This window comes from Talpa europaea (genome assembly GCF_964194135.1).
Source record: "Talpa europaea genome assembly, chromosome: 3".
NCBI lineage: Eukaryota > Metazoa > Chordata > Mammalia > Eulipotyphla > Talpidae > Talpa > Talpa europaea.
In genome coordinates this window covers 147,647,198-147,701,837 of record NC_140069.1, presented here as the reverse complement: position 1 = coordinate 147,701,837, position 54,640 = coordinate 147,647,198, and the positions used below count along the sequence as shown (strand labels likewise).

The following is a 54,640-nucleotide window of genomic DNA, read 5'->3' as shown; positions in this document are numbered from 1 at the left end:
TGGCGGCTTGGAGGGCTCCGTTCTTAGACCCGCATCTGGGCCGCTGATGCCACCCCGCACCCCCCAAGGGAGCTGTGAGGTTGGCGACCTTGACCCAGGGAGGCCACAGCCCAAGAGCCGGGAATGAAGGATCCAGAGAAGCCTGTGGAGATAGACGGGTGTTCAGAGGGAAAATTAAAGGACCTAGTCTCTGCCTCAGCATCTAGTCACGGTTCATTTGATTTTAGTCTACATAGGAGGTGACTGCTGTATGTGGGGGCAGGAAAGTCTGGGAGGAAAATGCAGCCCATCAAAGAAACAGGCGCTGGAGGTGTGCCTGCACCTTTCCTGGCTGCCCAGAGGCCAAGGAGGATGCCCCAGGCCTGCATTTGCCACCCTGGTCTTGGAGAGAGCCCATCCCCCCTCTGGGGCCAGGCAGACGCCCATACTCCCACCAACCGTAATTGACAACTTTCCTGTCTTCCATGGTTTTCATTTTAAGCATTGTCTTAAGAAAATATAAAATAGAATCTGCTTTAATTTGCCACAGAGGGTGTGGGAGTGGGATCCCAGCCAGGCTGGCCGTGGCTTCTCATTTCCTGTGAGGACAAGATGGACTGACTGTGCCTTGACCGTCTCAGCAGCATCAAGGTCTCTGGAGGCCGCGCCAGCCACCTCTATTGCCTGCCACACCTCTGTCCTCGGGGACACCTCCGGGTTCCCATCACCTGCCTCTCCTTCAGCTCTCACCGCTCTCAGCGCCTCTTGCCCACCTCCCTGCTGGACAAGTCTGCTGCCAGAGATGTTCTGTCCGCGTGCCTCATGCTGCCTCTCCTCCTCCACACCCTTCCCGATCCCTGTGTTCCACACTCGCTAGCCCCACACGCTGCCTGCAGGAACCGTGCACTTCAGCCATGGCCACTAAGTGGGTGACTCCTAAGGTCTGGGTTCAGGGGTGCTCAGAGACCGAGAACATGGGGAGGAAGCAGGGGCACTGAGGTCATTTTCAGAGGTCCAGAAGGGGGTTCCAGTCGGGGAGGCCAGAAAAGCACCGTGGGGGGCCAAGGTGCACAGTCCCTTCTGTGACGGCACCACAAGCTTCGTGGCTTAAACCAGCAAAAATCCCCGTGTGGTCCACAAGTCCACACAAGTCCAAACCTAAGTTCAAGATGTCAGCAGGTCCGAGTGCCTCCGGACACTGCAGAGGAATATCTGTTTCCTCACCTGTTGCAACTTCTCAAGGTTGTCTGCATCCCTGGGTTCTGGTCCTGTCCCCTTCAAAGGGAATCTCTCCAGCCGCTTACTTCTAGCCTCATCTCTGGCTTGGATCCTCTTGCCTGCACCTTGTAAAGCATTTGCAATTATATCGGCCCCACCCAGACAGTCCAAAATAATCTCCCCGTCAGGAGATCTTAATCACATCTTGCCAAGTCCCTTGGGCACTGTCACAGGTTCTAGGGATTAGGATATGGACATCATGGGGAGGGGGCGCTTATTCATCTTACCACACTTCATAAATCTCAGGACAACCCTCATCACCTCTCTGAAGCTAAGCCAAATCCCCTCAATTCGAGTGCTGGTGCTCGAATCTATTGTAGTACCGAGATAACTTGAGCTTCATCATTCTCGACCATACTTTGATCTGGCCTCCCCCGTGCACATCCCAAGTGCCATCTGCTGGGCTCCTTGATACCTTTCTTTACCTTCATCTTTTTAGCACTTTGTTCTCTTATTCCTGATGCTTCCAAAGATGGCCTCCAGCCCTTCTGATACTTCCCATCGCCAAGGAGCAATGTTCCATCACGTTCATGATCATGGCAGACTGGGGGAAAGATGGGCCAACTGTGCTTGTACCATCAACAACAGCATCAAGGTCTTCAAAGACTGAGCTGGGCATTTGTTACCCCTTTACGCTTCCATCCTTGGGGAAACTCCTCTGGGGTTCCTGTCACCTTCTGCCTCTCCTTTTCCCTGTCATGTGTCATGTCCACACCACTGGAGGCTTGCCAGGTCCCACGCCTCCCCAGACCATGCCCCCCTCATCCCTCACACTGACTCCTTTCTAACAAGTCTGCCTTCTCCCACCCTGGTTTAAAACCCTCCACTCACTCCCCATCATCTGGCTAATATCCAAACTTAACATGGCATAGGTAACACCTATGAGGTGGCTCCTTCATCCTTGTCTCCTGCACTCCTCGGATCTCACTGTTTATATGAACAGAACAACCTGCACTTCCCTGAACATCGTACTGTTCCATGTCTCCACATGCTGTTCCCACTGCATACACTCTCCCCATTCCCTCGCCAGGTCCACCTGGTCCACTCCTGCTTACCCTCAGGACTTGGCTCAGTGCCACCCAACCTTCTGTGATCTCTGCAGGTGGAACGGATGCCTCCCCATTCCTCCATGGGCCCTTGCTCAGACACCATCTGTCATCTCACCAGACCCCCGTACTCCGTGTATGTGTATGAAGATGAGACAATAGACTTCCAAGTCACAGGGAGACTTGATTCCCTGACAGCTATAAAACCACTTCCTGGTTTGGCGTAACTGTCAAGTTTCTTTTAACACTGGGTGTTATACAATTTATATGTGACTTTTTAAAAACATTAAAAGCAAAATTTAGACATGCCCTTCAATAATTTGTTTTTTTTAAAAAAAAAACTTGGTCAAAAAGTAATAGATACAAATACTGTGGAGCCAATGACCTGAACACACTCCTGATATAAGCATCTGAAATTCTACATGGACTGTAATAAACATGATTTTAAGTCTAGAGCCATGCTAGAAACGCAGTGGAGTCCTCATGTGCCAGGCATGAGACCATAAACCCCATGTTGTCGGCATGTGAGTAGCTGTTGCACCCACAGGGTGGGAAGGAGAAGGGCATATGGAAATCAGGCTGTGAAGGTAAGAAATTGGAACTGATGCCTCCAGGTAAAACCTGTTGGCGGTCTTATCTTCAGGAAATACATGGTTCAGGAAAAAATTCACCCCAGCCCCAAAAGATGAGGTGTTATCTGGGTCCCCTGGGAAGCAGATGCTTGAAGTACAAGAAGTTTATTGGGGGATAATGCCTATCAAAGCTAAAAGGAAGAAGAGGCAGGATTTTGCAGGCAAAGTCAGACCAGGACCAGATCAGCCTGTAAAAGAGGAGAGGAAGGGCCTCCCCTGGTGGCACAGCGGTTGAGCGCTGGGCTGCGAGGCTGCCCACAGCCTCTGCAGCGCAGGTTCGTTCCCCGGCTGCCGGGGAGGGTCCCACAAAAAAAAAAAAAAGAGAGGAAGCAGGTTCAGGCAGCAGGAACAGAGGACGCTGGGGCTATGAGAGTTTTAGCAGGGGCTCTAGACCAGGCATGACAGCCTCTACCCACTCTGACTTGCTAGGGCTTCCCAAGAAAAGCATGACTTCAGTTTGAAAGCTAAGGCATTTCCTGGAGATTCTACTACCTGGAGCTGTCAGTTAACTGCTCTGCTGGCAGCTGAATGGTGAGTTCTTGAATAGAGAACCTACTCCGCCTAACTCCATGGCAGCTACAAATGGCAAAAGGTTTATCTGCCTCAGGCTGGGCTCTGGGTAATGGTAGTGATGGGGTAATATATGTTCCTTGGCGAATCCAAAACCACAGCTACTATCTTGTGGAGGTAGGGATTCAAATTTACATTACCCACAGGGCTGATAAATTGACATGAAAATTGGACTCAGGCTAATGATAGCGCTTGAGGTTTCTGGCTGAAGGAAACTCACAAACAGGAGGAATTATCCTCCAATCCAGACCACAAGCCTGGCTCAGAATAAGCTCACAAACTGCAAAACCCACAAGGAAACAGTCCACCATTAGTGAGGAGACAGCAAACAACGGGATTAAAAACCCAAGAATTTGATTCATGTAATGATAATCCAAGATAGCACAGAATAGGAATAGTTGTGTGTAGGGTAAAGAAAATGTCAGGCTTTTCTGCCCTTCCGCCATCGGGATAGATGATGGATCCTTGTCCTGAATGCATGCCTGATGGCGGGCACCTGGAATAGGGTGTGGGCATAGGTAGATGGGATTCAGCTGAGCTAAGACTGTGCTTTTTAAGGGCGGCGTCACGGGGGGACGCCAGCAGTAGGAGTAGCAGTAGCAGCAGCAGCAGAATCTGAAGGAGAAGCTGAAGCTGAAGCAGAAACAGAGAACGCCAGAGAGCCCAGATAGAGTGAAGACTTGCTGGGGGCTGGGAGGTCTGCCAGCCTCCCAGCCCCCCAGCCAGCACCCCTGCTTGCCATATGACTGGTGAACCCCAAATAAAAAACCTGCAAAACCACTGAGGACTTTGACTCCTCCTTTACCCGGGCTGCATGGGATCAGAAAACCTGCACTGTGGCCAGTCCGGCCTTTACATTGTGTAAATTAGAAATTTAATAGAGGTCAGTAAGTGGGAAAAGCATGGTGCATAAAATTCATGAAACCTTAAAAAAAATCCTATTAAGTAACATTTGAAAAAAGAAAACTAGAAATAAAAGTATAGTCACCGAAATTTTAAAACTCAATGGATTGGTCAAACAGCAAGCCTGGACACAGCTGAAAAGAATTAAATGAAAGTTAAATGAGGAAAGTACCCAGAATGGAGGGCAGAGATCAAATGAATGGAAACATATGTTTCCCTATGCATGTTAACAACATGGACATCTATCTGGTCATAGTTTCTCATCTAGAAAGAGATCATTAGAAAATTAGCAAAAGAGAAATAATTTTAATTTTTAAGAATCGATGAAAGACATAAATACTCAAATTCAAAGGGCACAAAGGTAAATCCACATGTAAAAATACTGTGGTGAAACGTGGACACCCAAAACAAAGAGGAAATCCTAAAAGCAACAGAGAAGAAAACAGATTGATTATCAAAGTTAGAACTATTAGGTTGACAATAGACTCTCCCGTAATAAAAACTGAGGTCAGCCTTCCGGCCAGCACCAGCACCTTCCGCTAAGTCATCAAAATGGCCGACACAAAGCGAAAGAGGCGCCCGCCCCTGGGTGTCCGCCAGGCCGCGTAGAAAGCTCGGAGCTCTCCGCGGGCCACACAGCGAATCTAGGAGAAAATGATGTGGCCATGGGGGGGCAGGGGTCAGACGGGGGGGGGCAGGGGTCAGACGGGCAGGCCACGCGGAAGCGCCTCACGTTACCCAGCATGCAGCGGGCTCTGCGGTCACCCCGCCGGGGAAGGGCGGGTTTTGGCGGGACCGGGGCGCGCACGGCGCATGCTCCGCAGCCGAGGCCAGTGCTTCCCGGACGTGCGAGGGCGACGCCTCCGTCCGCTCCCAGAAGGGGCGAGAGCCAGGGCCGGGTCAGCTGAGGCGCCAGCCTGGCCCCGAGGGGCTCCCGCGCGGGATCGGGCCTGCGACTCATGACACACTGGGTGTGAGGAGAAAAAAAATAAAGAGTCCCGTGGATTATTTAAAAACAAATAAACACAAAACAAAACAAAACAAAACGACAAGTCAGAAGATAGTGAACTAATTCCTACAAAGCAGTGAGGGAAAAACAATAGTCTAAGATTTCATACCCTGATCAATTATCACAGAAGAGGGAAAAATTTTTTTCCAGAAAGAAGAAACTCTGAAAGTACCATTCATGGTCTCTCGCTGCAAAACTAGTGAGGAAGAGCCTTTGGGAAGAAGAAACCCGAACCAGAACGACAAGGATGTAAGGAAAATGATAAACATAACAAATTTAGTAAACATGGGTAAATCAACATGTGTTGACTTTATAAAGGAAGAATAAAAACAAATTTGGGGAGATACAAAAGAAAGTAGTATTAAAATACTAGACGGGTCAGAAGGAATGCTCGGGAGCACACTGTGGGGAACCCCAGTCCTTGTGCCCTCAGGGGACCCACAGAGACATCAGCTATTTAGGTTTCATAAGTCAAACCATATTTAAAATGTTAATGATAGTTGCTAAAAAATAGGAATAGAATGGTGCCCAGCCCGGGGAGAAAAGGTAAATTAAGAGAACTTGAATAATACAATAAAATATAGGAGGGGGAGAGAAACAGAATGACAGAAAAAGTCCAAATCTATAATCACTTCTCAGCCTTTTGGCTAAAGTCAAGTGTATAATCACAATAAATACAAAAAACCCTAAGTCTCTAGTTGAAAGACACATCATCAGAGTATAAAATCCAGCTCTACACTCAGTCTTTGTGAGGAATCCTAATTCCTGGAGACATAAGCATCAGATGGTTTTCCTTTGTCCAGTGGAAGTCCTGGGTTGTGTTACGTCGACCCTTCTGTTTCCTACTGGCTGTTTGTCACCACGATGACATCTTGTTGAATTTCTGAAATGTTTCCGCCCTTTCTGTTATCAGAAAGTCTCACTCCTGCCTGGTCTGAACCACAACTGAACCTCAGTGTGGAACCCCACTCCAAGCCTGGGTCCAGCTCAGGCTGGACCTATCGGAGGCACTAGCGGCTTGGGGTGCAAAGCACGTGGACTACCCCAAAACCCTTCATGTTTCTTCTCTTTGGCCTCCCAGCTTCCTTCACGCTCACAGAGCCTCTGCTTTGGCCAAGGCCAGGAGAACCAGGCCAGGAGGCCCCTGAGCTCTCGCGAGGCAGGGAGGACCCTCAGGCTGGGTTGCACCTGGGCCTCAGCCTGCACGGGCCTGGGTGGTGCTCAGCTTCACCCTGAACCCTTTGACACAGAGTCAATTCCAGGAGGGGAGCAGCTAGAAATGTCTGCCCCGAACTCTTCCCCAGGGGTACACACTGCCCAGTGGCCTGTGGGTACATGGACAGTCCTGGTCACTGCCTGTTCCCAAACCCTGTGCTCTTTTTACAAGAGGCCGGGATACTGCTGGGGTGTCATTTGCAACATCCAATGGAGGGGAACTGGAAGGGGGTGTGTGTCTCTGCCTTCTCCCTGTGAGCCTTTAAACCTTCAGAAACCTAACCTCTGCATTAGAATCTGTTTCCACGTTCCTGGCTGCCCAGAAACGGCAGGGGATGGAGCGAGAGCTGTCTTTCTCCCCTGCGCTGCAGGCAGGGCTGCAAAGGCATCAGCCTGTGCCTGTGAGCGTTCACTCCTAGGGCTACGCAGCTCCTGTGTGATGCCCCAGTGGTCCCCGACTGTCCAGCTTATTCTGGCCCCATGAAGTTAAAAAGGGGGTGGCTTCCAACTTTGTTCTCAGGTGGGACCTGTGCCTGGATTTCCAGGCCAGGGCAGGATGACAGCCCGTCACATGCCGTTTACAAGACCTGCTCCCACACCCCAAGGACACAAGTTAGATCAAAGTAAAGAGCTGGGCAGAAAAAAAAACCAACAAACACTTCCCAAACAAGATGGAGCAGAAAAACTATTGGATAAGCAGCTTTAATATAGACAGCATGACAGGACAATGGTGGGGAAAGTAAGGCTCATGGTGAAGCTGAGCACCACCCAGCAAAACCTCACACGGCACCTCCCTGGCAGCCACCAGTCCCGCGCAGGCTGAGGCCCAGGTGCAACCCAGCCTGAGGGTCCTCCCTGCCTCGCGAGAGCTCAGGGGCCTCCTGGCCTGGTTCTCCTGGCCTTGGCCAAAGCAGAGGCTCTGTGAGCGTGAAGGAAGCTGGGAGGCCAAAGAGAAGAAACATGAAGGGTTTTGGGGTAGTCCACGTGCTTTGCACCCCAAGCCGCTAGTGCCTCCGATAGGTCCAGCCTGAGCTGGACCCAGGCTTGGAGTGGGGTTCCACACTGAGGTTCAGTTGTGGTTCAGACCAGGCAGGAGTGAGACTTTCTGATAACAGAAAGGGCGGAAACATTTCAGAAATTCAACAAGATGTCATCGTGGTGACAAACAGCCAGTAGGAAACAGAAGGGTCGACGTAACACAACCCAGGACTTCCACTGGACAAAGGAAAACCATCTGATGCTTATGTCTCCAGGAATTAGGATTCCTCACAAAGACTGAGTGTAGAGCTGGATTTTATACTCTGATGATGTGTCTTTCAACTAGAGACTTAGGGTTTTTTGTATTTATTGTGATTATACACTTGACTTTAGCCAAAAGGCTGAGAAGTGATTATAGATTTGGACTTTTTCTGTCATTATATAGTTAGAGACAGCAAGGTCTCCAAGTACATAACGCAAAAAGTGACAGATGTATGAGGGGGACAGTTGAAAAAAATCACAATGGAAGATTTCTATATACCTTTGTGTAATTCAAAAACAGACAAAATGGGCCTCCCCGCTGGCGCAGCGGTTGAGCGCTGGGTTGCGAAGCTGCCCGCGGCCTCTGCGGCGCCGGTTCGATCCCCGGCTGCTCCCCGGCCATCAGAGGAGGGTCCCACATGGCGCGCAGACCTCTCCTGCCGCCCGCTGCTCCCCTCAGCAGTGTACTTCAGTCCTTCTGCCTGCTCTGCTCCCCGCTCTGCCTCTGGTGAATTCTCTCACCCTCCCGCGCTTATGACTGTACCCAGTGCTTGTATAAATAAATAAATAAAAAAACAAAAAAATTAATAAAAAAAACCATCTTATTAAAAAAAAAAAACAGACAAAAATTAGTAAAAGACAGAAGATAGAAAATGTGAAAAGCATAGTTCACCTTTATTATCCAAAAAACTGGAGGTTTTATGTTCTCTTCGAGGATATAGGAAATATTCACAAAACATTGGCTACAAAGCAGATTACAACAAATTCTGAATAACCAATTTCTCTCAAACCACTTTTTATAATCACAGTCCAATAAAATCAGACATGATAAAATGATATAAGAAATAATTTTGGAAGAAATAACCACTTTTTTATTGAGCAATTTCTGCTCACCTTTTAACACTGCTTTACATGTTTGTTTTTTAGGGACAATTCTTATTGTAATAACTTTATAACAAAAAATTCCAGCTGTTTACAGAATACTTATTTAATATTTATGTGTCAGGCATACCGCGGATAATCTAAGGGTAGAAAAATGCCAAATGGATATGTAATTTGAGAAGCAAATCCCTATTAAACCTGTCAAACTAAACCTGTTTTATTTTTGCATTTTTTTACATATTCTAGAAGACAAATGAAGACAGATTCAAATAATTAACGATTCTGATGGTGAAAGTCTTTCATTTCATTTTGGTAGCAAAAAAAAAAAAATCCAAAATTATCAATACTGAATTTCTCATCTTACATTCATCTCAAAAGAATTATCCCAGATTCTTAATGTGTGTCTTAGAGGGATAGCAGCTGAATGGTTTCCTTCTGGGTCCAGTCAAAGTGCCCGCTGGCTTATTTGGAGACGTTGACAAGCTGATCCTAAAATTCATTGGAAGTTCAAGGGATACAAATAACCCAAACAATCTTGAAAGAGAACTACATTGGAGAACTTCCAGAATCCCAGCTCAGCACACAGCTCCAGTAACCCGAACAGAGTAGTATTGGCATAGAGATAGACATAAAGTTCAAAGGAATAGAATTAAATTCTCACACTTGCAGACTTATGATTTTTTGACATGGGCGCCAAGACAATTTGATGGAACAAAAAATCGTCTTTTCAGTAACTGGCACTCAGGCAACTGGACATGCAGGTCAGGAGCATGCTGGTGGGTCCCTGTCTCACACCTTGTAAAAAATTAACACAAAATGGTTCATAGGCCTAAATGTAAAAACTGAACGTATAAAATGCTTAGGAGAAAGCTTGGCTGGCTGTGTCTAAACCTTCATTCACCACCTTGGAATAAGGCAATGGTTTCTTAGAGTGGACATCACAGTACAGGAAAACAAAAGAAAAAACAGGTAAACTGGATGGTCTCAATATTAAAAACGCTTGCACATCCAAGGGCATCCTCAATAAAATAAAAATACAGCCCATAGAATGAGATGGAAATGTTTGTGCAGCACACATCCCTTGACGGAGTTGTGTCTAGAATATATAAAGAATGATTACAATTCAATCTGAAAATCGCAAAGAAAACAAAAAATAACCTGATTTTAAAAATGAGCAAAGGACTTCAACAGACACTTCTCTAAGGAAGAGATACCAATAGCCATAATTACACAAAAAAGATGCTTAACGTAATGGCTACTGTCAACATGAACAGATAAAGCCCAGAAAACAACTGTTGGGGAGGATGTGGAGAAATTGGAGCCCTTGTGTCCTGTTTGTCGGTGGGAATGTTAAATGGTGCAGCTGCTGTGGGAAATTCTGTGGAGTTCCCAAATAAATTAAAAACAGAACTTATATATATATATATATATATATATATATATATATATATATACACACATATATATATATATATATGATGCAACAATTCTACCTCTGAGTATATACCCCAAAGAACTGATAGCAGGGTCTACAGGAGGTATGTGTACACCAATGTTCATAGCAGCATTATAGGTAACAGCCAAATGTGAAGCCCCCCAAGTGCCCCAGCCGGAGAATGAGTAAGCAAATGAGGGGTGGAACACACGTGGAACACTAGCCAGCCCTGAAAAGAAAGGAAACATGACACACGCTGCAACATGGATAAAGCTGAGGAGGACATCATTCTCAGTGACATAAGTCCATCCCAAAATGCAAGTACTGCATTATTCCACCTATCAGCTTGCCGACTTCAGAGAGATAAATAGACTATGGGTGCAGGAACCAGCAAGAGGGAAGTGGGGAGATGTTGTTTAATGGGTATGCAGTTTTGGTTTTGCAAGATGAAGAGTTCTGGAAATTGGTTGCACAACAATGTGAAAGCAATGTACTGAAGTGGACACTTTAAAAGGATCGCTATGGTAAATTTGATGTTACGTGTATTTGACCACGATTTTTAAATGTTAATGACCCAAGTTTCTGAATCAACATTTCTCCAAATTCACACAAAAAGATGCTCAATACCATTAGCCACTGAAGAAGTGTAAACCAAAACACAATGAAATACCACTTCACACCCATACATTTCTGTAATAAGTGTTGGTGAGGATATGGAGAACTTGGGGTGTCTTACACTGCTGGCAGGGATGGAAAGGGATACAGCAGCTTCAGAAAACAATGTAGGAATTACTCAAACTATTGGATATTTGGCCCAGCAATTGCACCCCTAACATACACCCACGAGGAAGATATCCATCTACACCAAGATTTGTACATGAAAGTTCACAGCAGCATTTTTCATAATAGCCAAAGAGTTGAAACAGTCCAAATGTCTGTCACTGATGCACTGAGCAATAAATTTGCCTCTATCCATACAATGGAATAATCTGAAATAAAAAAGGTATGATATGCCAACTCATGTTACAAGCAACGGTCAGCCTGACAAACACCATACTGAATGAAAGAAGCCAGTAGCAATCGACCACATAGAACACGGTCCCAGTTACTTAAATGTCCAGAATAGGCATGTCTATGAGACATTAGGGCTGAGTGGGGGTGGCTGGGGTCAAATGGGCAGTGACTCCTGTTGATCGCTGGTTTCCCTGTGGAATGACAAAAATATTTAAGCCTAGGTCAAAGGATGGTGGTTCTGGAAACGTGGCAAATCACTGATTTGTATGTGCTGATGGGTGGACGTTATGCCATAGGTTTTATCTCTCAGGAAGGTGCCACATATATTTAAAGGTTAAAAGAAAAAATCTGGATTAAAAACCTAACTCTGAAAAAAACTAAATGGTAAACATCTTAGAAGAAAAATGTTGAGGAATATCCTCAAGGCATTGGGGTAGGGAAGAAAACAAGACAGAAAAAGCACAGGCCCTAAAAAGAAATTAAAATACAATTTTTTTTTGCAACACATCCCATCCTGTGAAAAATTAACACAAGGGAAAGATTTGCCTTGTGCACAATCAACAATGTTTTGCAGCTTAAAACATCAGTATAAAATATATACTGATACCATAAAGTATCATATGAATAACCTGTGCTAAGACAGAATGGTACAGTTTTTGTTAATACTGAAAGCTGTGTATTACTTAGGGCAAAATGAGGTATAACTAATAAGGGAATGGTGAAAATGGAATTACTAAAAAATAATCCTACAGCGGGGCCAAAGAGAAAAAAGTACCACTGAACAAATAGAAACTACTGATAAAAGGGTAAATTTAAAGTCAATCCTATCATCCTTTATGTAATAAGTATATTTAGGTTATGTACACATGTTTATATCAGGTGACATCTATGTGGTACCTCTTATGTAATGTTATTCTGTATATAAAATTCATGGCTGGATTATGTTCTTTAAAACACCTACAAGCCAATGAGGAAAACAGAAACACTCGCAAACTCACAGAGGAAGAAACCAAATGTCCAGTCACCAGGAAAGAAGTTCAACTTTCTTAATAATCAGGAAAACACACATGTAGATACAAAGTAATGAGCTGCCCCCCCCCCCCGTGAGTGGGCACACGTCTAAGTGGGTCACTGGTGAGTGCTGGCGAGGCGGAGAAGGCCTGTTTTGGCGGGTGTCACTGGCCGCCAGGCCCTGGTGGCCATCGGGCGCTCGGGAATCCCGCCCAGTGCCCAGGGCGACCCTCTGCGCCCGGGGCAGTCTTGCTTCCATGCCCCGGGGGGTGGACAGCAAATGAGTTAATTTATTCAGTGAAATACTATACAGTGGCTAAAATGAACAAAGCACACGTGCCTGTGGAAACGAGCTGCGGTCTCCGAGACTCCGGTGGCGGGAAAGCAGGTGGCCACAGGGAGTGGACGGGCTTGTGTCGCTCATGTCAGGCTGTAAAATACGTGACTTGAGTCGCTCACGTTAAACTGTAAACGCTCCGTTTTCCAAGCGGGCGGCAGGAACGGCGGCCAGGCTGGGGGGAGTCCGACCCGGGGGCGGGCGGGAAAGCCTTCCGTGGCCCTGGCCTGATCTCTCCATTTTTGAAGAGAGACGTGAGGCGCGCTAAGGCCTCCCCCTCGGCTCCACCCTCCCCCCCCACCCCCGCCCTGGGGTCCCGCGAGGTGAACAAATCCCTGCCCCCCCCAAGTCAGTCCAGCGGGGGGGGGAGGGGGGTCACCCCCGCAGCCAGGAGCCGGCCTGCGCGCGCCTTCTCTCCCCCGAGCGCGCCGCTCCCGACCCCACGGGCCGCCCACAAATGCGTGTGTGTGAACCTGTCCCGGGAAGGGGGTCACCACGCCAGGCTCTGCCCCTCCTTTCGGGGCCCGGGCCCGAGACTCCCGGGGGTGAACAGGGGCTGCCCTCCCGGCCTCAGTTTCCCCCGCCCGTCCGCCCGCGAGCCCTGGGCCCCTCGCCCTCCGCCCCCCAGGTCGCGAGCGCGCGGGCGTCTCACAAAGCACCCACCCCCGCTGCCCCGGGAACCAGCCGCGTCCTGGAAGCCGGACTGCTCGCGCTGGTCACATGAACTCGGGCTTTCTTCGGCGTGACGGCTCTGGCGGCGCCTTTGTGAGCGCGGGCTTGGAGGGGGCGCCCGGGTTCTGGGTGTGAGACGCGCCGCGGCGGCGGGGGGCAGCTGTCGGAGCCGACCCGCCGCCTCCAGACCCTCCACGTCGCCGGGGCCGCGCGCGGCTCGGCCTCCGCGCCCTCCCGCCTCCCGCTCCGACCCGGCGCCCGGGCGGCGCGCACCAGGTGAGCGGCGCGGGGCCCGCGGGGGCAGGCCGGGCCGGGTGGGCCGCGGCGCCGCGACGGGCGGGCCGGGGCTCAGGGCGTGTCCGCCGCCGCCGCCCGCCGCCCGCTCGCCACTGTTCGCTCCTACCGGCTGTAGATGGAGCTGTCTGGGTTCCGCGCGCCTCCGACGAGCCGGAGTGTTTCTCTTTAAACGGCGGCCGGGCCATGCCTCCCAGGATGCAGTTTGTAGCAACATGGCAGCGGCGGAGCAGCTCCCCTGCTGAAGCGGCGCCGGGACGGCAGCGCAGCTCGCAGCCGGGGCCGGGGCCGGAGCCGGGGTCGCCGCCGCGGGGCCGCGCGCGGGCCGGGGGCCGGGGCTGAGGGCCGGGGCCCAGCTCGCGGCCGGGGCGCCGCCGGCCGAGCCGCCCGCACCGCCGCGCGCCCCGCTCCGACGCCGCCGCCCGGCGCGGCCGCTCCGTCCCCGCCCGCCCCGCGCGCCCCGAGCAGGCCGGGCCCGACGGCCGCGCGCGAGCCCGGGCGGGGCAGGCCGGGCGGGCGGGCGCCGCGGGCGGAGAGCCGGGGGCGGCCTGCGTGGGGCCGCGCGCGGCGGCGGCGGCGGCGGCGACTCCCGGGCCGGCCGGGACCGCGGAGGGCCATGGCCGAGGCGGCCCCGGCTCCGGTGAGGGCGGCCCGCGCGCGCACGGACGCGCGGACTCGGGGCCCCGGGGACGGCCTGCGCGCCCCAGGCTCGGCGGCCCGGCCTGGGGTGTCGGTAAGGGGCCGCGGCGCGGCGGCGCGGGGGCAGGGCGGCCGCGGGGGGGGCGGCGGGCGGCCGCGGGGGGGCGGCGGGCGGCCGTCCGGGCGAGGCGGCGGGGATGCCGGGGCCTGGCCGGCACGCGGGCCCGGAGGCGGCGGCGGGGCGGGCGCGCCTCGCTCCCGGCGGGGCCGGCGCCGCGTCCGTCGGGGTTGCCGCGGCGCGTTTGGCGCAGAGCTCGGGCCTCAGGCGGCCGGCGCGGCGCTGACGCGGTCTCCCCATTTCGCGGAGCGGGGACACTGAGGCACGGACCCCGGGCGGCGACCCGCCCTGCCGGGCCCCAAGGTCACGTAGCGAGGCCTCCACGTCCCGCGGCCCCCGAGACGCTGGCCTCCGGGCCGCGGGCCTGGACGGGGAGGGAGGGTCGGCCGGGGCGCCGCCGCCGGCGGCTGAGGGGCTGAGGGGCTGGGGCCCGCGCGGCGGACGCGGCCCGTCGGGGGTGGGGGGGGGCGGGGGGGGAGGGTGACAGCCGGGCGGGGGCCGAGCGGCCCCGCGGAGGGGCAGGTGACCCACGGGCCGGGCGCCTGGGCCTCCGGCCTCTGCAGCAGGAGGGCCCCCAGCCAAACTTTGGGCGTCCAGACAGATGGGGTCCGGGGAGCGAGCTGCTGAGGGGTGGGGGCTGATGCCTCCGCAGGGCGGACCAGACCGGTCTGCTGAATGCGCCTGCCGGCCTGACGGCCTCCCCGCAGCCGGCCTGGGCGCTGCAGCCGGCGAGCTGGGAAGGGTGGCTGCCTGGGGCTCGGCGCGCCAGCCTCAGTTTCCCGTTTTGTGCAGGAAGGGACGGGGTGGGCATCACTGACTTTGTCACAAGCCTCCCCGTCCTTTTTAAAAATCATCACTCAGGAGAGCTCTAGGAAAAATAAATAAAATTAGTTGACGATCTTTAAATGCCTACCTTGGGGCTGAGGCGTCCAGGGCCCTTGAGAGGTACAGAATTCTGGGGGAACCGCGCTGGGCCGGAACAGGGAAGTGACACGGCGCTCTTGAGAAGTCAGATTTGCGGGCGATGTTTTTGTGCTAATGTGGCATGCATGAGTCCTGGAGGCCTCCTCCACGTGGGCTACATGGGGGAGGTAAATGCTATGACACATGGCTCAGAATTCTGCCCCCCCCACCCCCCAACAGTTTGAGCTTTTAAATCTGAGGTATTATTTTTATAGCTCCATCCCTCTCTTTGGCCATATCTGCTTAGGGTAAAAGCGAGCCACCTGTTTACTGGGACTGATGAAATTCTAGCCAGGGGTTCTTGTTGGGGGTGTGGGGGAAGGGACGTGCTCCTGTGCGCCCCTCATCCCTCTGCCAGTCTCCCCAGCTGGAAATGGGGACATCTGATGATACAGAGCAAAGAAATGACATTTTCCTTTGAGCGCTGATTGAACTAGCTGGAAAGCTGTCTTACTCTGCTGACTTTATTTACTGTACTGGCGCTTTTTGTTCACTGTTTCCATTAAAACCCTGTATTACTCAGGGAGACTAATGTGGCCCCCGGGGCTTTTCTCTTCTTCCTACTAGTTGTAGGCAAATACCCTCATCCCGCTGTGGGGACAGATGAAGCTGATGCTCACTTTCCCTGTCTGAGCTTTACCCCAGGGCTGTCCAGCCTTTCCCGGGGTGAGCAGCGGCTTAGCTGGTCATGGGCCTTCAGGTTGAAGGGTCTCTGAACCCCTTGGAGCTGTTGCAGAGTTTCGTCCTTGTGCCCACGGATGCTTTTGTGCGAGGGAGAAGCCATGACTTTGATGGGGTTTTCGGAGGGGTCCCTGCCCGGCTTTAAGTGGAAATGTCTTTACCAGCTGACCTTCCCCTCGGTAGACCCTCCCCAGGCCTTTCATCTCCCAGCGTCTGCACTTGAGAGGTCAGGCTTCAGAACGCACACCCGGCTGATACAAGAGACCCCAGTAACCTGCAGTGCGGGTGCTGAGGCCAGAGCCTGCGTGACCTTGAGCGAGCGACTTAGCCCGGCCAAGCTGTAGCATCTTCATATGTGAAGTGCGGATAATAACCAGAGTTGTCCCTCTTTCAGAGGGTTTTGTGAGGTTTAGATAAGATAACCTTTGAAAATGCTGAACCCAGTTCCAGCACATCATAAATGCTGAGTAATTGTTACTCTTACCTGACTAATTAGCTCTCGCATCTGGTTGCTGCAGCAGAAACCTTTTACCTAAACCGGGTCTTAAATCGTCAATCCTTGGTTTAAGAAGTATGGTGCTGTGTCGTGCGAGCCGCCCGTCAGTGAGGGCACCGAGGAAAAGGCTGTGGAAGATGCAAGAAGGTGTAGAGGAGTTCTTGATAGATGATTGAAGGGACTTCACTGCATCATAACTTTCTTTGGTATCCAGTAATTGAGACCGTGCGTGCGTTCAGCACACATTTATTAAGCACCTACTAAATGTCAGACTGGACACTGGGTTATGCTCATCAGTTGAAGAAAATGAGGGTTCCGGTTACTGTGGAGCTGGCGTGTGGATGGCGCATAGTGACCGGCCGTTCAGTGGGTTTATTGAAGGAAGGTTGGGAGGAAATGGACAGACCTTGTTTGAAAAGAAATCCTGTCCACTGCCCATAAAGGTGACTGGGTAGGCAGGGGCAAGCTGGTCGCTCAGAATGCCTTGGCTTCTCCCTGGTGACCCAAGAACTCTCAGCGTGGATATGGCAGGTGGGGAGCAGGTGGAGCATGAACCGCTGGAACCCCAGGAGTCAGACCGTGCTTTGGCTCTAGTCCCCACTGGCCTGAGGTAGCCCCCAGGACTGACCGCCTCGAGGCTGCTTCCAGCCCTTCCAGGCCGCCGGTCCTCCCATAGCCCCTCTCAGCCACAGGGTGGGACCCTGAGCCCGGACAGCCACCCCGCAGTGGGCCATCTGCCAACATGGACCCCGTGCTCCAGAGCCCAGTTTCCCAAAAGGACACCCCCTTCCAGGAATGGACAGAGTTTGAGTGTATTTAACGCTCGGGGTTCTCAGAACTCCATGAGGTAGCAGGTACGTCAGCTGCTATTATCCTCGCTTTACGGAGGACGTCACTGAGAACAGAGAGGTCCAGTAACCAGGCTGGGGTGACACAGGCGGCTCTCAGCACAGACAGGGTGGAAAGTGCAGGTGCAGCTCCAGGCCGGGCCTGCCCCCCGCCCACACCACACTCCCAGGAGGGTGCCCAGGAGCTGTGTGTGGTGCACACAGATGTGGCTCTGAGAAGCAGAAGGTGGCATGACAGTCTTTCCTTGTTGATAATAGTCTTATAATCGATGTCTAAATCAGAGCCAGGGTCTCCAGGAGACATTCATGTCTGTGCTTCTGCCAGCTGGAGGCAGTGGCCTTCAACCCTGTCCTTCCCTTCCTTCCTCGAACACAGGTCCAGCAGCTGGACATGGAGACCCAGCGCTCATCACCTCTGTCATTCCCCAACGTCCTGCAAGAAGAGACCCCGCGTCAGGCCCCTGCCGGGCTCCCCCGAGAAACTCTGTTCCCATCCCGTGTTCTGCCCCCCAAAGAAATTCCTTCTTTGTCTCCTGGGCCCCGGCAAGGCTCCCTGCCTCAGACACCTGGTGTGCCCAAGCAAGAGACTGCCGGCCGGATGCCGCCTGTGCTCCAGAAGAGACCCTCACTCCTGTATCCTGCCACTTCTGGGCCAGAAGGTCATCTCCAGGGCCCCCTGACACCCCAAGAGGAGACCCAGTACCCGCCCCCAGCTGCTGAGCAAGACACCTCACTGCTGTCCCACCATCACGAAGCCTCACTCCACTCCCCCGAGGTTCCTGAGAAAGACCCTCTGACTCTTTCCCCCACGGTTCCTGAGACCGACATGGACCCCCTGCTCCAGAGCCCGGTTTCCCAAAAGGACACCCCTTTCCAGCTCTCGTCCGCAGCCCAGAAGGACACGCCCCTGCCGACGGCAGAGATCACCCGCTTGGCCGTGTGGGCTGCTGTCCAGGCGGTGGAGAGGAAACTGGAGGCCCAGGCCATGCGGCTCCTGACCCTGGAGGGCAGGACGGGCACCAACGAAAAAAAGATAGCCGACTGCGAGAAGACGGCCGTGGAGTTTGCGAACCATCTGGAGAGCAAGTGGGTGGTGCTGGGGACGCTGCTGCAGGAGTACGGGCTGCTGCAGCGCCGGCTGGAAAACATGGAGAACCTGCTGAAGAACAGAAACTTCTGGATCCTGCGGCTGCCCCCCGGCAGCAACGGAGAAGTTCCCAAGGTGAGCCTATCCCAACCTGCACTGGGCGTGTTTTAGGGCTTTCATGTGAAAGGAGGCAAAGCAGCGGTTCAGGGGGAGGGAACGACGCCCGGTCGCCCACGTGCTGAACCAAGAACAGGACATGCCGGGATCAGACGTTTCCCAGCTTAATAGAGCAGAGAAATCTGGCGACCGGGCGTGTCAGCGTGGAAGAGCGTCCAGGCTGTGATGTCTGGGGGAGAAGTCGGCCCGTGGCAGTGGCGATGGGCCACTGCCCCCAGTCACCGGGTGAGCATTCACCTGGAGGTGGAGGGACAACTCAGTGAAATGTTCCGGGGCGCTGTCCAGCTCAAGGCTTTTATGGGTTGAACCATAAATCATGGTAGTGGCAGTAGAAATGTGATTTCAAGAGAGATCTGAAAAAACTGTTCAACAGTTAGGTGTTCGTATTATTTCCTGGAAGATTCTGCAGGAACTTGAACCGGGTAGGTTTACTTTATGCATGTCTGTGCTGCAGCCTCCTCACGGCCCGCCACAGCACCCCGACCCTGGTCTCAGGCCAGGGCTCTCGGATCGCATGTGGCTGGGAATCCCCCGGGCTCTTCTTGATGCAGGATCTGGCTTAGTGTGTAGTGGGACCCGAGCGTCCACCTCACTAGATGTTCCCCGGCGGGCCTTTGCTTCTGGTGCAAGACCCCTTTCAGCATCGAGGATTGTCCTTTTAGGAAGAGGAGCAGCTGGGCCGAGGCCCTCGCTCCCCGGAAGCCTGGCTGGACTTCTAGAGCGGTCCTTGGTGACCCCACAGCTGTGCCTTGGGCCTTCCCGCTCCAGTCCTTGGAAGAGGTGCTGGAGCCAGGGCCAGGGCCAGGGGGCGGGGCCCTGCTGCCCCGGGACTTGGCAGCCGTGGGCCGGGACAACCTTCCAGCTGGCGGAGCTGAGCCTGTTGTGTGGTTGCAGGTCCCTGTCACATTTGATGACGTCGCCGTCCATTTCTCGGAGCAGGAGTGGGGGAACCTGTCCGAGTGGCAGAAGGAGCTGTACAAGAATGTGATGCGGGGCAACTATGAGTCCCTGGTCTCCATGGGTAAGAAGACCCTACCCTGGGGACTGCGGTTCACTTGGAAGCTCTGGGCCTTCTGAACCCAGGGCTCCTGGGGAAAGCAAGGGAAACTGGGCTTTAGAGAGCACAGCTGTGAGCCCGACGCCCCCTGTGCCGAGCAGACCCCACTCTGCGGGGCACCCCTGGGGCAGGCAGGGCAGCACCACCAGGTGGCATGGCCTGTTGCCTGTATGTATTTCCCCCGTGGCCTCTAGATATATTTTTTTAAATTAGTTTGCAAACTATTATTAAGCAAAACGTGGTGCGGTGCTTTGCCAGAGTCTTATCATTTAATACTCACGCCTGGGGCAGGGGCAGGTGTCAGTGCCCGCTTCACCTTCCAGGGCCCTGACCCCCCGCAAGGGACTCATCCCCCACATCTTGTCCCCATGTGCAGGGAGGAGGCTGGGACCCAGGGAGATTGGAGGTGCCCCCCTCCCTGCCCCACAAAATCACAATTTCAATGACTTTCAATCCAGAGCCTCTGGATTCTTGTTATTTTTGCTTATAAAAGTATTTAAGGATGAAAACCTGCGAAATTATACTTTAGTATAATTATACTCTAATTATACCGTGGTTTTAGATATATCCTTTTCTCTGACGTGGGAAACTCCTTGGGCACCCAAAAAAAGTTAGAGAAACCTTAAATACAGCTGTTGCAGAGAAATCTTGATTCTTGCTAGAATTATTGATTTTAAATACACAATCCTCCCTGGTGGGTTAACTTTACTCTTTTTAATGTTTTTCTTTTTTCAAGTCTGTACAAAACTGATGTTCAACAATTTAGACTTACATAATAAAGAGCAAGCCCACCTGCCAGTGCCACTCCCCGAGGTAACCACCGTGAACCCCCAGCCCGTGTTCCTCCTTGTGTGTGCGCGCACACACTCTCACACCACACACACTCACACATGATGCGTGCACATGCGGTGTATGGTTTGCACAAGTGGGCCTGTTCACTCATCTCCCCTACTGGAGCTGCAGAAGTGCTCCCAAAGACCTCGGGCACCCCGAGGGCCCGGCACCCTAAGGGCCCAGCCTGTCTGGGCTGCTGAGCAGCAGGCGGGTGCTGTCTTCTCCCTGCTGGTGTTGCCGTAAGCGCAACTGGGCACTGGGCACCCGGGGAGCCTCGAACAGCATCCCGAGTGGCCCACGGCGGCCGGAGGGCGAGCACTTACAACCTCAGGGCCACGGCAACTCCCCCCCACACCCGGCACCCCCTCACCCAGCCCAAACCCACGTTCTTCTGTCTATTCTGACAGATAAAACGGTGACACCTTGTTATTTTAATGTGCATTTCTTTGGTGGTCAGTGTCCTTGGGCATCTTTGCCTGTACCTGCTGGCCGCTGGCATTCCTTCTGTGAAGCGCCAACGCCTGTCTTTGCTTTTCAAAGTTTTGCTCTTTGTGAAGGCTCTGTATATAGGACTGGGGTGTTAACCTTTTGCCAAAGGTGTGTGTCATTATTTCCTCCAAGTGTTTTCACCTTTGGCTTTTTTTCCAAGAAACTTTAAATTTCTTCAATGTAATCAAGTCCATTAATGTTCTGTTTGGCTTCTAGGGTTTTTTAAAGTATAATTTCCATTTAATTTTTCCCCAGATGTCTGTTTTTCTTCAGTCCTGAGGACTTAGCTCCTTTACATGGGCAGAAAGTCGGGGGGTGGCCCCATGGGCCTGAGTTGGATGGGGGTTCTGTCCTCCAGGCTTTGGGAGGAGGGGGTGCCTGGCTACCTGGCTATGGAGGGCCCCTCAGGCAGTGATGGACTTTCACGTGCAGCCTGGGAAGCACGTGGGCATCAAGACACTTGCTTGGGAAATGTGCCCAACGCCTGCGGCCACCACGGAGCCACAAGTGCTGGACTTAGTGGCCTGTCCTCGGTATCAGGTACAGAACAAATAGGTGCCCGTGGCCACTGTCTTTAGGGCACAGCCACTGTCCTTCCTCTGTCTGTCATCTCAGAAAAGAGGCGCCGAGAGCCAGGTCCTACACTTGTCACAGAGCCCGAGCAGGTGCGTGCACGTGCGAGCACCTGGGAGTGCAGGTGCCAGGCAGCCAGCTTACTGGTGGCAAGGGGCCCACTGCTGGTCCCGCAGGGAAACACCCGTGGTTAGCACACGAGTGTGTACCTGCGCATGCACATATACCTTGAGGAAAAGGGCTGGGAAATCAGCCGTCTCCTTCCACACTGCTGGCCGTGGGCAGCTGCTTCAGGCATCTCACACACACGGGCGACGGCTCTGCAGCGCCCAGTGCAACCTCGTCCCACAGCCTGTCTCCTCTCCTTCCGTCTCCCAGACTACGCCATCTCCAAGCCAGACCTCATGTCGCAGATGGAGCGCGGGGAGAGGCCGACCATGCAGGAGCAGGAGGACTCCGAGGAGGGCGAGCCGCCCGCCGACCCCAGTGCCGGTGAGTGACTCCAGGCGCCTGGCGCCCACTCCTGCCTTACTGGGAGGCCCGGAGGGTGCTGCGAGCAGTGTGCGGTCAGGAGGCTTTCGGGGCTGGGCACTGCTGCGTTGCCTCAGCCCGAGCAGCGACAGGAGCACGTGGCTCAGTGTCTCGGGGAGTTTCTGACCTGACCGCGTGTCACCTCACTCTATAGGAAACAGCGGGACGGGAAGAAGGTGGTCACTGGGCAGAGGAGGGAGAGACACAGACACAGGCTTTGTGCCGCGTCCTGGGGTGTCCGTTAGATGGCAGTTAGATGGGGCAGTGGGGAGGTGCAGGCAGCACCTGGTGTGGGGCTCAAGTGCTGGCACAGGCCTTTGCTGCTGCCTCGAATCCCGCCTCCCTGCTTACTGCCAGACCTTAGTCACCGGCCTTTTTGGAGGCCTGTGTCCTCATTGTAGAGGAGATGGCTCTGGCATCGTGGGCCTGGTGTGGCGGCTGACCTGTCTGTGGCCAGGTGAACAAGAGCTGTCATCCCGGGGCAGGGGCGCTCCAAGGTGCCTTCTGCACCCCAGCACTGCCGTGCTCTCGGGGTGCGCGGCTCCCGCTGTGGCCTTGCCTTTGGACTTGCACCCATCACCTCCACGTTCTCCTGGGGAAGCGGATCCCCGACCTCAGTGCTGGTCAGGGCCTTTGGTCAGCAGACGCCTCGGGGCGCACAGCCAGCTCCTGTTATGAGCTGAAGCCATTGATTCTGGGACCTGCAAGAAACCGAGGAGGAGGCCTGGAGCGCCGTGAGGAGTGGCGACCGGTGACCAGCGCGGAGGTGACTCATGGAAGAGACAGACCCCGGAAGGGCGAGTGCCGGCGAAGTCGGCGTCCTTACATTCCAGAGATTTAAATCAAGGGAGAGGCTGGTCCTGAATCTATCCTGGCAGGAAAAAAAAGGGACTTGAAAACAAATGAGCACAGGGATTGGGGGCGAATGGCAGCTGTGGGGAGCGGGCTCTGTTGGGAGGAGCGAGGCCTGACCAGAGCAGCTCGGTGGCCACAGCCATAAGAGGGTCATGTGGGATGGAGGGCCTCATAGTAGGAGGGGTGAGGAGGCTGCGCGGGAGGCAGAGGGCTGAGAATGTGGGAAGGGCTTTGTGGTGGAAATCCAGGTGGATCCCAGTGGGGATTGATGCCAAGTGCTGCTCTCCTCGCATCTTCTTAAAGGCTCCGGGACAGGCGTGACCATCCCCATCCTCTGTCTACTTGTCCACACCCTGGTCACACATGGGTCCCCACAGGATGGGGCCTGAATGGAAAACAAACAACCCAAGCCGCTCTGCCCAGCTGGGTGTGTTCTGTTCGCCCAGGCCGAGCCACTGCTGCCACTGTGTGGCACCCACACAGGCCCCGCGGGCCCTGGATGGCAGGAGGGCGGAGTGGCTGTGGTGGCCAGCGGCCGGAGCTCTGATCTCCAGCGGTGGCCTGTCTGTCCACGTGTGCTCTCCTGGGAATGGAGGCCACAGAGCCGCCCTGGGCTGGGCCCCAAAGTATGATGGACACCAGGCGGAAGAAGTCTGGACAGCAGAGGATTTTCATGATCCCAGCTCCCCCCAGCACTGTGATGCTCTGAACTGGCTAAGGAAACTCACTCCAGAAACTGTTATTTCCGGTCTGGACCCCTAAGGGCCTGAGGGCAAGATCTGGGGATGAACCTGATACTGACCCTGCTCTCAAATACGCATGACCCGTGAGGAGGGTCGGAGCGCCAGCCGCGTGTTCCCCTGGCAGGTGAGCAGAGAGTGAAGCAGAGACCCAGGAGGCCTGGCCAGAATCCAGCTTCCCGCCCATCGTGTATAGTTTGACTTTTTAAAAAGCAGTTGGATGAAACCTATTAAAGCAGGTTTTAAATATTTTAGTAAATGTATATATTTTATATATTATATATAGTGATAATTAGATTTTTGTTATTTTAAATATTAATAATATTAAGTACATGATCTACGACTGATTTCCTTTCTGAGCATCTATAGCATGGGAAAGAATCCAAAATGTGGGCTGAGATGTACAAGTTCGACGTCACAGTTTGATAGACTGACCTCTGGCCACAGACGTCATGACGAGGAGTTTCGGTTCCGTATGTCTCTCCTGTGTGTGTTTATCTAGTGCGTCAATTATTTTTTGTATCAGGCAGTGTCGCACGACTGATAGTAACAACCAAAACACACCCCATGTATAAAAATGCATTCACCAGCCGTGCTAATGGGTCCACGTGCACTCAGGGCTGGAGACAGATGCCAGAGGGCCTGGTGAGACCAGGAGCCGGGGACGGCCTGAGGATGCAGGTCCTGTGGGGCCTCCAGGGCAGCGACCGGAGGCCAGGAGGCTCACAGAGGGAGACGGGAAGGGCCGGGATGGAGGCCCCAGGCTTTTCCAGCAGGAGGCCTGGTCCAGCCCAGGTGGAGACTTAGCTCCTTCGGCTGCAAAGCACGTGGAGGGTGGGGTGTGGGATAGGAAGGTGCAGGGATGAGCCAGGTAGGAGGTAGATGGGGGACAGAGGAGGTTCAGACCTAGAGCAGCGACTGGCACCCATTAGGCACTTGTGGGCCACCAAGGAGACGGTGTCGGAGAGCAGCCGAGTAAGGGAGTCAGCTGCAGAAAGATTGGGTGAGAGCAGACCTGGGTTGGTGCCGGTGGAGCCACTCTGGCCCAGCCCATGCCTTGGGGGCCCTGACTTTAGAGCAGATTTGGAGAACTGGGGGACATGTGTTGGGGGACAGGCCTTGGTACTTAAGTAGCCTCCGTGATGGATTCTCGTGTACCTGGGGCTGTTGTGGGATTTAGTAGAGAAGGAAGCAGAGGAATCGCAGGCACCCGGAGGTGGCTGGAAACAAGGGTGGCCGTCTTGGGTGGGTGAGCAGAGAGCTTTGGGGAAGTGGGGGGCTGGCGGTGCGGGTGCTGTGCTCCACTGTAGGTCATTGGGGCGGAGTGTGGAGCTGGTGTCCGATTTGCATATGGGGACCTCAGCAAGAGAGATGGGGGGTGGGGAGCCTGTTTGGAGGGAGGTAAGGGCAGGAGGTGAGGGGGTGGAGACGGCATCGGTACCTGTTACTTCTTTTTTTTTTTTTTAAAGATTTATTTATTTATACATACGAGAACTGGGGTACAGGCCAGAGGTGCGGGGGTAAGAGGATTCACCAGAAACAGAGTGGGGAGCAGAACAGAACAGCAGTCAGTGGTATCGGAAGCCATTTCTACTGAAATACACTGCTGAGGCGAGCAGCAGGCAAGGCAGGAGAGATCAGCTGCGCCGTGTGGGAATCTCACCGGCTGGCGGGGATCGAACTCTTGCTGCAGAGGCTGTGAACAGCTTCACAGCGCTGCGCTCAACCACCTGCACCACCAGGAGAGGTCCTGTTAATTTTTTTTTAAGATTTATTTGTTTATGCATACAAGAACTAGGGTACAGGCCAGAGATGTGAGGGGTGAGAGGATTTACCAGAGACAGTGGGGAACAGAACAGGCAGACTGACTGCTGAGGGGAAATACACTGCTGAGGGGAGCAGTAGGGAGACAGGAGAGTTCTGCAACATGTGGGTTGCTCCCTGGCCGGGGATCAAATTCTTGTTGTTGCAGTAGCTGCGGATAGCTTCATAGGCTGCGTCTTAACCTCTTGCACCACCAAGGAGGCCCCCCAGCATGTCATTTTCTAGATTGAAAGTGCTGGAGAACTCTCCAGATCTCTCCAGATCTACGGGTGAAATAGCCCCATGCCTATGCTCTTCAGTGGGGAATTTCAGAGCCGCCGAGGACCAAGCCAAGCCCTGCAGGCTCCCAGGATGGGCAATGGCTCGTCTAGGCCGGTTAGTGGTATCGGAAGCCACGGGTGGTAGGGCAGTGCCCATAAATTGGAAAACAGTTTCCAGCCATTCTAGAATTTGCTGTCTACCCAGACTGTTCTCATTCAATATGAGTGTGAAATGGAGACATTTTGAGATATTCGAGGTCTCCTTCTCTCAAGCTGGGAGAGACACTGCTTTGCCAGGTGAGGATGTAAGCCAAGAGAGAGGTGTTAGGCACCCCAACATGGGAAGCAAAGGGAATACTCAGGTGCCAGGAGGGGGTGGGGGTGTCCCGAGAAGACAGCTGTTCACCTGGAAGCGACTGGTTCAGGCTGAGCACGTCAGAAGGTTCCAGAAAAAATTTCTTTGAGTAGATGAAACAGAAATATCCATCATGTTTAAATGTTTTGAGAGGACAGTTGCGGAGCAGGGGGTGGGTTTTGAACTGACAATGATCATTAACAGTAAACTAAGCAAAAGACTTATTAGCCCCAAGGAAAGCAAGAAAGTTTACAGGCAAAGAAAAGCTCTTAGAGCACAGGGCATGGCTCAATTTTAAATAACATTCATATAAACTAAGAATGTAAATACCCACTGTTACTCCAGCCCAAATCACAGACTGAATTGGGAAGGATCGAGGAATTGGAGGAGCTGTGGATGGATGGGGAAGAGAGGTCCTCACCACCAGCCCTAGAAATCTGCTTAAAATCTGCAGAGCGTGGTACCGAGGGCAGTAAGGTGGAGTCAGCTAGAAAAACTGAAGTGATTGCCTATGGGAAGCAGGAAGGTGGAGAGGTGCTTTTTAAAAAACAAGTTTTAAAGATCGCGTTCAGCCCTGTGGCCTATGCACAGATACAACTTTTTTAAAAAATTAATATACAGTTTAAAAATCTGACGAAGTGCAGGCCTGGGAAGTTGGAACACTAGTGGCAGCTGTCAATGCTTCGCTCTGAGCTGGTCGGAAACGTTGACTGGTTTTCACTGGCCAGTGAAACCAAAGTTGCATCAACATCATTCAAAAAGAAAAAGCTCAGAAAAAGTGAAAGCCCCACGTGATTCTCAAGTCAACAATTTGTCCCTTGCAATTTATGTGCATAGTCACACATACACACACACACACACACACACACACACACTCAGCCTCGACTAAGTAACAAACACATTAAAAAACTAAAACAACAAAGAAGTGCATTATTTGGCAACTTTTTTCAGTCGTCTGTCTTTGTGTCTTGACGTGTGAATCACCCCCTTTTTAAAATAGCAGGCCAAGGTCTTCTGGGTTGATTTCATACTTGATTCAGATAAACCCCACCGACGTGTGTTTAGAGTGCTCACACATCTCAGGGCCTCACTGAAGATCCGTTAGGAAGAAGTCTTCGTGTACCTGCCTGAAACTTGCCTCAGAGAGTTCCTGGGTCAAAGGAATACCCTTTCAAGGCTTGACAGTAGCGGGCGCCATGCAAAACGCTGGTGCTGATTTATTCACCTTCCTCAGTGCACGCGCCCGGCCCCCACACTCAGCCGGCAGGAGACATTATTTGCCTTTTTGCTATTAGCGGAAGTGCTAGGTAGAAAAGACAGTATTTTGATGTTTTCATTTGACTTCCATAAAGAGATGATGGGGCGATTTTGAAACCCTGTACTGCTCACGAGTGGGTCTTATTTTATGAATTATCTTTTGCCCATTCTTGTTTGGATTACTTGCCTCTTTAGTATTGATCTGTAAAAGCTTTTTAAAAAAAAAGGATATTACCTCTTGTCTGTTTTACAGATACAAATATGTTTCCAAGTTTAACTTGGCTTTATATATATAGTGTTTGTGTGTGTGTGTATATGTGTGGTACAGCTCTTTCAAATTTTTAGGCATTCAAATTTATCAATTTTAAGTTTCTATGTATTCAGATTCACCAGTCATTTTTCTTTATGGGGTGTGGGTTTCATGTCAAGTGTAGAAATACTTCCTCAGCCTGTTTTTATTCAGTATTTTGATCACAGGCCTTGAGCCTATAAACTTTTCAAAAACCTAGAAAAATATTTGATACTGGAGGTGGTTTTTCCTCCAGAAAACAAAAAAGAAGTTATAGAATGTAAATAATTAAACGTTTTAAGTGTCTACAGCTCTAACACTCTGCTTTATTTATTATTAAATTGAATGTCCACAAACATTTAGCACCTTTGAAAACAACGTGTAGGCTGGATGTTTCCCTTCCCAGGCATCTCAGAAAAGGAAGTGACCGCCGGGATGATCAGCCAAATCACAGGTGTCAGGTGATGTGACAGCAAAGCCGCAGAAATGTATTTCCAATAAAAAGGCACAACAGAGAATGATCATGGCTGAGTGTAGCTCTGAGTGTTCCCTGTGTCCTCGAGGTGGGCCTCGGGTGGCCCCAGGCTCAGGGTGGCCCCGGTCAGCTGCGGGCGGTGGAAGTCATCTGTGTTTTTCTCCTACCGTGGGTATGATTTCATTATTTATGTCTGAATTCTTGCTCCATCCGTCATTTCTGTGGCTGAGAGATATGTGCGGGTACTTGTTCATTTGCTTCTAGTTCGGAGGCCAGCTGTGTCCACTCCCATTTCTTCCAGACTTTCCCCCTGCTTTGAAATGCTAGTTTGGCCATAAACTGTACTCGATGTGTGCGTCTGTGGTTCATTCTTCCTACTGGGTGCAGAAACGACTGTTTATAAGTGCAGTTTGCTTGTCACTGCTCTGTCGGCATCTGGGGCGGGAGCAACAGGCCTCCCTGGGTCTAACCAGCCGCCAAAAGCCTGCAAATGTGTAAATGCTGCACGTATGCGAATTAACCCCCACAGGGAGGAGCAGATTCTGCTCAACCAGAGCTTTACGTGACATTTGTAGGAGCATGGGGGGCAGGGGGCAGGGATCCCAGCCCTTGAGGCTACAGCAGACTCCCCGAGAGGGACACACGGTCGGCCGAGGGGGTCGGTCTAGTTACCAAAGGGGAAGCCCCTGCCAGCCTGTCCTAGTCGGGGTGTCTCTTCGAAGCCAACAGTTGGGGTGGGCGCATCGCCCCCCAGCCAAGCTGGTGTGAACACCTTGGCAAGTTCCACTGTTCGCCACAATTTTTTGCCCAACAAAATTGAAAGAACTTCATTTAGATGGCAGCTGGTAATAGAATAATGACCAGCTTGCGATGCTGCGTTAACCCTGTGCTCCCTGACGGTATCATTCGGAAGTTCAAAGACAGGCACGATGCGCCCCAAACGACCTCACCGGCCCCCCCGCACCCCAGTGTGGATGAGCCACTCCCCAGATGAGATGTACACACGAGAGGGAGGGGTGGCTTTCACCCTGAACCCGCCAAACCACGAGAATATTCATCCTCGGAGAAGGGAGCTGGCGGGCCCCAGCCCACCCCTGGGAGAGACACGCGCCCAGCAGGACTTCTGTTCCCACCTTGAATGATTGCGGCTCGTTCTACAGTGATGGGGGTGCAGGGGGATGAACACTCGGAGCCCTGGGGTTCGTGGGAATGAAAGCAAAGTTAATCTTTGGTTTACAGACTCATTTTTGTGGCAGTGGTAGGTGAGGTGATCAGTAAGATTCGAAGCATAAAAATATGTCCTATTAGGATAAGATTCCGTGGGCAGAGCAGGATGGAAATAGAAGTTCGAGGTGAAAAGGGATGATTTAAATTGCAACTCTCAAAGCAGGCCCTGTTCATGTAATTTTGAAGTGAATAATGGTTTAAAATGGCCGGGGTTCCTGGCCATGGGCGGCAGCACAGGGGGAGGGGGTGGCTGGTCTTCAGGGCCCCCGGGCACGACATCTCCAGTGACTGCAGTGACTGTGACTTTCTGTGTTTACCCGGAAGGGGCACGTCGTCCTTAATCACTGTAGGGAGGAGACAAGCAAAATCTTCCGAGGAGTTTGTGAAGTTAGATGTTTCCTGATGCTGGAGTCCTCGAGTTCGAGAGCAGAGGGAGGGACTGAAGCGGGAGGAGAGGGGAGCCCCGGGGGAGTGGGCAGGGCAGGAGAGCAGGGAGGCGCAGGTGAGGGGGGGTGCTGAGGAGAAAGGGGAGGCGGATGCTGACTTTGGGCTCCAGTGGGCGGAAGTCAGGGGCGTGCTGTGGGCGACGTTATCTTTTTTGGTGAGAGAGTGGGCTGGAGACATCTTTGGGGACTCAGTTCTGAGGGGAGGTGGCGCATCTGCTTGGAGGCTGTGGGGATGCAGCCCAGGACCTTCCAGCTGCCTCACACCCGGGCTGCTTGCTCCCAGGTGAGCAGCGATGAAAGTCGATGGAGCAGAACCCAGCCCAGCGTGCTCTGGTGGTGGCGTCAGCGGGGCTGTTGGTCTCCATTCCCTGGAGCTGGGCGATGGGGCGAGGAGGCTGCTTCGGGGGCCAGGGGCTGGGGGCTTAGTTTGTTGGTGCCCAGCGTCCTCTGTGCACGGTGCTGTGACCTGGGGCACCCTGCACTGCACAGTCATGTGGGTGCCTCACGTCAGCGGGCTGAGGGTGGGAGCTCTGTGTTGGTGGCCCATGTGGCCCAGGCCCTAGCGCACCCCACAGCGCTTTGCGGGCCTCCACAGCCACCTGCTGAGCAGACGCCGGAGGAGGGTGCGTGTGTGCTGCATACGGTAACTCCCCTAACAACGGCGTGGATGCCCAGCCGGGGGATTGTGCACCCCAGCTCTGCTGGTCTGGGAGGAAATCAGGGGAACCTGTAAACAGCCCGAGAATAAAAGCCTTGGAGGGACACCTGGGAGGCCGGTGAAGCGCCCAGCACCAGGGAGACCCCCTGAGCTAGGGAAGAAAACCCAGAAGCCATGAAGAGAGGGGCGTACTTCGTGCCATGAGGCTTTAAGGACGTTTATGCTAAAAGGTTGATGATGAACCCAGTCGGCGGAGGTTTGAGGGCAGCGCTGGAGCTGGATTGTCTTCAGCAGGCATCGGGGGCTCTGCCGGTGGCCGCGGGCAAAGCGCAGGTCACGCGGAATCAGAAGAGATGACGCCCGGCTCCCCTAGCCAGGGAAGCGGGGTTCAGGCGTCCCGGCTTCTCACCCTCTGACTGGGGAGCGGGGGTGCGGGGGCGCGGGGCTGGCAGCAGCGGGAATCGTCTTGCTGGACAGCGCCCGATAGCACGTCGGTGGAAGAGACGCCCGCGGCCCCTCTGCTGGGCTCGTGAAGAAACCACCGCTGTATGGGGGGGACACAAGGACACAGATGCGCGAGGCCTTGTCCTCCAAGACAAGGACGGGGAACAGAAGGCACGTTCCCCACTGAGGGACGCTGACACCCCACAGAATCGCCAGGGCCCACGTCTGCACCGCTCTTGAAAGCCAGGGGCCGCCTGGCGAGGCCGGCGTGAGGGCATTTTTACACGATCCTTGGGTGGGAAAAGGAGCCGGGAGGACTGTCTTTTTTTTTTTTTGTTAAGTGTCAAAATTGGCCAGAAAATAAAAACTTGTGACTGGGTAATAAATAGCTCCGTGAGGACAGAGAAGACCAGTCAGTTACACAGTTCCCTCTCGCCTCCAAGAAGTGGGGAGTGAGCGGGGAAGGCGGATTAAAAGAAAAAAAATACTGCCCTGAGAAACAGCAACGTGCCGAATGCCCGGGTCAGCGCCGCTGCTGAGCTGAAAACCGGCCCTGCGCACCCCCTGGGTGTAGACCTGGGCCGGGGTGGGCAGGTCCCTGGTCTGGGTGCTGGACCTGGGGTGAGGGGGCTGGAAGGGCGCGGGGGGGTGGGGGGGGGTTGCTGAGGGAAAGAGAAAAACTTGCTGGCATCAGGCCACGCCTTGGGCCTTTTCTAAATAACCCCTGGTGCTGTTTTACAAGTTGTGAGACATCCTAGGGGTCAGGGGAAACAAAGCAGGCGTCGAGGCTGTGCTGGTATTCAAGGCTACAGAATGCCCAGAAGGTTCCATGTCTGCGCACCGCCCACCCGGTGCTGCAGCCCCCCAGTCGCCCAGATAAGAGTTGGTGAACGTGAATTCTCAAGCTGCAGAACCCTGGGCAGGGGGAATGAATTAGAAATATTTCTAAATGCTTTTTATTTACTTATTTGTTATTTGTTACAAATCTTTGCCCCCTAGCACATGACGGGATCGTGATTAAGATCGAGGTGCAGACCAATGATGAGGGCTCGGAGAGCCTGGAGACGCCCGAACCCCTGATGGGCCAGGTGGAGGAGCACGGCTTCCCAGACTCGGAACTGGGGGACCCGTGCGGGGAGCAGCCGGACCTGGACCTGCCCGAGCAGGACGGCGCGCTGGAGGAGTCCACTGAGGGCTCGGGCGAGTTCAGCGAGCTCAAGCAGATGCTGGTGCAGCAGAGGGGCTGCGCAGGTCAGTGGCCCGGGGGCTGCAGGGACCGCCTCCTGCCAGCCGCTTCTCCAGCCAGCTGGGGGGCCCTATGGGGCACGGGGGCCACAGAGCCCTCAGGCTCTGGGCTAGGAAGGAAGGTGCTACATACTGGGATGAGGCCAGATGGGGCCCAAAGAGATCTGACATCATCTCACTGACCCCTTCCTTCTATAGGCAGAGAGTCTAGAAAATTCTTCAAGGTCATAGGATAGTGCAGAACTGAAGCTCCATCTCCCAGTGTGTCCTTGATCCTTCTGACCTCACAGTAGAGCCTGGACTGACACTTGGAGAGCACCGTTTTATTTATTTTTTTAAAAGATTTATTTATTTACGCATACAAGAGCTGGGGTATAGGCCAGAGATGTGAGGGGTGAGAGGATTCACCAGAGAGAGTGGGGAGCAGAATAGGCAGATCTACTGAAATACACAGCTGAGGGGAGCATCGGGTGAGACAGGAGTGGTCTGCTGTGCCATGTGGGTAGCTCCCTGGCCAGCTGGGGATCGAACTCGTGCTGCAGAGGCTGCGGATTGCTTCATAGTGCTTGCGCCACCAGGGAGGCCTGCACCATTTTATTTTTTTTTTTTTTAATTGTTTTTATTGAGGCGGTATTGGTTTACAACACTGTATATGTTTTAGGGGTACAGGTTCACACCACTTCAGGTGTGTTACCACACCACCAAGGCACCCATAGGCTTCCACCACAGTCCCTTGTACCCATCCCTCCTTTGTTCAACCCCCACCCCCTCCCTTAGCCTCAGTTCTGAAGTCAGATTTCTAGGGTTGGTTTTGGCTCAGTTTTGTCTGTTCCTTTGTTTTGTTTCTATATAGCCCATGTATGAATGAAATCAGCTGGTTTTGTCTTGTTCTTCTGATTTGTTCCATTAAGCATAATCCCCTCAAGGCCCACGTTGTTGTAAATTGCAAGAATTCACCCTTTATTTTTTTTTAATCACTGAGTAGTATTCCATTGTGTGCCTAGACCATATCTTAAGCCTCTCATCTGTGTATTTTATGGTTTCAGGTCTTAATGTGTAAGTCCTTATTTCATTTTGAATGAATATCAGTATGATATGAGATAGTGGTCTAGTTTCATTCTTTTGCATGTGGTTGTCCAGTTTTCCAACACTATTTGTTGAAGAGACTTTCCTTTTCTCCATTGTATGCTTTTGGCTCCTTTGATGTGAATCAACTGTCCAGATTAGTGTGGGTTTTTTCTCAACTCTCAGTTCTGTTCCACTGATTTGTGTTTATTTTATTCCAATACCATACCGTTTTGATTATTATTACTTTGTGCTATAATTTGAAGAGAGAGCACGTATTACATTTTTTTAAATGATGAATATACTGTCTCTCTCTGGTTGAACCTATTTATTTCATTATAAAGCTTCAGCATACCATTCTGCATATCCTTGCTCCTTGTGAGCATGAGGATACCAGAAAGGGCATGGGTGCATAGCAAGCTGTCCCTGCATTCCTAAGAAAAGCCCTAGCTGATTATCATGGTGTATTTTTTAAATATACTATTAGATTTAATTAGCTACTATTTTATTCAGGAGTTTTACAACTATATTCATGAATGAAATGAATCGATTTTTCTTGAATCCTCTTCACCTGGTTTTGGAAACAAGATTATACAACTGGGAAGCTTTTGTTCTTTTTTTCTGTATTTTGAAAAATAATGTATAAGACAGGAAGTGTGTTTTTTGCAAATTTGATAGAACTCGCTTGAGTATCAGTTATTTTTTCCCCCCATCACCTCCCCCTCAGTTTTGTTTTTTTTTTTAAAGATTTATTTATTTATTTATGTATACAAGCACTGGGTACAGTCAGAAGCGCGGGAGGGTGAGAGAATTCACCAGAGCCAGAGCGGGGAGCAGAGCAGGCAGAAGGACCGAAGGACACTGCTGAGGGGAGCAGCGGGCGGCAGGAGAGGTCTGCGCGCCATGCGGGACCCTCCTCCGGTGGCCGGGGAGCAGCCGGGGATCGAACCGGCGCCGCAGAGGCTGCGGGCAGCTTTGCAACCCAGCGCTCAACCGCTGCACCACCGGGGAGGCCCCCCCTCAGTTTTTATGTGGATGTTTTGGCTCATGTGTAAAAGACATTACACATATCAATTTATGTATTATTTATATACTTAGAAATGTATGCGTGTCCACTTTAGTTAGGTTTCTTAAGTATTAGGTTGATTAAAATGTTTCTCCATTTTTTTCCATAGAGAATTCCTTTGCAGTTTCCCTTGTTGCACTTAGTAATATCACGGACAGCCTTCTTGCTCGAAAGATACACATCTAGCTCCTTATTTTCCCAGTATTCCTGGAATCTTTAAAATACCCCACGTTGTCCTTCAGAGAAGGATCGTGGGGGATGCAAGGCAGGCTATAAGACTATGCCCAGCTACCGCTCCTTCAGAGAAGCCTCAGGTACCCTTGAGCATTCTCATTAATTCTAGTAGATCCTTAAACAGTACTTTGTGGGGTTTTGGGTCCTGAATTTTAGGGTCAGCTTATTTCATAAAGAAAACCACTTTGATGCTCCAGGAGCATTTCGATCTTCCTAGGCCCTGTCCCCCCTCTGTCTTTCACAAACAGCCTTCATTCTCAGATCAGCACCAACATGACTGCCTATCAACCTCTGAAGCTGCTTCCCCCCTCCTCACTATTGCAGCCCCTGTCCTGAGTCTGTTCTTGGTCACTTCCTGCCAAGAAACCTCACAGAAACAAGGCAGAGTTGACCTATGGCCAGAGGCCTAGGCTGGGACTCTTGGCGCTGCGCTTTCGCCTGAACACTGGCCTCCGAGGCAGTGACAGTCACTCAGACATACAAGACCTTGGCCAGGTCACAGCACGGCCGGTTCCCACCTCTTGTGGTCTCGGGACAGGCTAGATCGCAAGCTCCGCAAAGATCCGTGAATTCATTTCCTTTACTTGGCAACATCACGGGTTATCGCTGGGCCTAGATGCCCGTGTCCATGAAATGGGGGTAAGTCTTGCTTGACTTTCCCTGTAATGAGATATTGTGATTATGAAAAGAGAACAGGTGTGTAGGGCTTTGAAAAAGTTCTTGTTTGTTGGCATGTAAGAATTCTGCAAGTGCAGGCTATGATTCCTCTCACAGGTGGGCTTGGAGGAGTGACTTTCTCAGGTCACACAAAGTCAGTGACTAAAAATAGAGTTCCCAGGGAGGAGCGCTTAGGGGACTGAGTACTGCGCTGAAGAACATTCAGCCTGGGGTCAAAGACTTGCATCCCGCAGGGCCTGGGAAGAGCTCACCCGGTCCTAAAGGGGCAGGCTGAGGGTGGAGGGCGGGGAGGAGGAGGAACCTGTCAGCCAGGTGCTCAGGGAACACTTCCCGTGTGCCAAGCACCCCATGCCAGAGCCATGGGGAGAGGCAGAGGACCCCTCACCTCAGCTTCTGGGTTGAGAGAGTCAGACTGTGCAGGTGAGTCGTCCACCTGGGCAGGTGAGATTCGGGAAGACAAAATTGGAACTGGGAGTTAAGTGATGGGCACCCTCTGGAGACGTGGAGGGGAAGTGGCTGGAGGAAGGCAAAGGGGGGACAGATATAGACCAGGGGGGCTGAGCGGAGTTCAGATGGGAGCCCCCAGAGGGGACAGGTTGAGCCCGATGAATCGAGACCCTTTTGCTAGGGGTGGTAGAAACCCAACCCTTAAGGAGCTTAGGTGAAAAGGGGGTGTTCGTGGCCTCAGATCATGGTAGACCCCCAAGGATGCCCACTTCGGGCACCTCGGTCTGCTGCTTTTCCTGTGGCTGCAGCTCCAGCAACCCAGAGAGGGCCCCAGCAGTGCCGCCTGCCACCCCAGGAGGCCGTCCTCCTGCTGCCCGGGGAGAAACCCCGAGGGGGACGGGAGGGAAAGGGGGGGTTGGATATTCGTAAAAAAGACCAAACCGGGCCCGCGCTCTGCAGTCGGTGCGGCCAGGGGAGGGCGGGCCCCGGCGGGCCCACACCCAGGCGAGGGCGCCGGCCGCGCTAACGTGTCTGTCTCCCCGCCGAGCAGAGGGCATCGTGATCAAAACCGAGGAGCAGGAGGACGAGGAGGAGGACGAGGAGGAGGAGGAGCTGCCGCAGCACCTGCAGGCCCTCGGGCCGCTGTCCGCCAGGTACGAGGCCGGCATGTACCCGCCGCCGCTGCCCGGGGAGCTGTCCCCCGAGGGCGCCGAGAGCCCCCCGCCCCTGCAGCTGGGCGGCCCGGCGGTGAAGCGGCTGGCGCCCGCCGCGCACGGGGAGCGCCACCTGGGCGAGGGCCGGGGCGGCGCCGGCCAGCAGCAGCGCAACCGGCGCGGGGAGCGGCCCTTCACCTGCATGGAGTGCGGCAAGAGCTTCCGCCTGAAGATCAACCTCATCATCCACCAGCGCGGCCACATCAAGGAGGGGCCCTACGCGTGCGCCGAGTGCGAGGTCAGCTTCCGCCACAAGCAGCAGCTCACGCTGCACCAGCGCATCCACCGCGCGCGCGGCGGCTACGCGTCCCCCGAGCGCGGGCCCGGCTTCGCGCCCAAGCACGCGCTCAAGCCGCGCCCCAAGTCGCCCAGCTCGGGCGGCGGCGGCGGGCCCAAGCCCTACAAGTGCCCCGAGTGCGACAGCAGCTTCAGCCACAAGTCCAGCCTGACCAAGCACCAGATCACGCACACGGGCGAGCGGCCCTACACGTGCCCCGAGTGCAAGAAGAGCTTCCGCCTGCACATCAGCCTGGTGATCCACCAGCGCGTGCACGCCGGCAAGCACGAGGTCTCCTTCATCTGCAGCCTGTGCGGCAAGAGCTTCAGCCGCCCGTCGCACCTGCTGCGCCACCAGCGGACTCACACGGGCGAGCGGCCCTTCAAGTGCCCCGAGTGCGAGAAGAGCTTCAGCGAGAAGTCCAAGCTCACCAACCACTGCCGCGTGCACTCGCGCGAGCGCCCGCACGCCTGCCCCGAGTGCGGCAAGAGCTTCATCCGCAAGCACCACCTGCTGGAGCACCGGCGCATCCACACGGGCGAGCGGCCCTACCACTGCGCCGAGTGCGGCAAGCGCTTCACGCAGAAGCACCACCTGCTGGAGCACCAGCGCGCGCACACGGGCGAGCGGCCCTACCCCTGCACGCACTGCGCCAAGTGCTTCCGCTACAAGCAGTCGCTCAAGTACCACCTGCGGACCCACACGGGCGAGTGAGCCCCCGCGCCCGCCCCCTCGGACGCCCCGGACCCCGAGGCCCCGCGGCCCGAGCCCGGCGGGTGGGCGCGCGCCCCCGGCCCCTTTGCTGTGACCCCCCCTCCTGCCGCCCCTCTCCCCGGGACGCGGAGGTCGCGAGACCCGGCCGCTTGCTGCCGTGTAAACCCGGGGCCCCCTTCGGCTGTTACTTTCCTTGACAATAAAATGGATGAAACCAATCGGCACGGGGGGCGTGATTTGGCCGCCGGCCACTCGGGGGGCGGCGCAGGGCCACTTAGCTGGGGCTAGAACTTTATGATCACCTTTTGGATACTGTGGTTCTATTTGATGATAATAGAGTAATTTTTAAAAGACGAGCGTTTCCTGTTTGCCGTTCTTGTTTGGCTTGGAAGGGGGGGCTGAGAAGGCGGCCCAGGGACGGGCTAGGGCGGCGGCGTCTGCTGCTGTCCCCTGTAGGAGCCCACCCCCGTGTTGCGTGGCCGTGGGGCGCAGAACCCCGCAGGCCCGTCAGGACAGACCAGCTGGGAGCGGTGCCTGAGCTGAAGGAAGGGCAGAGGCTGCCGGCTGCCACCGCCAGGTACCCTGAGCACCAGGAGCAAGTTGAGGTGGTGCCGCCAGAGTAGGCTGGAGAGAGCCCCCCCCCCCACCGCAGAAGCTGGGGCTCCCCCAGGGGCAGCCCTCCAGCCCAGCTTGCTTGTGGCCGGTGGAGGGGTGGGTGGCCAAGCCAGCAGGGCGCTGCAGGGAAGGGGTGCAGAGGTCCCTGGTGCCAGGTGGCACCACTCAGAACTTGGTTCGTCTGTTGCACCCCAGTTTCAGTCGGTATAAGTTGATTTCCAGTCTCCTTCCAGGGAGGCACAGGAAGAGAAACCCGGGGCCTATGACTCGCCCACAGAGCTTTACTCTCGCTCTGTCTGGGGTCTGGCAGTGACCCAGACAAAGTCAGGCTTTGAAGGGCCCATTCTCAGAGGCTAGCGGTGCACGGAGCTCAGCCCCGAGCCTGGGAGGCCGCCCCGCATGACTGCAGGAGCCCAGGGGCAGGCGGCGGCAAGAACAGGCCAAGACACTTATAGGGGGTCAGAAAAGGCAATTTGAGGGGAGATGGGGTTACATTATTGGCTGAAGGAAGCCTCGTGGTCATAAACTTTATAAAGATGCGTAGGCTGTCACAGAGAGGGGAGGCCCAAGCCACGCTTGGGAGAACAGGACCTCTCCCTGCACGCTGGGCATTTCTAAAAGGCCAGCAGGCCCTGGGGAGCCCGCCAGAGGAGGGCAGAGGCCCGGCAGGCGGGACAGGTTGGCAGGGCGGCCAGCCTACCGCTGCAGAGTGGAGTGGGCCTGGGGGCCGGTGGGTACATTCTTGTGCCGTAAACACTAGGCACCAAGCACATGCACCTGTGCTGTCCACTCCAGGAGGCCGGAGAGGTCGGGACAGCTGCTCCGTGGAGGTGGCATCAGCTGGTCCCGTGGGCTGTGGGGGATTTCAGGTGAGAGGCCAGGAAGGTGCAGGTCTTGAAGGTGGAGGTATGGAAAGTGAGCTCGATGAGTTAAGGAGCTCGACTGACTCCACGGAGCTGGAGAAAGGCCGGTAGAGAGAAACTGGGTCCCGATGGTTGGCTTGGAGTAGACTGGGGTGCAGGGGGTCTTCAATATGAAATTGATCTCATCTGAGACACCATGGAAGCTTACCGAGAGGGGAGGGGGTGTCACTGGGTGGCAGGAGACCCAACCTGATGGGTCAGGAACCTGGTCCCAGCGTCAGGCCAGAGACACGCAGCCATGGCAGAGGCTGACCATGGGAGTGTCACTGGCAGCCGAGGAGATGACTCTGAGCCCCAGAAATGTGGGCCTGATGGCAATGTTAGCAGAAGCATTCTGGGGGTGCTTGGTGGAGGGCCACCCTGGGCGTCCCGGGGGTGCACAGTGGAGGCCCACGCTAGGCATCCAAGGGGCGCGCGGTGGAGGGTCACGCTGGGCGTTCCTGGGATGCTCCGTGGAGGGCCACGCTGGGCATTCCTGGGGGAGCGCGGTGGAGGGCCACGCTGGGCGTTCCTGGGGTGCTTGGTGGAGGGCCACGCTGCTCAAGTCCCCACCAGCCTGGGACATGAGACTCAGACTTGAGCAGGAGACTGCGGTGATTTGGGATGAAATGCAAGGGCGGCTCAGGGGGTAACCTCATTACCCTGGGAGAGGGGTGGGCGTGGCCGTGGCAACTGGGAGTCTTTCTTGCCCTAGGAAACTTGCTGGGATGTGTTATGTGGGGCTGGGCGTTCCGGCGTTCTCCGCGCCCCCTCCACCCCAAGTGCCCAACACATACCCCTTCCTTCTTCGGCCCAGCCCCCTCTATTCCGGATAGCCCCCCCTTGTCCCCTCAACACTGTGGCTGTCACTTCCTAACCCCAGTCCCTCACAGCGGTCAGAAGCCGACAGCAAACACGACAGTCACGCGGGTGTAGACGGACTCGGCTGAACAGCTGTGGAGTCCGACCTGAGCGCTGTGTGCCCTCGAACGCCTTCATCACCGGCTTCCATTTCCTCTCTTCACGGGGACGAGCAGACCCCGCTGTCCTGAGGCGGAGTGACAAGGAATCAGGACGCTGGCACGTGTCAGGTCTTACGTGCTGGTTCGCCACTAGCTCACGGCCAGCGGTGCCTTCGCTCAGGGACAACAGAATTCCAGGTAGGAAACTTCCGAACCCACAGACGCAGGAAGGTGTTTGGCCGTGAGGAAGTTCAAGGCCACCACACAGGCCCTGACCCCTTGGTGTCGATGTAGGCGTGGACAGGGGTCGACACTCGCCTCTTAGCCACAAGCCAGAGTTTGCAGTGGGGGGCACGCCAGCTTCTGGGGGGTTGGGGTGGCGGTATTTCACATGCTGGCCCCGGCTGCCCTTCATTTAATCAGTCAGACTCGTAAACTCCTAAGCATCCTCGGCATGTGCTAAGTGCGTCTTCCTCGCGAAGACTTCGCCTGCGTTACCTCATGAAGCTGATGAATCATCGCCCTCGGGGGCGAAGAGCGTGAGCTCAGGGAGGTCCTGCCCGAGTCCGCCCAAAGGCCCCCAGCGCACAGTGGGCAGTGGGCATTTGCACTCACGTCCTTGACGCCACAGCCCATGTCGCTTGGCCACAGTTCTTCCCCCGGACCCGGAAGGTTATTGAGAAAGGAAAGCCAGTGCCTCCTTCAAGGGATTCTGCTTTACCCTCGGACTTTAAGGCAAAACTGGGGGAAATACGTGGGGCGGGATGTGTTGTGTCGCGGGTTTGCCGAAATTATGACGTAGTAAAAAAATTTTTTTTAAATCAGAGGAAAGAAGGGCTGAGCATCAACCTCTGGGTCTGCAGCCACGAAATGACGAGGGGGTGGAGAGCGGCTCCCGCCCGCGGTGGGGGCAACAGTGGCCCGGGCGAGGTCTGGCCCCCGCTGCCTGTGCCACCGCGCCTGCCCAGATTTACCAAGCCCGGCTGGTGGGCAGAGCCCTTCGCTGGGCTCTGGGGAGGAAGGCGGGAGGCTAAGGAGCCACCCGCGGCCTCGGGGGCTCTCAGCGTCTGGTGGGGCCTCGGTGGCCTGATGTGCCAGACGCCTTGGGGGGCCTGGAGGGGGGCGGGCAGAGAGAGCTGCCCCTCCGTCTTCGCCTGTCCCTCTCCTGCGGCAGGGCGGCTTCAAGTAGCCAGGTGTCCGGGGGGACCTTTCCCGAGGCTGCGGTGGCGGCTCCTCAGATTAAGGGATCAGGGACAGAGGCCTGGGGCCCTGCCGTTGCCAGGGCGACGCTGAGTCAGGCCAGGCCTCTCCTCCAGCTTTCTGGAAAGCCAGCGGCTGCTGAAGCCTTTTCCTGCTTCCCAGGCAGACTGGGAACTGTAGATTGAAATTGTTTGAAAATCCAGTCCACATTCACCCGTCTAGCTGGTGCCTTGAAATGAGCAGCTTTTAATTAACACATAATAGGATCGCACCCTTTTGTTTGTTTTCTATGAACGATAACCCCAGGCTAAAAAAAACATTTTTTAAATAAAAGGAAGAGAAGGAAAGGAAGGAAGGAAAAGCAGAGGGAAAAAGAAAAAATTAAGCTGAGCACCTACTCAGTCGCCTGACAAGGAACCCCCAGTTATGTAACAGGTGGTCCCCAGGAAAGGGGGAGGTTCCCTGCCCTACCCAAGGGAGGGTGGAGCTGAGCAGGGAGAGGAGAAGCTGCAGAAGAGACTGAGGAAGGAGCAGGATGGAGCCAGGAGACCTGGAGGAGGCGCATGGAGCCTAGAGACACGTGAAGAAACTGTGCTTGTCTTTTGGTCGTGGACTGGGTGACACAGATGTGGGTGAGACCCGTGGGGAGGTGACAGTGGCAGCTTTTATCTTGATGTTGATTTTGCTCTTTTCCTTCCGGGCTTGTCCGGTTGTTTGTGACCCTTTTCTGTGGGTCCCCACTGGAAGATGCTTTAGACTTGTAGCAGGCTTTGGGGCCTTGTTCTGGGCCGATCCCATTTGGATGGAGTTTTACCCACGAGGGGACGGGTAACTTTGGGTGCTTCATTTAGAAACTAGACTCTTTGCCTTACCTGTATTGTTTCCTAGTTTTTATTAAAGTTCCTTCCCATTAAAGTGTCATATGTTTTGTGTTGATGAGGCGGATGGCAGAACCCATTTAGAATAGACAATAGGCAGGTTTGCGGGGTTTGGGCTGCCCCTCTCCCTGTCCTATAACAGTTAGACATCAGACCTGACCTTGACCTCACTGGGGACAGGGATGACATCACCGTGATGTTCCGGGCACCGTGCTGCTTTCATTTCATCTGTGACAACCTGTGACATCAGCGTCTGCACCGCCTTTTACCGATGAAGTTCCAAGAGGTTAAGCAACTAGCCCAAGGCCACGGGGCCCGAGCAAAAGCCTGTGAGGGCTGCTGAGTCCGCCTCCCTATTTCTTCAAAGCGGATCCTTCATAAAAAGGCAAAATATAATAGTCTCTCTCTGATAGGCAGCGCCGATTGTCCTGTGGACACCGCGGGGACATGATGGACCTGGCTGAAGGTGGACAGCTCACTGGCCGCCCAGCCCGGCCCGGGACGCTGGGGACAGTGGCCGAGCTCACCTGAGCAGGGAAGCCCAATGTCGCCAGGCACCTTGGTGACTGGACGCCCAGCTGGCCCCCATTTGAGATGGCTCCCCTGTCTTCCTTAGGGACTTTGAGAAAAAGCTATCTGTTATGGCCAGGGGCTCCTCTGTGTCACACGGCATCCGTGTAGCCATTTGTTTACGGGCGCTCAGGGGAAGGGGACCACTCTAAGGAGAACCTGATCCTAAGAAGACAGCACCGGCACCTGCCCCTCAGCCTCCACTACCTCCTGGGGTCCTCGCCATTCCTCCCGCTGCTGATTGTCACAAAGGAACCTCCACAGTCTCTGAACAACTGGAGTTCCATAGCCACGCGTCGCAGGGCCGACAGAGCGGGGTCGTGGGGAGTGGAATTTTAATGACAAAATGTACCAAGGAAAACGTCCATCCTCTCTGGTGACGTTATTTAACCACTGTCAGGACCAGTCACCACTTCCTTTTAGGATGGGCCCCGTGGAATAAGCAGAAAACCTAAGAGCGACATTCACGCCATCCTTTATCCAGGACACACGTACTCCTGCCCTCCAAGGATCAGCGTTGATGGAGTTAAACTCAATTCAACTCAGAAAAGTAAACAGGCTCTGAACGTGTCATTCTTCCATGGAAGGTGGGCTCGGAGAGCCACAGGGATCCCGCCACTTCTGCAAGTAAATTACTTCTACAAATTCTAAAATCTAAGGCACAATTTTACCTGTTATCTCCCTGGGATTGATCCTTGACACATCACATTAATTTTGTCCCGCTGTAAAGGCAGGAAGTTGGCTTACATAGCTACGCCCTGAGCTATTTAATAATAACCAATGTCCAAGCAAAATGATCCGAGTTCATGTCCCACTGCAGCGGTTCCCTTCAGCTTATCTGGGGCTCATGAAGGCGCCAGAGGTTTGTGAGCCATTCTGACATAAGTTTGGGGAAAAAGTGAACCTCAAACGCCAGGCCCCACTAAAAATCCAGTCCACATCCAGACAAATGATGCCAATTTCTAGCACATGTAATTCAGCGGCAGACACAGCAGGAGGAAATGGACACATCATTCTTGCCCAGTCCCCACGGCTCTCAGTCTCCCCACAGCTTCTTAAGCTGCACACCAGTGCGCCTGGGGCCTGCTCACCCAAATGCCTCACATTAATATGCAGTCTCCGCATCTCCAAATTTCAGGGGGTCATTCACAGCTCCTTCTCCCCAAAGAAAACAGCATTGTGGTTTCCCCTGTGAAAGGAATTTGAGTTCCACGCACTAAAAACTCCTTAGAATTGAATGAACCCCTTCCTCTTCCAAGAGAGGGCCTCCAGGCCCCTCCTGAAGGCAAAGGAAGAAATCTGTTCTGTCCCCCACACAGCTGGACGACTAAGCGTCCCCACACCTGCGACATGAATGCCTTCGTCAGCCCCTTTGTAGAAATCCAGTCTGTCGTTTCATGTTTCAGAATGTCTTTCAGCTTCACGGGCACCCTCTTCATCAGCGTGGGGATGACCCGCCAACTTCTGTTTGTCAGAGTCCTCGAGCTTTAGCAGTGACCCAGGAGGCTCTTACTGAGCGGTTCTGGGAAGCTACACGTGGAGAATAACGTGGTGAGGTCGCAGTGGGGGCCGGCTGGACCCCCCCCACCCCGACCCGGGCCTCCAGGCCGCAGCGTCCAGCAGGAAGTGGCTTCCCAGCCCCGAGGGCCAGTCCCGGCCGCCCGCCGAGCAGAGCCACCCCGCCCGCTCGTTCTTCCACGAGTTCATCTCCCCGCAAGCACCCCAGCGGGAGCCGGGAGGACGCCCCCAGACACTCTCCCGGCCAGGCCCCCGCTGTGAGCCGGGGGATCCTCGCCAAGTCTCGGGCTGCCGCCCCACCCGCACCTGGCTGCGGGGTCCCTCCCCTGAGGGTCCCTCCTGCGGCCCCTGGCCCCGGGCCTGGAGTGGGGCTCATGTCTCCCGAGGGCAGGACGCGACACCGGCACCCGCGGCCACCCCGGCAGGGCCCTCGGAGCGCGTGGGGGAGCCCGTGGGGGCGGGCCCCGGCGGGCGGCAGGGGTTTCCTTCGCGGGGGACAGACGTGTCTCTCACCCCCACAGCTCGGCCCCAGCCCGAGGCAGAGCCCGGGGCCGGCCTCCACCCCCGCCCGGAGCCCCTGCGAGCAGAGGTCCCTGGGGAGAGGTCCCTGGGGAGGGCCGCGCCCGGCTCCCCGCTGAGAGGCCGAGGGCGGCGCAGCCCACCCAGGAGCCGGAGCGGGGCGCCTCCCCCCACCTCCGCCCCCCTCCCCGCCCCCTCAGCGGGGAGCCGCGGCCGAGGGAGCCGTGGCGGGGCGCCTGCCCCTGCCGGGGACGGAGGCCGCGCTCCCGGGGCCGCCAGCAGGCGACACGCGCTCCGAAGGCCGCGTCCCTGCAGAGTCGCCCCCCGCACCCTGAGGCCCGCCCCAGTCCCTCCGGGACGCCCCGGGGGCGGCTGCGTCGCGCCCTCGACCTCTCGGCCCGCGTCGCGCTAACGGCGACTCCATCGCCCGCCCCAGAAATCAGCGAAACGGGGCCGGGGCGTCGGCGCGGGGCCGCCGTCCGCGGGTCGCGGGGCCCGGCCTCAGGCGCGCGCCCCCGGGCTCGGGCTCCGGCAGCGGCGCGTGGTGCCCCCCGCCCCCCCCCCCGGCCGCGCGGGCTGCGTGAGCGCGGGGCCGACCCCCGGCGCCCGGCTGCGGCGCGCCACGTGGGGCGCGGGCGGGCGGTGCTGCCCCCTGGCGGCGGAGCCGGAGGCCGCGCGGGCGCACCTGGGCGCCGGGGCCGCTCTAGCCGCGCGGGGCCTCTCGGTGGTGGCGCGGGCGCCGCGCGCGCCCGGAAAGGGGCCGTCCCTGGCCTGGGCCGGCGCGGCGGGGGCGTGGGGCGCGGGGTCGCGGGGTCGGGGGCCGCCCCGCCTCCCTCCGGGCGCCCCGCCTGCCGGCCGCGGCCCTCCCGCGGCGCTGGTTTGCCGGCCGCCCGGCCCCCGCCCGAGCCTCGGGGCGCCCTTTGTGCAGCGCGCGGAGGCCGGGCCCGCCGCAGCCGAGCACGAGTCGCTGGGCTCCCGGCACGTGTCTGCGCAGGCCGGGCCCGCGCCCAGACGGGGGCCGGACGTTTGTTAGTTGCTCAATACGTTTCCAAATAATTGCCCCGCTATTGCCCGGAGCTGGACTTGCAGGGCCAGGCTGTGGCCTTTTGAAGGCCTCGATGCATGGTGCCAAGCCCCTCTCCAAAAGGCCCACGGGGTTCGGCTTGTTCTCGGTGGGGGTGGAGGCTGAGAATATCTGGGCATTTGGGGGCGCGGGCAGTAGCCCCGGAACAGTGGCGTGGGTCGAACGGTGGGGCCCGACTCTCCCCGGAGTTGAATGATTGCCCCCCAGTGCTCGTGACCCTGAGGGTCAAATCCAAAATCCCCGCCGTGTCCTCAGGCCCTGCTGGACTCCCCAGCCCTGTCTTGGGTTGTGTAGTAGCTTCCAAGTACCAAGCTGGGGTGACTTCATGCAACAGAGAGGTGTTGGCTAGGAGGCCTTGTAGGGTAAGGTACAAAGTATCAGGCTTTTCTGCCCTCCCACCTTAGGATGGATGACGGAACCCTGTGGTCCGGAATGCATGCCTGGTGGCGGCACCTGGAGTAGGGTGTGGGCCTATGTAGATGGGATTCACCTGGGCTTATAAGGGCGGTGTCACGGGGACACCAGCAGAAGCGCAGAAGCAGAAGGAACGGGAGAGAAGCAGAGCCACGAGAGAACGTGAGAGAAAGCTGGAGAGCCCAGATAGAGTAAAGATTTGCTGGGGGCTGGGAGACCTGCCAGCCTTCCCGCCCCCCCCCCCCCCAGCGCCCCTGCCTGCTGTGTACCAGGTAAATCCCAATAAAATCCTGAAAAGCCACCCTGAGGGCTCTAGGACTCTCCTTCCCCCATCTGCTCAGGTCATAGAGAACCTGCTCTGTGTCCTCCTGCCCCTTACAGGCCCCCACCAAGCCGTGGCCAGGCTGGGCTCTCACGGCAGGCTCCAAGGGACAAGCTGCCCAGCCCCTCTCTTAGGAAGCAGCTACCAGCCATCCTGGGCACCACGAACTCCAAAGCCTGTTGTCGGGGCCACGCTGTGTTGTCCTGTGGGTCCCCAGGGGCCTCCCCTGTTCTTATGAAGACGACAGCCCTATGCATGGAGGGCGCACCTGCTCCTGCTCTGGTCTGACGCGGCCGAGTTAAATCACATCTTCAGTGACCCTGTTTCCAAATAATGCCACATCCTGATGCCCAAAGGGAGGCGCCTCGGCAGATGGAGACGCAGCCTGGTGAAGCCTTGCCAAGCAGAACCCAGGGCACGTGGGAACGGAGGGTATGGGGCTCGGGGTGGCAGGACTCCACGCTGCCAGGTCAGCCTGGCCAAGGCCGAGGCCAGTGCTCTCCCCGGAAGCAGAAGGCAACCACATACCTGAGTTCACATGTGCTAATGACATGTTCAGTGTTTACAAAGGGGAGGTGAGGGAGCGGGGCGAAGGGTCAGAAGGGACCAGCTCCTGCTTCCGAGATGAACAAGGGTTCTGAGGTGAACTGTGGCGAGGCACAGCAGGTGACTCGTTAATAGTGCGCCCCCCCGCCCTCCTCCACTGGAAAATTGCTGAGAGCACGTCTTCAAGGTTGTCCTCACACGCAAGGAATAGGTGACTGAGCTGGGGGTGCTCACTCGGCTGAGGGGTGCACCTGGTGCCATGCAAGGTTATAGATCCAGGAAACCTCAGCAAGATGGAGGAATTTAAGTTAAAATGAAGCACAAAGAAATCTGTGAAACTGATTTCCATGTCTCTAGGCCAGCACGCCAGGGCCGCTCACTCTCCACTGGGCAGACGGGCAGAGTCCCGGAGTCTCCGTGGCTTTTCAGGCTTTAATGCTCTCAGGGAACCCGGCTCAGAAGGGGGCAGGCGGGCAGGGGGCAGGCCAGGCAGGGCAGGGGGTTGGGGGGAGGCAGGCAGGCAACAAGCCCCCCAGCCAATCTTTACGCTTCTCTGGGCTCTCTGGCGTCATCTCGTGGTCACGCCCCCGCCCCAAGGCTCAGGTGTGCACTTACGTGTGCCCACACCCATGCTCCAGGCGTCCACAACCAGGCACACGTGCCCCCGCCCACGCTCCCCAGCGCCTTCTGCATCAACAAGGTCAAAGCCACAAGTGCTCGCCAGAGGCTAGGAGTGCAAAAAGCCAATTAATCCATTTGTCTTACACATGTTTTAACCCAATAGAGCCAAAGCATCATTTCAACGTGTAATCAATAAAATTATCTTGTTTTACATGTTGGGGGGATCTTTGAGGACTGGGGCACAGTCTTCTTGTAGCGGCAGGAGGACACAGGGCAGGTTCTCTATGACCCCAGCAGACGGGGTGAAGGAGAGAGTCCTGGAGCCCTCAGGGGCTTTTGCAGGCTTTATTAGGATTTACCAGGTACCGGCAGGCAGGGGCGCTGGGAGGCCGGGAGGCTGGCAGGCCTTCCAGCCCCTGGCAAGTCCTCACTCTTTCTGGGCTTGTTATAGGACAGGGAGAGGGGCAGCCCAAACCCCGCAAACCTGCCTATTCTAAATGGGTTCTGCCATCCGCCGCATCAACACAAAACACATGAGACTTTAATGGGAAGGAACTTTAATAAAACTAGGAAACAATACAGGTAAGGCAAAGAGTCTAGTTTCTAAATGAAGCACCCAAAGTTACCCATCCCCTCGTGGGTAAAACTCCATCCATATGGGATCGGCCCAGAACAAGGCCCCAAAGCCTACTACAAGTCTAAAGCATCTTCCAGTGGGGACCCACAGAAAAGGGTCACAAACAACCGGACAAGCCCGGAAGGAAAAGAGCAAAATCAACATCAAGATAAAAGCTGCCATGGTCACCTCCCCACGGGTCTCACCCACATCTGTGTCACCCAGTCCACGACCAAAAGACAAGCTCAGTTTCTTCACATGTCTCTAGGCTCCATGTGCCTCCTCCAGGTCTCCTGGCTCCATCCTGCTTCCTTCCTCAGTCTCTTCTTCAGCTTCTCCTCTTCCTGCTCAGCTCCACCCTCCCTTGGGTGGGGCAGGGAACCTCCCCCTTTCCTGGGGACCACCCTGTTACAGGCTCTCCGGGCTTCTCTCATGGCCTCTGCTTCTCTCACTCTGCTATTCCGCTCTGCTCTCCTTGTTCCGCTGGCGCCCCCATGACGCCGCCCTTGCAAGCCAGTCTCTCAGCCCAGGTGCACCCACTTAGGCAAGCCCCCACCCTACGCCATCAGGCAGGCATTCAGGACCACAGGATTCATCATTAATCCTAATGGCGAGAGGGCAGAAAAGCCTGATACTTTTTTACCTTACCCTACACTCCTCCCTAGGCACCCTTCACCCCAGACACCCCTGCATGCTGACGGCTTGGGGGCATGGGAGTCTCCGGGGTTTCTTGCAGTTTCTAGGGGGTGAGTGGTGCGGGGGGCTGCGCTTGGCACCCAGAGTGTGGCGGGGAGCAGGAAGGACCCCAGACAAGAGTCGGGGGTCAGCAGCATCACCTTCCTCGCCAGTGCCAAGAGGCTCGACCAGCACAGGGGAGCTGAGCCAAGCCCTTGCAGCATCCAGGCAAGTGGGGAAGCTCCAGGAGTATTTTCAGAAATAGAATTTCTAGTTTTAAAGTCACTTATCTGTATCCGTTCAAGCAAAAATGTGAAAGAATGTTTTTATATTATCTGAACTTTTAAACAAACAACATAAGCAGAATTCCCGGCACACACACAGATGGGTTCTCAGTTTCGTTTCTGAGCACTTTCCTGAAGAATACATGTTGTCAGTGTGTTCCTTTTCTTCCCATAAACTTTTATAACTAAATTTGAAATGGCGGCCACCTTCAGTGACCTTCTGAGGCCACAGTGTCTTTGATGAAATTACACTCGATGCAGGCGCTGGCAATAAAGTGCGACGTGAAGAACAGCCTCGGCTCTAGTGTTTTGGTTTTACACACTCAGCTTTTGTGGCGGTCAGTAGGATGTCACAGCTAGTACAGATGCGCTTGTGTTTGTTCCAACAGCATCTCTGCTTAACTCAGAGCTTACTGGAAGCTTCCTTACTAATGTCACTGTTTTGCCGCAGTGCTGAGCTCAGCTACATGCAAGAGCACTGCAAAAAATAAAGCGCCCTGCCCTCCCTGCTGAAGTTTGCAAGGGGAAGTTCAAATAGGAAGGCAGCCCACGCTCCCAGCGAGGCCTGAGGTTTCCAAGCCCGAGCAAAATCAAAACCCAAGTCCTGGGCCTCCCTGGTGGCGCAAGGGGTTAAGACGCTACCTGTGAAACTGTCTGCAGCACGAGTTCGATCCCTGGCCAGGGAGCTGTCCACACGGCCCAGCAGACCTCTATCTCCCCGCTGCTCCCCTCAGCAGTGTGTTTCAGTCAGTCTGCCTGTTCTGCTCCCCGCTCTGTCTCTGGTGAGTCCTCTCACCCCTCCCGCATCTCTGGCCTGTACCCCAGTTCTTGTATGCATAAGGAAATCTTTTTAAAAAAAAATCTTAAAAAAATAAAAGAGCCCTAGTCCCAGCCCCAATCTTGCCCGCAGCGCGAAGTTTCCGGGGCAGGCTGCTGTCTCGTTAGGCAGCTAACACACAGGGGACGCCTGAACAGTGACGCTCAGGGGCTCTTCAGTTTGCCCGAGACTCTTTCAAGCCCCTGTTCCCATTTTAACCCTGGCCTTAACCTTCTGCTACAGTTCCAGGCAGGCCCTGGCTGGCCCTGACGGCCATTACTTCGCGGCACCCAGGCCGGGCAGGTCCGCCATCCATTCCAGCCATTTAAAAGAGAACTCCAGGGCCTCTCTGGTGGCACAGGGCTAAAGGCAGCGCTGTCAAGCTATCGCCAGCCACTGCAGCGAGAGTTCAATCCCCAGCGGCCCCGGAGCTGGCCCACAGGGCGCAGCAGACTTCTCCTGTCTCCCGCTGCTCGCCTCAGCACTGGATTTCAGCAGATCCGCCTGTTCTGCTCCCCACTCTTTCTGGTGAATCCTCTCACCCTCCCCCCAACTTCAGGCCTGCACCCCAGTTCTTGTATGCATAGCTAAAAAATAAAATTTTGAAGAGAGAACTTAAGCGCCCTTGGCGGCGGCGTCACAGGCTTTGAGAGTACACAGAGGAAACGAGACAGCAGAGAGACAGCACCTCGAGCCCCATCTCCCGGGCGACGCCACCTTTTATCTCCTCCCTCCTAGGCAGGCGTGCGCACTTGCACATGCGCACACACGCATATCCAAGTGTCTACAATCAGGCACTTGTGCCCCACCCCACACACACCTTCGGTGTAAACATGATCAAGGCCCAGGTGATCGCCACCGAGGCCAGTGGCGTAAAAAGCCTGATGAACTCTTTTACCCTACACTTTCCTAATCCAGACGCCAGCCCTGGATGCGCCTGTGTTGATGGCCTTGTCGCCAGGCGTCAGGAGAGGACTGACAGCCACGAGGCCCACGGGACAGGCATCTGGTCCAGCGGGCGTCCTGTGCGAGCAGGCCCAGGGCAGGCTCACCACCGATGAGGGCAGATGGAAAGGAGAGTCCCGGGGCCCTCAGTGGGTCTTTATAGGCCTGAAAGTCTCTCAGGGTGCACAGGTGCACAGGCCCCGGGCAGGGAGCCTGGGGCAGGGAGGCAGGCCGGGCGGCCAGGGCTCAGAGGCTTGGGAGGCTTGGGAGGCAGCCGAGCCTGGAGAACCCGAGCCCCCAGCCCCAGGAGTCTGCCCCTTTTCTCAGCCCCTCTCTGGCGTCTCTCTGGGGTGCTCGGTCTTGTGGCATCTCGTGGGCTTGCCTCGGTGGTTCTCTGCACCGTGCTGCTGCCTCATTCCCCTCCTCGGGGCGCAGGCGCGAGCACTTCCACACGCACGCGCCTCTGCTCTCTGGGGCCAGGTGTCCACAATCAAAGGTGCGTGTGCCCTGCGCTCTTGCCCCGGGGCCCCAGGGACCCCGGGGCAAGAGGCCGGAAAACAGCCTGATAACTTCGCTTACCCTGCAGGGGCCAGTAACAGGTGTGTCAGAAGCTGTTTCAGAGTAGAGGTGGGGGGCATCGGGGCCGCACGAGGACACTGGAGAGACCCTGTTAGTTCTGGCTAGACAATTCCATCTGAACTGCTATGAATTTGGAGTTACTAGAGTTATTTTGGCTTAACAGAGTATATTTCTGTAAGTACCAGGCATGTGTGTCTGATTTGGGGTGCACATTTATATAAAGAGAAAAGCACTATAATAAACAACAATTCAATTAACCCTGGGGCCCGAAGGAACATTTTCCCTCTTGACGCAACAGGGAACTAAGAAAGCAGCTCCCTGGGAGCTGGGTGATAGGGAGGAAGTGGAGTCTTAATTGGTTTTTTTTTTCCTATTTGTACATGTTCTGTTTATTTGTACATTATTTTTTCAACTTTGTACATTTTCAATTCCCTGACACGTGAAAACACGAGTCACACAAAAGCTAATTAATGCACAAATTTAGGAACCCTTAGTTCAAATCCTTTGACTTCTAGAAGCTTCTGTTGGTCTTCAAGGCACTGAGCTGGGTCCTCTCTCTGCTTCTGTGGCAACCCCAGGAGAAAAAGGGGGAGAGCTCGCAGGCAGGCAGGGGCAGAGGAACTGCAGGTTGCCACCGGGCAGGGAGGAGGCTGGGCCAGCACCGCGACCCTGGAGACCCATCCTCCAAGGGCAGCGGAGCCAGGCAGGAGCCAGCAACGCTCAAGCGTCTGGGTCTTGGTTCCCCACTGAGAGCGACTGCGAGTTGCTCCAGGCCCTGCGCCAAGGTGACAGCGTGGAGCTGCGCCACCGCCCTGCTGGGCCTTGTGGACAGAGGCAGAAATGCTCAACACCCGACCTCCAGCCGCTGCAGGTGGCGCAGGTGTAGCCCTGGAGTGAGGAGGCCGGTGCCTCCGTGTGGGGGTATAGCTCAGGGGCAGAGCATTTGACTGCAGATCAAGAGGTCCCCGGTTCAAATCCGGGTGCCCCCTTCATTATGGCAACCCGTCCTTTACCCCTGCTAGGTGTGAAGCAAGCCCAGGGCATTTACAGCTGGAAATGCCACCCCCACCCATGTTGGGGTGCACCTTTGATGCCTAGAAAGAGAAAGGAAAGCTGTGATTGCAGAGGGTGTCTCTTGCCACCCCTTGTCCTTAAGGAAGGGCTGGGGGGGGGGGGGGGCTCTCCCTTGTCACTCACCTGCAGAGACTCGTGAACAGGTCTGGGGGGGACCCTGGGACACTGAACATGAATTTTCTCCTGGCCCCAGAATGGGGGGGTTAGTGTGAGCTGGAGGATTTTCACTACGCTTTAAATTAATTTACTCTTACGTGTTTTTTAGTGTTTTCAGCAAAATTGAGATTCCCCCCACTCCCCACCCCCCCACCCCGCCCGCACATGCGTCTCCTCCGTGACCGGCTGCCCAGCGGGGGGGGGGGGGGCGTTTGCAGCAGTGACGCACCCGCACTGACGTCATGGCCCCCCAGAGTCCCGGCGGACACGCGGGCTCCCCCCGGGAGTGGAAGTTCTGCAGGTTTGGGCAGCGGTTACCGACGGTGCACCCCGGAACCCCGGCGCGCCCCCTCATCTGCCCGCCCCCCTCGCCCAGAGATCCTTATAAAGAGCTTCCCGGCCGCCCGGGGGGGGGGGCATGTTTTCTCCTCGCGAAGCTGCCGGCGGTCGCGCGAAGACGCGTCACCCCGAGAGGAATCGGGGGCGTCGGGCGGGCCCTGGCGGCGGCCGCGGGGCTGCCTCGGGCTGGGGGCCGTGAGGACGCCTCGACGCCGCGCGGTCGCCCCCAGGGGCCCCTCCAGTCCTGGGGGGCGGTCCTCCCGCCGGGGGGCTGGGGCGGCCGCCCCGCTCGGGCTCCGCAGGGGGGCGCGGGTCCCCCCCCCCGCCCGCCTCCCGCGGCCTCTGCTGCCCCCACAGGAGGGGGGAGGAGGGGGGCGCGGGGGGGGGCGCGGGGCCCCGCAGGGCCGGGGCGGCGTCAGCTCTCGGGCCCGCGGGCCGGGCCGGGTGGCTCCGGGCGGGGCTTGCACGCGCGCAGCCGCCTCCCCGCCCGCCCGAGGCCGCCTCCCCGCCCGCCCGAGGCCGCCTCCCCGCCCGCCCGAGGCCGCCTCCCCGCCCGCCCGAGGCCGCCTCCCCGCCCGCCCGAGGCCGCCTCCCCGCCCGCCCGAGGCCGCCTCCCCGCCCGCCCGAGGCCGCCTCCCCGCCCGCCCGAGGCCGCGCCTGGGCCTCGGGGCCGACCGAGCCTCGCCGAGCAGCCCCCCGAGGGCGCGCCTGGTTGCCCGGGTAACCTGCAGCGCGTGGGCGCCCCGGGCGCGTCTGGGGGAGTCTAAGGAGCGCGGGCCTGGGAGCCGGGGCGCGCGAGGTTGCGGCCGGCCCCGAGGGGTGCAGCTCTGAGGCCCGAGCCCGGCCCCATGACCCCTGCGTCTGCGCCTGTGGGGGCTTCGGACACGGCCGTGCGCGGGGGGGGGCGCACCCCGGGCGGGTGGAAGTGAACGTGGAGGCTGGAGAGCCCCTCCCGGGGCGGGGGCACGGGCGCGGGGAGCCGCGGGAACCGCCGGGTGAGCCTCGTGACCAGGGGCGGCTGGGCCTGACATCTTCACCGCTGGGAGTCAGGCGAGGGGAGCCCCCCGAGGGCGCGGGCGTGGACGCTCGTGTCGTCCAGGTGTTGTCTGAGGCCCCGGGGAATCAGCTGCTGGACAAAGCCCTTTTCGCTCCTTTTTTAAGAAAGGAGACTTGGGGGGCCTCCCCGGTGGCGCAGCGGTTGAGCGCTGGGTTGTGAAGCTGCCCGCAACCTCTGCAGCGCCGGTTCGATCCCCGGCTGCTCCCCGGCCACCAGAGGAGGGTCCCGCATGGTGCGCAGACCTCTCCTGCCGCCCGCTGCTCCCCTCAGCAGTGTCCTTCGGTCCTTCTGCCTGCTCTGCTCCCCGCTCTGGCTCTGGTGAATTCTCTCACCCTCCCGCGCTTCTGACTGTACCCAGTGCTTGTAAAAATAAATAAAAATAAATCTTAAAAAAACAACAAAAAAAGAACAATGATGTAAAAAATAAAATTTAAAAAAAGAGGCAGACTTGGGGTGCTGCGCCTCCTTTGGGTGTGGCTGGAGTCGCGCAAGCCTGGAGACCCTGCACCCTCCTGCACACCCGCCCGGGCGCCGCTTGCAAGCTGTCCAGGGGGCCTGCGCTGCGCGGGTGCCCCAAGAGCAGCCCCGCCGCGGAGAAGGCCGTCGGCTGCACGGTGACCTAAATAACGGAGCAGAAAGCCCCATGCGGCGGGACGAGACAGACGCAGG

The 54,640-nt window shown here is 55.8% G+C and overlaps 1 protein-coding gene across 1 annotated transcript; it reads left to right on the top strand.

Annotated features, from left to right (window-relative positions):
- Positions 1 to 14,132: 14,132 nt before the first annotated feature.
- On the top strand, positions 14,133 to 37,278 carry ZNF777 (zinc finger protein 777; the record flags this gene model as incomplete). Its single annotated transcript, XM_084230702.1, has 6 exons — positions 14,133 to 14,249; positions 17,587 to 18,483; positions 19,420 to 19,546; positions 21,857 to 21,970; positions 31,839 to 32,090; positions 36,125 to 37,278. 6 exons carry the CDS (start codon positions 14,133 to 14,135, stop codon positions 37,276 to 37,278), a joined length of 2,661 nt encoding a protein of 886 aa, XP_084086828.1.
- Positions 37,279 to 54,640: the final 17,362 nt, after the last annotated feature.